Genomic DNA, 72,089 nt, shown 5'->3' on the forward strand with positions numbered 1-72,089 from the left:
AAGAACACAAAGAGCAACAAGAAGTAAGAATATCTAGCGAAGAAATGACTATTTTTTAGGTTAATAATAAGATCAATAGAAGAAAGAAACAGGGAAAATAAAATGCGACGGATGGAGCTGTTCCTCCCTTAATCAGGGGTCTTGGGTTCGAGCCTGAGTATAAAAAAGTCCTTGGTAAGGAGCGCTTCCCCCGATTGAGCTCTATGCGACGCGAATCTAGATTAGGCGATCTCCAATGCGGGTACCGAATACCAGATAGAAAATAGGTAAATAAGGCAGAATATTCGATAGCTTTTAAAAAGTAAACCATAAGAACAAAAAATAAATTTGACTTTAAAAAATAAAATCAAGACCTAAAAGTAATTAATTGAAAAGTTTAACATTTTTTGAGAAAGTTTTGTGAGGGCTTTTAGTCCCTTGTATATAATAGTAATATATATTAGCCAAGCCTTTCTTCAACATTAAAAAATTAACAGACCTCTCTATATTTTCCGGTCGCAGAAAAGAAATATGCATATGAAACTTAAGATGGACTCAGATGTAAAACGAAAATTGTACAAGAACTTTCCAGATCATGCAGCTATTTTTAGGAGGTAAATACTTTATTATATTCGAGCGTTTATAAGGCACATATTGATTTACAATTGTGCAAGAGCTTTTCAGATCAAATTTATGAGGTTCTGATTTTAAATTACATGTTGTTGCTTTATTGTATTTTTTGAATTCTATTCTACAGCTCAAAGACCGTATTAAAATATGTGTGTCCATTTAAAATTTATCATATTGCAATATATATTTTTTACCGAATATTTTGGGTTCCCAAGAACTAGTACATAAGCGTGTGTGTACACATAGCTTGATAGTAGGTACTTGTTTTTTTTATTTTTTTTATTTTCCATCCGGGGTCCGGTACCTACATTGAGACCCGATTAAATCCGGATTCGTATCGGGTAGTTTCACATTGGGGGCAAAGCACTCCCTTACAATGGTGACTCCAAACTTAAGGAGGCTCGAATGCGAGACCTCTTGATTAAGGATGGAGTAGTACCAGCCACTATACCACAACCCTCGTTGGTGTAGGTACTTGTTTTGCCATAAAGTTTGATGGTATTCTGATGTTTCTTTATATGTGAAACTTTCAATCTTACCATTCGGGGTCGCTATGAGATTGATATTATTCCTCAACCTTAACTAAGGGTCTAGCCTTGAAATGGCTTTATTTTTAGAGCTTGAAGCATCTGGTTCTCTTCTTCCTTCACAAATTAACTGTCTGTACAAGCTATTCTTCTATATAAAGTCCTTTTTATTTTCTGAAAAGGGTTAAAAAAGGCCCTTAAACTATGCGAAATGAACAAAAATGCCCTCCGTTCATAGTTTGGTCCAGAATGCCCTTAAACTATACGAAATTGAACAAAAAATGCCCTTTTCCTAATAAACATATTGTTTCGTTTCTTTTTAAACACATTATTTTTATAAAAACATTAGTTTTGAAGAAACCTTTTCTTGTTTCTCTTTCTTTTAAAATCTCTTTACCTAATAAAAAAGTGGAAAATATTTTTTTTTCTTTTTAATCTCATTTTATCAATTAAAATAAAATTACCCCATGTACCTTTTTAACGGATAATATATAAGATCATAGTAACCACATCACTAATGAAATGCTATTATTTCGAATGACAATTATAGAGAATGACAGCTATATATATATATATATATATATATATATATATATATATATATATATATATAGCTGTTATTGAATGCATTATTTAGCAAAGTAATATAGATTTCCCAAAAGGTCACTCAACTAAGTTAAGTGACCCTTTGAGAAATTAAATTAATATAAGAAATTAGTAGCTTCTTCTCTATTACTAAGTTGTATTTAGACGGAAATTTCAACACCTTTGATAACCAGTCCCATCTTCAGTTTTATACCTTTCCTTTCATGCACATAGAATTCCAAATTTGTGATACTTTCCATCTCTTCTGGAATCATGAAAGTCCCTAGTTGAATTTGTATCCATTCTCTTTTTGGTTTTACCATAAGATCTTCACTACTTCGATTTTCTTTGGTACCATCAGGCTTAACAAGTATAGTTTGCACTGGAAATTCCCATCCTGAAAGAAATTTCTTCAATAACACCACAAGTGAAACCTTGTACTCTATTCCCCGTGAAAGCTTTGTCGCATCAAAACTTCCACCAACAGCTAGTGATAGAACTGTTGCCATTTCGTAAACTTGAATGGGCTGATCACTGCACTCATAATTAATTGATAATAAAACATACTCTAATTATGAGAAGATGACTTATATGTCACTTGAAGGGGAGCCTTGGCGTAACTGGTAAAGTTGCTGCCATGTGACCAGGAGGTCACGGGTTCGAGCCGTGGAAACAGCCTCTTGCAGAAATGCAAGGTAAGGCTGCGTACAATAGACCGTTGTGGTCCGGCCCTTCCCGGGCGAAAATCTTGTTTCCTTAATTAGATAATTCGACTCTTATTCAATCAACATTTGGACATGCCATCTTTTAATACCTAAGAATATTCCCAATGAGACGTAACACATTTCATCATACATTATCCTACACCATCTACGATTACCTAGGGAGGAGCTAGCTCCAAGAGATGAGGATACAAAGGTGATCAGTTAAACATCCTCCGTTCGAAAATTATACTTATATTTATGAATTTTAATATACATATTTAAATCTTGAGCACCCTCAGCGATATTCCTGAATCATTCTAGCATTCATATTAACCAACATCTCATGCCATGGAAAATGGTATGCATCAGAAACATGAGCGGCGAGTTACTAATAGCTATGTTATTGTGTAACGATTCTATGTATGGCTGGACCAAATTTACCAGTTAATCAAATATGAGAAAATGTTAAGGAAATGATCAAATCCGAAATGAAATGCAAAGATTAAATTACCTTGGAAACTCCTTATACTGGGGCCGACTCCACCTACTGCTTTCTTCTGACCACAGAATATGCAGATTTTTGGCATACAAGAAGAAGCATTTTGCCTTTGTCCTTTCATCAACCCAATACTGCATATATAAAACTTTAATTAAGAAAGAAAACGAAATATATGATCATAGATTTCGATATAAATATAACAATTAATAAAGACAACACAAGTATGCAATTATACAGTATAAAACATCGATCGTCTTGTAACTGGGGATATATACCCTGATTTGTCCATCCAAAAGTACTCCCACATTAGGATCAATGTTGCTGGTGTTCTCTGGTTTTGCTCTATTTGGAAGTATTGGACAATTCATGTAGCAATCAATTGCCTTCATAAGCTTAGAATGATGAATTCTTTGCAAAGGAATAAAATTTTCGAAGTCCGAGTAATCTATCTTAAAAAACCAGATATATGCTGATGCTCTGAGTAGTAACCAAGTTAGAATTTTTAAAAGAAAGCATATGTTCTTGCTCTATTTTTGGCTTTCACCCCATCTGTAGTGTGGACAACCACACGGACCCTACTGTGAACGCGAATAATCTAAACATTGATATGTCTATATATAATTATTGATGGATGGTCCAAGTTGTATAAATTATAAGCAAGAGTGTCTTATTAACTTACCGTCTCCATAGTGATGGAGCCTCCGGTATGAAAAGAATTTCCCATCTCAGATGCTCAGCCTTCCTTGCCTATGCGCTTCTCAATTTGAAGTTGATTAGAGACTCATTCTAATAACGTGTTATAAATCATATAAAACCTCTACTTGAAGTTAACTAGAGACGCCGTACTAGTAACCTGTTATAAAATACCATAGGCAAAAACAAGAGAAAACAAAGATGCATAGATGTAAGAAAATAAGTGTGCAGATTGTTACTATTAGATCACTTAAATCAATTGTTTTTCTCGTAGGGTAGAGAATACAGTAAAAACTTAACCACACCGAGTGCTTATATTAACTCAATGAATACATAACTAGTGGCGGAGCCAGAAATTTTGGTAAGGTTGTTCAAATGTTGATGAGTATATAATTTTTTTCCGATGAATGAATGCAACGAATTTTTTTTAACATCATCACTGCACACCCGCCTAAAAATTTATGGTCCATTTGATTTCGCAAGTTATTCTTGATAAATTTCATTGCAAGTAAACTCTATTGGTGATTACAGTATCAAATTACAGCAGCAATATACCCAGTGTATGTAATCCCACAAGTGGAGAACAACAAGGGGCATTCCGAGAATGTTACAAAGCGAGAGATAACGGCTAATTAATTTTCTTTGAAAAAAAAAGAGAGAGAGAAAGAAAGAGAAAAAAGTTGGATAATTAAAATGTTCACAGAAGCAATTAAAAAGAAAAGAGAACAAAATAAGTGGTAGCTAACTTTATTAGATCTCATTGTCTTCTTTTTAACAATACACCTTCTTCTTTTCTAGGGAATAGGAAGGAAAGAAGAAAGACTAAAGAAGCTTCAACAAATGAGTCCAACCTCCAAACCAACATAGGAATAAATCAAATCCAAATCATAACTCAAATACAAATAAGTTTAGTCGGAACATGGAAGAAAATAAGTGCAAATACAAATCAACCAAGTAGCTTCAGACATTGTTTGTATGTTTTCTTTTAAAGAAAGAAGATGACTAGCGTTTGACGCAAACTTTAAACTGTGACTATTAGGTAAAATTGAACACCCTTTACCTCTAAGCTATCTATCTCAATTATTTTAAGGGTGTTCAAAATTTAATTTATATCCAGTTAACTATAATATCTAATCCATGTATTAGTACCATTTTCCAGCTAAGGGTGTGCAGGTGACCACCCTTGGCCAGGAGTGGCTCCGCCACTGTACATAACACATGTCTTCACATGGTTCTTATCACTAAACCGTAAACCATAGTTAATTAAGACATATTCTCACCTTAATTTATGATTTGAATATAGTAAATTAGTATGTTTTGGTGTAAACACCAGACAACTTTTAAAGTAGGGATATATACGTTATTTATAGGACATAACCCCAGAAGTCACAAGAATAAGTACATCATCCATGCATAATTACATGGTACGTGGTATGTAATATTACTCAGTGAGCATCCATTAGTTCGATCTATTCACAAAAACAACAAAGTTTCAACACTCCAAAAGATACCATACCAAAGACCAACTGGTATGATGCTCTCCTTCACATGATACATTACGTTCCTAAACTTTAGTATATCGATTCGAGCCTAGCCATATAACTAGTTTGGTTTTCCTCATTAGAATCTTCAAAAAATGCAAACTGAGCCATGGATCCACAGTTAGCACCCAACAACCAAATTAAGGATAGAATTTCGCCACCCCTCACGATATATTGTGCATGAGCACGCGGTGCAGAGCTTTTGACAGCATCAAATAATATCGCAATCCAAGTTTTATGAATAGTCTTCCAGCATTTAACTTGGTCTTGGCACCAAGGAGATTCCTTTCTCAAGCATTTGACAACCTTAAAAGCTTCATACAGGAACGATTTGTGAGGAATTCGGTCCTCGGCAGCTTTTGTCATGATCTCTTGACAGGCCTCTCGTTGGCCTAAATTTTTCTTTCCATGAAGCAATTTCTTAATTTGGTAGTTGGTATCTTCTATCTTTTTCTTGTTAGGAACAGGCATGAAGAAAGGGCGAAAAATAAGAATGTAAAACATGTAGTCTGACAGAGACTTTGAACATTGTCGAAACTTGTTCAACTCTCTCGAATCTTAACCAATATTATTTGCCTCAGGTCCATCAACAATATTAAAGAAAATTTCTGTCACAATGTGCCTAACTATGAGGAACTCGCCCTTGTCAAGTTCCTTCGACACAGGGAACTTGCTGGTGCATTTAGCGAAAGTGGAAGCATACGAGTTACAATCCCAATCATGCCTATGCAAACTCATTTCTACTTGCCTTAGAATTTCAGCTTCCAATATAGGAGAGAGACGCTTGTTTTCCACATATTTCATCTCATCCAAATAATTGGTAACGTGTAGGGAATCAATTATGCGCTGCCATACTTTTGGAGGTTGATTTAAACCATAGCTTATGAGGTTGAATTGTTGGAGAGATGGTTTCCAGCACCATAGAGCACGTGCCCGCGGCCAATTTAGCGATTTGAGGATTTTGACCAACTAAGTGATAGGCCTCGACGTTGCCCTTGACATGGTGGCAATTGTGAAAGTTGAGGAATAAAGCAAGACAACAAAAGCAATGGCATCTAAACACATACCTCCAATGAGTAAGCTGTAGGTGAGTCCCACATCAAACGGATCAAATTGTTTGTTGTTGTTCCTCACCAATAAAGAGAAGGAGGCCAAAGCTGCAGCAAGCAGAGCCCAATAGACAAATCGGGCTGTGTTCCCGAATTTTTCATGGAACATTTGGGCCTTTGTGTATAAAACATCATGCAGAATCTCAAGTTCAGCCTGAGCGATTCTAAAGGCGAACAGATCAGTTCTGTTTTGCAAGAGTTGTCGAATTCTACCATACTCTTCAAAAGTGAACTCGTGCTCAACCAAAACACCTTTATAGGCCCTAAATACTGCATATGCAAGTTTAATGACCTCCACGTCATCCGGCGCCTTTGCTCGAAAATTATGTGGTTCTTGTGAGGACATCTTCTTCACAACTTTTTCATAGTCAGGATGACTCAATTTTATGGGCTTATCCATACTCCCTATGAACCTAGCACGTGCTCTTTCGTAACATTTGATGACTCCAGCCAGGAATACGAAGACGTTGGGGATCCAAAGATAATTCACTTGGGAGAACGATAAATAGAACACGTAGGCAGAGGACACAAGCAGGAAAACAAAAGTGAAGGCGTACCTAAACCATAGGTCATTGTCCTCGAGGGTAAATGCTATCGCGTGATCAGAGCCTCCTAAGTGCAACAACATGCAAGAAGACCAAAATGACATAAGTTCTGCCTTGTCATGTCTTGTTTTGCTGTAGTTTATGATGAGATTAAGAATGAAAGCAGGGGCCCAATCAGCAGCCATGTATGCTGACCAAACAAGCACCATTAGAATTCTACTGCCTGTTTTCTTCCTAAATGGTGCCAAAATAAGCAATATAGCTTGGATTAAGAGGCTTAGGATGCAAAAGGACTGCACATTATAGGCAATCCATGCAGCCTTGATATCATTTATAGACATCCTGTCTTACAATGTTTTCTGTAACAGTCAAGTGTTTGATCAATAAAGAATTGAAGTGATGGCATGGGCTGATATATAAGTAGTAAAAAGAAAAGCAAACTTTTTCTACACATCAACTGGAGGGAGCCTTCAAACACAAATCGTGTCACTAATGAATACTCCCTGCGTCCATTTTTACTTGTCCATGTTTGACTTGTCCCACCCCAAAGAAGTAACTAATAAAATAGTAAGTTTACTATGTTACCATTTGAATATAACAAATTCAAAATTTTGGAAAATGGTTATAGTTAATAATAAGGGGAACTAAGTTATAAATAGGGTCTTGGTTTGCTAAACTGGACATATATTATTAGTATTGTGGACAAGTAAAGATGTACGGAGGGAGTAACATAATTTCTCAAGCTAGCGGAGTTAAGCTTTTAAATTTTTTGCATTTTATTTACAGAACTAGTCTTATTTTAGTTACATTGCTCGACTTTCGCATGTAGAAATTATCAAGTAATCGGAGATGAAAAAGAAAGACTTGAAATTTTGTGAAAAATGTGTAAGGCTGTACCTTGCTCTTTTGTCAAGTGTCCCTTCTTGAATCTTATCCTTTTCTTGTACTTCTTGTGCTTCTTCTACCTATTGTGATCCTTTACTCCAACTTGCTTACTTTCTTTTAAACCTTTTGATGAGCTTCGCTACAGGAATCTGCAAAAGAATAACAGAAATTCTTTCAACAATTTGATGTTCTGAAGAGATGATACTGTTGAGGATGTGAAAAATCATTGATCAGATTTTAAGTTGAAAAATTAATTAGGGATTCGGGTGTGCTAACAGTTTACAAAATGAAATAAAAAAAGAAGAAACAAAAGATTAGTACAGAAAGAAATAAACCAGCACTCCCTCCGTCCCATAATAAGTGTCATCTTAGTCAAAAAAAATTATCCCATAACAAGTATTATCTTAGGAAACCAAGACATAAATTAGTTAGTTTTTTCCAACTCTACCCTAAAACAAAATATGACAAGTTAAAGTAACATCTAAATGATCATTGGACAAGTCACATAGTAACTTGGTATTATTGGATTCCTAATGTCAAAAAAATTACTAGTTGTGCATGTCCTAATCAAGAGAATAAAGTAATTTATTTTTATTATATAGGAGTAATTTAGTAAACTTCAGATTGCATTATTAATTTCTTAACATATGTATTTTTTACTAAGATGACATTTATTATGGGACGGATGGAGTACATAACCTTTGTTCTACTGTCGATGATCGAATGTTTGTCGAAGCGATGATTGAGAATCATCCAAATTAATGATGAACTGACAAATTTTGTAATATTGTCATCACTAAATGATTTTTAGTGACAGCTAATGAGTCGGTAATTATAATATTAATTGTCGTCGATGTCAATTTTGCCTCCATAACAGTTGCTATCAGAGTTGAAAAGGTGCAATTGTGTCACAATCACAGTTCACTAACAGTGAACAATTTGCGGCGACTCAAAACAGTTCTGATATCAAGTGATATGAGTATACCATCATAACTAAAAAGCTTTTTTATGAATAAAAGATAATTGTCCCATAATAATCTTTTCTACATCACATATAATGTAAATGTGTTACTTTATGGGGAATCATACTGTTTTTTCTTTTACTATAACTATCACGACCCAACCGCAGGGCCATGACGGGTATCCGGAGCTAGCCTACCGAGCACCACCTAACATGCTTCTTCCAATCTATCTCGGTGGACCATATATCGAACTCTCAATTGACACAACCGGAATGAATATAATTCTCAAGGCAAAACTCATTATAAGATAACGTTCAACTCCACCTCATATACATATATATATACGAGCCCACAAGGCTTCAAAAATGATACACAAAATATGCACTAGTGAGGTCATGAAACCGGAGGGCCATGACAGGTACCCAGAGCTAGCCTACCGAGCACCACCTAGCATGCTTCTTCCAATCTATCTCGGTGGACCATATATCGAACTCTTAATTGACACAACCGAAATGAATATAATTCTCAAGGTAAAACTCATTATAAGACAACGTTCGACTCCACCTCATATACATATATATGTACGAGCTCACAAGGCTACAAAAATGATACACAAAATATGCACTAGTGAGGTCATGAAACATCTACTACCCACACATGTCTACGAGCCTCTATCTGGAGTACTGAAAATCACAAGGGACGGGACAGGACCCCGCCATGCCCAATATATACACAAAAGAAGTATACCAATAGACTGCGACTCCGAAGTAGTGGAGTGCTCCTGAATCTCCGCTGACAAAGCTCCTAGGGATTAGATCCGTCTACCTACCTACCTGCGGGCATGAACGCAACATCCATAAAAGAAAGGACGTCAGTACGAAGAATGTACTGAGTATGTAAGGCCTGAACAATAATGTAATAAAGCAATAAGGAAACATGAGAGAAAGAGATAACCTGTATATCAAACTGCCTCTTAAGGCGAATACCATGCATGCTTAGCCTTTTAAGAAAACATTTTTCATACATACATAACATAAAATCATCATTAGCCCGCGTCCGGGGTAATCATCTCACGCCGCCCACGAGTGGTGACTGTCCAGCCAACTAGGCCCGATGTAACTATCATCATCCATAAGCCGCCCACCGAAGTGGTGTCTGCCCGGCCAACTAGACCCGGTGTAATCATACATAAAAATAAGCATGCATGAGAGCCCAATTAAAAGCTACAACTCTATCGGAGTGACGTAAGGTCAGTAACCTCCGATTATATTATGGAACATTAATCGTCGCTACATCTCACCTTGAAGGAACAATGATCCTAAGGTGAGATCATCAATAATGAATAAAATCCATAAACATGTGACAAACTCATTAGTATCATGACGAGAACTTTAAGCTTTAGCCTTTCTAGGATGAAAATCATCATCATAAGCATCATGTGAGGACCTTGCGTCCTTGGCCATCCACAGGTGTAACCCATGCATGCTGTGGGGGCCCATGCTTGCACATGACATACTCAGGTATTGTAGCAAGGATACATGTGTCCGCACGATAAACCATCTTCACGCTGCAGCGCTACGAGTATCGAACACGCGACCTCCATGCCCTTTACATTCCCCTGAGGGAATCGACTCTTACCAATTGAGCTGAGCTCAATTGGTAAGAGTCGATTCCCTCAGGGGAATGTAAAGGGCATGGAGGTCGCGTGTTCGATACCCGTAGCGCTTGATAACGTCCAAATACACTCCTCAAAGAGAAAGTGTACACGGTCGTATGCAATATATTTACCCAACTATGAGTCGGGGTCGATCCCACAGGGAACAATATGCTAGGCGATTAAGAAAGTAAGGAACTTTCACCAACTACGCTAAAGCCAAACGATAGATAATATTTTGGGTTTTTGAGAAAGATTATAACTAATGCGGAAATGTAAACTAACCTAGAAAGCGAGTAAAATAATCAATGGCCACAAGTTTGGATAATAGGAGATTACACTCAAGTAACGATCCAATGTATTTCACGATTTTACAACTAAGAGCGGGTTTATGTTAATAGATAATGATTTCTAAAATCTCATTGAAAGTCTTCCAACCAAATCAATGAATTTCACTCTAAGCTTTTCCAAGCCTTAGAGTGTGATATTAGGTACAATCAATTTAACCTCAAGTAACTATCCTCTTCCGAGCTCAAGTTATTAGATGAGTTTAATGACTCAAATTCTTGTTAATTAATCTTTCCCAACCTAGATTTCCTCTTCCAAGCTCAATCTAAGTAAATGGGTGAGTCCTAGGGTTAGCTAATCCCTTTGGAAACATTCAAGAACGAGATTAATTAAATCAACAAAGACCCACTTCAATAGCAATAAGAATCATTCAATACATAAGCATAACAAGAGTTTCAAACCAAACTTTAATCAAGAATACTTTCATAAACGAGATTCAAGTTATGGAATAGAAAGCTACACACTTAGATATACAATACAAAGCAAGGAATTGAAGAAATAAATTAAAGGTTTAAGAAATACTCAACCAAATCTTCAAATCTTTAACCCCAAAGTGTGGTGTAAAAACTAGTCTCCAAACTTGATGAAAAACTGCCAAAGATAAATATTACAAACCCTAAAAGAGTATTTATATCATTCCAAAAAACGGGAACAAAATCTGGACCAAAATACCCTCTTGCACAACATGCTGCACCACATGCTATTCGCATGTTCAACATGCTAATCGCATGTGGTGCCAAAACCGTAGCATGTGGTGACAATTTTCTCTGTCACCACATGCTGCACCACATGCTGCGCCATATGCTATACTCTGCGTGTAGCATATGGTGCCAGAAAGTATGAATTTGTTCTATTTTTGCTTTATTTTGGTCCGTTTTGCTCCGTTTTGCTCTCCGGGCATCTTTTCCTACAAAACAACATAAAAACACAAAAAGTAACAACAAAAGTGCTTAAGGAGTCACAAAAGCTTAAGGAATTAGCGTCGAATATCGCGTAATTTCACGACTCATCAGCGCTGCAGCGTGAAGATGGTTTATCGTGCGGACACATGTATCCTTGCTACAATACCTGAATATGTCATGTGCAAGAATGGGCACCCACAGCATGCATGGGTTACACCTGTGGATGACCAAGGACGCAAGGTCCTCACAAAAAAGGCGACTTATGTTTGAGGATCCGCAGGTGTTACCCATGCATGATGCGGGTTGCCCTCCATGAACATGCGTACATGACATGTAACACTCGGCCATTGTATGTGAAAGGGTGCTTAGCCAGTTCGCACACTCTGCAGAGCTTCGAACCCGCGACCTTGCTGTTATATCCCGTGTTTTCACACGTTTGGAAAGACTTGAATTATAATGGATTCTTGAGATATAAGGTCAAATTTAATATCTTGTTGACCATAAGAGTTATGCATGAAAGATTAGAGTCATGAAAGTGTGGGACAAGGCTAAGGGCAATTTCGGATTTTTGGAAATTAGTTTCGGGAATTTCAAAATACGATCCACAAGTTATTGGGCTTGTAAAATAAGAAGCAATTGAGGCCCAAAAAGATTAGGGTGGCCGGCCATGGTGTGGCCCAAGCCCAAAATTTGTATTAAATTTCCATGTGAATTAATTAACATAAGACCTTGATCCAAGCCCATTTTATTAGTTGGTCATGTGCTTGGTCATGTGACCAAGTCTTCTTAATATATGATTAGAAGGTTCAAGACTTTAGAAGCTAGATCAAAAAAATCAAGAACAAGAGAAAGAGCAAGGAGGCTCTCGGGTTTGGCCTAGAAAATTAGGTACCAAAAATATTGCTCCAAAAATTTATTTCTTGTTGATTCCCTACTAAGTCAAGGTTCCTTTGTAACTTGGTGTAGTTGGATTGGAGTGGGGAGCATTAGAATCACCAAAGTAATCATACCTCCAAGTGAAGAAGACTTGAAGAAAAGGTAAGAATTTCTACCTTTTTATTGTGTTGTTGAGTTTTGTTTGTGTTGTAGTATGTAGAAATGTGTTGATTGTATGAAGAAATGGAAGTTTGCAAAGTGGGTGTGTGTTGTAGGTGTGTAGCCGTGAGTGTGTCTATGTTGTATAGCCAAAATGTATTGAATTCATGTTATATTCTAGTTGTGATTGTGATGAAATGAATATTGGGATTGAAAGTTGAATGATTTAGTTGAAGTTGTTAAAAGAGGCTTATGGCCGTGTGGTATATTGGATTTGGAATGGAATGGATCAAGTTTGTTTAATGTGTTAGTTGTGTTATTGTGATGCTTGATATGTAAATGAAGTTAGAATGATATAAGTTTGTATTGAATTGGAATGTAGAAACTTATGTCGTTTTAGTATGATTTTCCGACATTAAGGAAATGAAGTTGTTTGGTTGTGAATTATGGTGATCATTGATGAATTTGGAAGTTGGAAACTTGTTATGAAGTTGGATGCCAAAGATTTGATGTTTTGCATAAGTTATGATTTTGGCGGAAAGTTGTATATTATGTATATCGAGTGTATATCTTAAGGCAAACGATATGAAATGTATCTAGGACTATATGGTGATGATCTTGATTGTTGTTGAATGTGAAATTATTGATATGAGTGAAAGTTTGGGTTAGAATGAAGGTTATGTCAACTTGTGAGAAAAATGACTAGTTGAAGGATATTTGTGTTTTTAATGATTCATTGTTGATATTGATGTTGTCGTTTGGGTTGTTGTTGATGATTTATAGCCGAGTTGAATTCTCGGGGTGCTATATGTATAGGGGAAGTGCTGCCGAAATTTCGGTAGCCAAATATGCATTAAGTTAAGACTTTGATTTTCATAGCTTACAATTGGTAAACTTGACCAATTGCAGTTTTTTGACGAAACGGGAAGTGAGTTTGGAAAGGCTTAAGGAGCGTGAAAGGTATGTAAAGCAACCCCAATTCTTCCCTTGGCATGCCCTTAGTGTGTTAGGGTCGGATCCGGGCCTCGAAGGACCTCTTGGCCCTCGGAATCCGCAAGAGAAAATCTCAGTTTTTTCTTCAGTGGAATTGAACCACTTTAGTATGCTTTTCCGGAAAATTATGCAACTTTGCTCCAAATTACTTGGAAAGTCATAGAATGTTTGTAGAACCTTTTTAAGTGATACTATAAGCTTAGAGGGCACAGTTTGAGCCCGCCGCCTTATTTGTCCCGAGGCGGGCCCACTATTTCCGGTTTTGCCCTTAATGTGCTAAAGCTTCCTTTTTAAGCGATTTTTGAAAGAAATGTTTTGATTACCCTACTAATCGCTTAACAAATATTGTTTTAAATGTTCTATTAAATATTATAAATTATTTTGACACTCGGAATGACTTCAGGAAGGTTATATTTCTGTAATTTATTATGATATCCAAAATGCATCTATTATGATCCCGTCCGACTTCATTGGATTTGTTTATCTTTGATATGCCTCATCGAGTCTTTGAAACCATTTATGATATTTTTAAATTGCATTAGTCTCTCACTACTCCATTCGTGGATGTCCCAATGTTTCCCACACTGAGCCCGGGCCAGGATATGTTGTCAAGCGTAATTCTCTGCATTGTTCGCCGCGCCCCGATGTGAGGGGGCAGGTATACGCGTACATGGGTCTGTGGAGTATGATGTGCCATGTCCGCCTATTCTGATCTGATCTGTTATGGCCATTCTGATATGACATTTTATGATACGGGGCCACGCCCCTTTTTCTGATTCCTCTGTATTGTGGCACCAGTGTCGGGAGGGTGACCACGTTCTGTCTGCCGAGTCCCGTGGCAGGGGCCGGATATGATATGACATATGTTTCTGTACACATTCTGTCTGTTTTGGAAATATGCATTTGACACTCCGGATTTTGTACTCATTTTCTGTAACCATTATGATTTGATTTCTGTGATTCCGCTTTACATATTCAGTACATATTTCGTACTGACCCCCTTTCTTCGGGGGCTGCATTTTTATGCCGCGCAGGTACAGACGACAGGTTCGCTGATCCACACGTTTAGGATCCCGTTTCTGCTATTTTGGGGCGCTCTCTTCTACAGAGCCCATCTTTTGGTACAGTCTGTCACTGCTATCTGGATATGTACTTTGCTCAGGGTATGACGGGGCCCTGTCCCGTCTTATGATTATGATATGTTCTGTAGAGGTCTGTGGATACATCTGTGTGGGTTCTGTACATATGTTTGGGATACTTTGTTATATGATGGCCTTATCGGCCTATGTGTGCCAAGTCTGCTTTTTCTGCTAAATTCTATAGCATCCGCTAATATTATTATTATATTATTCTGTTAATATGCTAATTTGGGTATCGGGTACGTATAGGTGCCCAGCTCGGGCACTGGTCGCGGCCCACGGGGTTGGGTCGTGACACTTGTAGTCACTTTTGTCCTCCCTAAGGAGACGCCTCTTACCAGTTGAGCTGGAATTGATATCGGCTGAGTATCGGGAAGTAGATCAATTCTAAATTCAATCTCCCTGTTAGGAGGGACTCCTGGGAGATATTCTGGGAAGACTTCCGGAAATTCATTTACAACTGGAACAGATTGGAGAGTGGGAGTCTGAGCATCTGAATCTTTGACTCGAACTAGGTGGTAGATATAGCCTTTGGAAATCATTTTTCTGGCTTTTAGGTAAGAAATGAATCTACCCCTGGGTACTACTGAATTACCCTTCCATTCTATGACTGGCTCATTAGGAAACTCGAATCTTACCACCTTAGTTCTACAACATACTGTGGCATAACATGAAGCTAACCAATCCATACCCATGATCACATCGAAGTCTACCATTTCTAATTCTGCTAAATCAGCTATGGTTCTGCGGTGATAGACTAGAACTGGGCAACCCCTATACATATGTGTATAGATTACCGTCAGCTGAACAAGGTCACCATTAAGAACAGGTACCCTCTTCCTAGAATAGATGACTTATTTGATCAGCTGCAAGGCGCCCAATGTTATTCCAAGATTGATCTCAGAACAGGCTATCATCAGTTGAAGGTTAAGGAAGTTGATATTCCGAAGACAGCTTTTAGGACCCGTTATGGCCATTTTGAATTTCTTGTTATGTCATTTGGGTTGACAAATGCACCAGCTGCTTTCATGGATCTTATGAACAGGGTCTTCAAGCCTTATCTCGATTTATTCGTTATTGTCTTTATTGACGATATTTTGGTGTATTCCCGTAATGAGGCCGAACATGCAGAACATCTCAGAATAGTGTTGCAGACTCTTAAAGATCGCGAACTTTTTGCAAAATTCTCAAAGTGTGAGTTTTGGCTTAAATCAGTGGCATTCTTAGGCCATGTGATCTCGGGTGAAGGTGTTAGAGTTGATTCTCAAAAGATTGACGCCGTAAAGAGTTGGCCTAGACCCACCTCAGTTTCCGATATAAGAAGTTTCTTGGGTCTAGCAGGCTATTATAGACGCTTCGTAGAAGGGTTTTCCTCTATCTCTGCCTCATTGAATAAGCTGACTCGAAAGAAAGTTAAGTTCCAATGGTCAGATGCTTGTGAGCGAAGCTTTGAAGAGTTGAAGAAGAGATTGACTTCTGCTCCAGTTTTAACTCTGCCAGAGGGAACTGAAGGATTCGTGGTTTACTGTGATGCTTCGGGAATTGGTCTCGGATGTGTCTTAATGCAGCATGGTAAGGTTGTAGCTTATGCATCCCGTCAGCTCAAGGTTCACAAAAGGAATTACCCGACTCATGACTTAGAGTTGGCAGCTGTAGTTTTTGCACTTAAGATATGGCGACATTATTTGTATGGAGTGCACGTTGATATCTTCACGGATCATAAAAGCCTGCAGTATATCTTCAAGCAAAGGGAGCTAAATCTTAGACAGAGGAGATGGCTCGAATTGCTTAAGGATTATGATGTGGATATTCTTTATCATCCGGGAAAAGCGAATGTTGTAGCTGATGCTCTCAGTCGGCATTCCATGGGGAGTTTAGCCCACGTGGATGTGGATAAGAGGATTATGACGAAGGAAGTTCACCGCTTGGCCAATCTTGGAGTTCGACTTTTGGAATCCGGGGATGGTGGTGTGGTTGTTCAGAATAGTGCTCTTTCCTCTTTAGTCGTTGAAGTCAAGGAGAAACAATTTAGTGATCCCTATTTATTGCAGCTGAAGGAAGGGATTCACCAGCATAAGACGACGGCTTTTGAACAAGGGGGAGATGATGGTGCCTTGAGGTACCAAGGCAGATTATGTGTCCCAGATGTAGATGGACTCAGAGAGCGAATCATGTCAGAAGCTCACAATTCCAGGTATTCCATTCACCCAGGTTCCACTAAGATGTATCATGATCTCAAGGAGATTTACTGGTGGAACGACATGAAGAAGAATGTGGCAGATTTTGTAGCTAAGTGCCTGAACTGTCAACAGGTGAAAGCCGAACACCAGAGGCCGGGTGGCTTGGCTCAGAATATTGATATTCCTGTCTGGAAATGGGAAATGATCAATATGGATTTTGTATCAGGTTTACCTCGTTCAGCTAAGAGACATGACTCTATTTGGGTGATCGTTGACCGGCTTACTAAGTCAGCACACTTTTTGCCAGTCAATACCACATATTCAGCAGAAGATTATGCCAAACTGTATGTTAGTGAGATTGTTAGATTGCATGGGACACCAGTGTCCATTATTTCAGATCGTGGTGCTCAGTTTACAGCGAATTTCTGGAAATCCTTTCAGAAAGGATTGGGTACAAAGGTGAACCTCAGCACAGCTTTTCATCCACAAACAGATGGCCAGGCAGAGCGTACTATTCAGACTCTGGAGGATATGTCGCGAGCATGTGTCTTGGATTTCAAGGGTAATTGGGATGATCACTTACCACTCATTGAGTTTTCATATAATAACAGTTATCATGCTAGTATTGGGATGGCCCCATTTGAAGCTCTGTATGGGCGAAGATGCAGATCACCAATTGGTTGGTTTGAAATAGGTGAAGCAGGATTGTTAGGACCAGATTTGGTTTATCAAGCTATGGAGAAAGTCAAGTTAATACAGGAGCGTTTGAAAACAGCTCAGAGTCGCCAGAAGTCTTATACAGATGTGAGACGAAGGGATTTAGAATTTTCAGTTGATGACTGGGTGTTCCTTAAAGTCTCACCCATGAAGGGTGTTATGAGATTTGGCAAGAAAGGGAAGCTAAGTCCCAGATATATTGGACCTTACAGAATTCTACGAAAGGTCGGTCTAGTGGCTTATGAACTTGAGTTGCCACAAGACTTGGCTGCTGTACATCCCGTGTTTCATGTGTCCATGTTGAGAAAGTGTGTAGGAGACCCATCGTTGGTTGTTCTTACTGATACTATCACAGTTAAGGATGGGTTGACTTATGAGGAGATCCCTGTAGCCATTCTTGATCGTCAAGTTCGCAAGTTGAGAACTAAGGAAGTAACCTCAGTAAAGGTCTTGTGGAGGAGCCAGAAGGTTGAAGAGGCTACGTGGGAAGCCGAAGAAGACATGAAATCCAGATATCCTCACTTGTTTGAAGAGCAAGCAGATAGACTTCAAGGTAAATACCTTTAGTATTCATGTCATGTCCCTTATGTATTCATGCCTCACATTTCACGTTCAAGTTCATGTATTCGCTATTCATGTCTCATGTTTAGGCACTGATGTTTTCATGAAAATATGTAATGTTAGTTTCCATACCCCATGTCATATTATGTCTCATGTTCCACGCTCATGTCAGCTATCCAGATAACCATGTCATGTTTCCTTCACGTTCATGTAGTCAAGCCATGTCCAACCATATTCTTAACCATGACCCATCATTCGAGGACGAATGATCCCAAGGGGGAGATATTGTAACACCCCGCATCTTGAAACTGAGTCAAAGCTCATATCATTAGAGTTCTAGTGGAAACATTGAAGGTTTGAAAGTTTTGCAAAAATGGTTGATAGGCCTATTTCGGGCAGCGATAACTCCTTGATCGGTTTGGAATTCGGGAAGGTACTATCAATGAAGATGTAGTATGTAGAAATACCTTTCTAACGATATAAGTACCAAGCTAATCAGAGATCGGAGCAAGGAGATATGATCGTTTCAATATGGCTAATAGTAAGGCACTTGAAATCCTATAGAATCGGCTAAGTTTTCGATACATCTGCCTTCCAGTAGAATTTAGTGAAAATATGTTGGTAATTTGAGAAAACTTCCTTGATGAAAGTTGTAGCCCTTTGAAATAGATTTCCAACGGTATCTTACGGGGGTCAAACGGACATCTGTGCAAAGAGTTATGCCCATTTTACTGAAGCCTGCTCGCTAGAAAATTTTGTCAGCGTAACGGTGACGTTACGGGCCGTACTTCGTGTTACGGGCCGTAACAGTGGACCGTAACGCATTGAAAATTTCCAGAACCTCACTGGAAATTTTCACCAAGTTACGGTCCGTCCTTTGTGTTACGGGACCGTAACAGTGACCGTATCTTGGTCCGTATATACGTTTCGGGTCACCTGACTTCGGGAGGCCATAAACCTATCATAATAACTTGGGAATTTGGGAAAACTCAAAGAACGAAAGTTGTATATAATTGAAATACCTTTCCAACCATAGGTCGTGGGTTCACAGGCGACATCAGGATAGGGAGATATGAACGTTTTAATACAGAAAGGTCCCAACCCGTTTTCAAGTTGGGTCAACCCATTTTCCCATTGGTATATAAAGAAAATAAAAACCCTAGCAGCCTCCATATTCACAAATTTCAGATTTTTAGAGAGATAAAGTGAGAGAGAGGAGAGATAGAGAGAGAAAGTAGAGAATCAACCAAGTTTAAGGCCCCGAATCCCGAAGCTCATGAAGGATAAAGTGTAGTACAAGTTGTTGTCGTCATTTTAAGCTAAAGATCGGACTTGGGGGTGTTGATTTCGTGGTGACTACCCAAAAGGTAATATTTCTACTCCCTAATAACTTATAATTGTGAATTGATGAATTCTTGGGAGAATAATAATTGGGTTTGTTGAAGATGATTATATGAACTATGCTAGAATTGTTGGATTGTTGACTTGGGATTGTTGTATTCATATGGGTGATGAAGAATGATGTTAATTGCATCTAATTGGGATTGTAGAAATGACTAGAAGTAAAAGAATGGGGATTTGGTGAAGAAAACACCATTAATGAGGGTTATAGAGCTTCATGCCCACTAAGTGTTTGATAAAATGCTTAGATGAACAAAACATGGATATTGTTGCTAATATAGAATCCCTATGACTTGTATTGCTATAGATTGAAGTTGAAGGGGGTTGAAGAACATTGTGATAAGCTCAAAAGCGGGAAGTTAAGGTATGTAGAACTTCCATCCATATGTGGGAATCTCTACGTTCTTCCCCATGATCCGTTTCGTAAAATTCATGAAGTTCAAATCCTAGGGCATTAAACCCAACATATTGGTAGCCCGTAATTATGTATTTATGTACATGAATTTTGTATCTATATTCGTTATTGTATTCCTAATCTTCCATTACGGTTATTAGGAATCCTAGCTAAATCCATGAATCATGAATTCTTCCTCATGCGTTCTCATTATGTTTATATGAAACTTTATGATTTCATCCGGCATGTTACAAGTATGTTTTCAAGACAAGTATATATATATGATTTCGAATTATTGTTATTTGCTCATGAACCAAAAACATGTTTTGTAAGACTATGACAAGTTATCTTATGAAACTATACAAGCAAGTTAAGATTCATGAAAACCATGTACAAGCAAGTTATGATTCATGAACACTATGTACAAGCAAGTTATGATTCATGATATACCATGGGCAGCAAGTGCCACTATTTTACATGTTCATGTTTTGGGAGTTGCATTAATTACCGAGGAGGGCTTCAGATAGCCTGAAACTACGTAGCCACCGTAGGATGAGGATCGCTCCACCCATGTCCCGGACGATCTCTCATAATGACTGAGTGTTCTGCTGGCGGGACGCAAGCACCAGACCATGGATTGGTTATAAGTTATTGCTCTCCCTACTTATCATGTTTTTACCAATGTTATATATATACATATGTACTCATGCTCATGTTCATGTCCAGGTTTTCAGTTCCAGTTCTTATCATGTTATTCCCTGTCCCATGTTATTTATTTCGGTTGCTTTACATACCAGTACATTCAATGTGCTGACGTCTCCTTTTATTGCCCGGGGGCCTGCATTTCACGATGCAGGTACAAACTTACAGGACGACGCCTCTGCTCATTAGGATCTGCACGTACCAGCTTATTGGTGAGCCCCATCTCATTCGGGGTTTACTTAATTGTTGTTTATGATTAGTTATGCATCTGAGGTATGCTGGGGGCCTTGTCCCAGTAAGTATGTATTCCAATCAGACTCATGATAGAGGTTTCATAGACTAGACAAGCCAGTTATGTTATGTCAGACAATTGGAGTCATATAGCCATTTTGGCTCACTCATGTTTAAACAAGTACTTTATTAAGTATTATGACTTACCATGTTTTATAAAGGCTCATTATGCATTCATGTTATATTTCTCTTATGTTATGTATCATGATGATTCAGCAAGCCATGTGGTTCGCTCGGTCATATACAGTCAGGCACCGAGTGCCGTGTTACGTCCAGGCAATGGTTCGGGGCGTGACACATCATCACTCGCTTTGAGGGAATAACAACATAAGATGAGACCAACTATCATAAATGTCGTCAAGAATTTCACGGTAAGCTCAATCATATCATAAAACTCTTGAGAGTTAGGGTTCACTAGAACTTCTAGGGGTAAAGGTAACATAGGTAGCATATAGGGGATCATAACATAGGATTCATGCTTTTTGAAAGAAAGGGGTAGTCTTACATACCTTTACGACTTCTATTTACTTAACGTTCTCCTCCAACGTCCACAAAATATATATTCAAGAGGATTTACACTAAGGTTAAGTCTTGAAAACCTTCTTAAGTTCAAACTAGCATAATTACAAACTAACGAAATTTGGGCAACACTTCCCCTATTTTATCAACTTCCACCATATTGCAAAACAGCCCCCAAACAACAATAACAACATCCATAATATCATAAGCAAGAAGTTACATTTGAATTAGTTTCAAATTTAACCAAAGCCCCTTTTCGAGTTCACCTCATAGTCACCTTCTTCGCTACAACATTTATAGCTTCTCCACTTTAATTCTTTTCCTTCTAAGGGGTATTAAACATTTACATCAACTCAACCATACAAATAGGGTGAAGAACATACCTTGTATTTGAAGAACTTCAACTCACACAACTTGTTTCAAGGCCAAGTTCACCACAACACTAAGTGAAAGCAAGAACATCCAACTTCCATAAATTAACTAGGTTTTCAAGGTTGATATTCTCTTGATTTGATTTGGAATGATTTGGTGTGTTTATGGGTGTTAAGGGGGAGCTTAGAGAGAAATTAGGGATTGATTTTGGGTGCCCAAGTTGTGAAAATGGGTATTTAAAAGCTTGGGGAAAAAATTCCACTGACTCAAATTTCTGGAAATTTTGGGCAAAGTACGGGGTTACTGTTCATCACGTACTTCGAAGTACGTGATACTGTTCATCCGTACTTTGGAGGCCAAAATTTTAACTTTTTGGCAATTTTGGCAAAATATGCCCAAAAAGTGTGGGACGTACTTTATTGTACGGGTCGTACTTCACAGAAATGCGATCTGTCAGTTGCATTGGAAAGAAGACTCGCTGAACTTCAATTTACATAGGTTATGAATTCCGTAACACCTTATATTCTAGGAGATATGCCTCTTTAAAGTTGGACCAAAATTCTGTCAAAAAATTATGCCAAGTTTTTCTAAATTTTCAGCGAACCTAATTTCTTCGATTCGCTTGATCCCGAAACTCTTAAATACTTATCTAACACTTATTAAAAGTCTTTCTTAACCTTTTAGGGGTATCATAGCCTCTCTGGACTCACATTAGTTTGCTTACGACAACGCGAAAATTCATGAGGTGTAACAATAACTTTCTTAATTTTTTTAAAATATTTTAAACCATTAGCTGTATTATATTGATGACTTGTAGCACTTTTTGTGTAGCTTTTAAATAGTTAAATTTTATTTTAAATATTTTAAAAATTTATACTCAAATTTATATTAAAATTAAATATTTTAACTTTCGTACTTCAAACCCCTACATATAGAATGTGCTATAGGAGGGAATATATATAGCCAGTGATCATGAAGCTATGGTCTCTATGTTTTAGCTGGTATAGAGCAGAAGAGTGTGCAGTCCTGGCGGAGAGAACATGGGAGAAAAATGAAAGACAAAAAAAAAAAAAAAAAAAAAAAAGTGAAAATGCGTTAAAAGAGTGATGGAAAACGTGGGAAAAAGGAACGAGAGAAAACAACGTGGTAATAACAAAGAGAGAAACAACGTGGTAATAAAATGTAAAGCACTTCGACTCAAAAAACTGGTTTAATATATACTCCATGATGGTTTTAGTTACATTTGATATATTTTATGGTATCAAGACAAGTTCAAAGGGTAGAATTTATGTGTTTTTTTACCCCTTCCCAGGAGTTATTCTTTTATTTTCTCGATAACTCGAACCCACAATTTTATGATTAGAAATGGAGGATGCTTATCTATCTGAGCGATCCTCTCTTGTCAATTTATGTGTTTCCAGCTCTTACAATGAAACTAGTTAAATTGGATATATGTAATATATAGTTTAAAAGAAAACGGACAAATTTTAAAAAGTAAAAGAACAAACATAGCAATTTTTTTTTTTTTAAGAAATCACTAAGTAAACTCAGTGGAGGGATAATTTATTAAATAAATAATAGCAAAAACAAAGTAAAAGGTTCCAACCAACGCCGACACAAGGCAGGCCAAACGAAAACGAAAAAACGGCAAAATAATATAGTAGGAAAGTACGAGGCCTAAGGTTTTCTTCTAGAACCAACCACTGAGAAAACTCAGTGGAGGAATATTTTTATTAAATAAATAATAGCAAAAAAACAAAGTAAAAGGTTCCAAACAAAGCCGACACAAGGCCGACCAAATGAAAACGCCAGTAACAAAGGTAACATTATATTCAACTTTTAGTTTTTTAAAAACAAAATTATCGTCGTATGAGATGATATTTCTATCAATAAATCAGAAATTATAAAGTTGAGGGAGCATAAGCGCAACCCGCTGTTCTAGTTTGCAGCTAATAACTGAGATCAAAACAATAAACGTCATTAGTAAAACAATGTTCAAACAACGCAACAATATTTTAATAAAATCAAGAAAAAAATGACAAAATAATATTCAAAATCATAAAATTCAACGTGTGTCCTTAAGAAATTTAATTCCCTTAAATTCCGAGGATATGGATTACCTCCTCCGTAGATAAAACGGATAAGCTTGTCAAAGGAGTAGCGGTACCTCAAACGCCTATGACTTCACGCGAACTCAAAGAAGGTAAACAAATCACACAAGTCACTGACTCGATTTTTATTTTGTAAAACTGTGCAGATTGCAGATGGTATGCAGAATTTTTGTTGCGCAGAAAATGAGGCCTTGCCTCTATATTTATAGCCAGCGAAATATCTGTTCAGAACATGTATGGTGTTTGTTCGGAAAGGCCATGCCTTTTCAGAAAATAGAAATGTCTGTTCGGAAAATATTCCATGAATTTCTAAATTAATTTTAGCGGAAAATTATTACAAATGGAAAAATGAATAAATAAATTTGCTCTAAAATGATTATCAATCAATTGACTGAAGCCGAGCCGAGTGACGTCGACGGCGCGAGAACAATCCCTTTTCTCAACTCTTTAAGAGCTAAAAGAAGTGTTTCTCTATTTAAGCACACTTATTTTCCTTTCCACCACCTATACATGTGGGACAAAGCTGCTTTCCAAAAAGAATTTTTCTTTAAATCTCATTTTCCCTCCATTTCCTTTCTTCTTCCATTTCTCATTCACACTCACTTAACTAACTTCATTCATTAGCTAACTTTAACAATAACTGCTCGCAAACAATAAAGCACAGGCAAAAACTATACAATGTTTTGCACAAACAGGGGCAGATCTACGTGGGTGGCAGGGTGTTCACCGGAACACCCTTGACAAAAAATTATAGTGTATATATAGGGTAGATTTTCTGTGCTTATGTACATATATTAACTTTTGAATACCCTAAACAAATGCAAAAGATTAGCTCTAGTAATCTAGGGTGTTCAAAATTGTCTCTAGTTTCCTAGGTTCGATCCCCGTTGACAACATTATTTTTAATATTTAAGTTTACTTCTTGCTATTTCTATGCTGATGATATATTCAATGTTAGAGGCATTGTTTTGTTGTAAGCTTAATGCTTCTACTTTAAGTTATCATTAAGTTCAATATATGAATGTAAGAGATCATATGATTGTGAATCATAGTTTCATTCGTGATGCAAGCAATACAAACACAACTACAAATCTATATATATATATATATATATATATATATATATATAAAGCAAGACAAAGGCCCGTTGACGTGGCATGCTTTAGAATTCAGTATTTGTATTTTCTTCTATTTTTGCCAATTTTCCTTCAAATCTACTTTAAAAATCAGAAAAAAAGGAAAAAATAAATGGAGTCTTTGTTTTACTATAAGACTCCAAGAGTCGCTTCGCTTAGTTCCTTGTAACTTCTGGAAAACGAAGCGTTCCTACCGAAAACCTACTGCTTTTTTTCCTCTTCCATTTGAGAGGTCCATCTAAAATTGTAAGTTTCACATATATCTAATCCTGACGTATATCTAACCTTGAATTTATCATTTTTTTTTTATGTGCAGACAAAGTATGTAGTGAAGGAGAAAGGGAAGAAGATTTTTCTATAACAGAGTTAAACCATATGGCCAAAACTATGTGTGTTAGAGGGACTAGGATTTCCTATGAAACTTGTGAAGTCGAAGGTATATACATATATCCAACTTCTTTTTCCCTTCTTATTTTTGTAGCATTCTAAACATACAATTATGTGAATATGGGCTTAACTGTTGAAGTATAATTTTTACTAAAATCATGAACCATGTCTCTGTTCTGATCATACTTATTTAAAAGTTTAGACCTGTATTTCAGAATTTACGCCGATCTAGAATCTTCACCACTCCAATTAAGTAGCAATAAAGTTTATATCTTTTGGTTGTTTTTCAATTATGTAGCACTAAAGTTTATATCTTTTGGTTATTTTGTCGTCCATTCTATGAGATAGTTTGTATCTTTTGGTTATTTTCCAATTATGTCTCAATAAAGTTTGCATCTTTTGGTTATTTGTCGTCCATTTTGTGAGATTTGATTAATCTTGAATATGTTCACTTAATGAGTTTTTTGTCTAACGTTTGTGCATAGATAATGCCACTAAATATTTATTTATTGTTTTCCTTATATATTTGCTCGAGCAGTACTTTGCTCCGTAACTTCACGTATTGTTTGGGTTTTGTTAAAAGTGTTTGTAGGGAAAAGTTGAACATTTCAAGTTTCATTGGCTAACTAATTAAACAATATCCGAGAGGAAGTTTACCATCTTTGAGAAATATCTGAAGGTACAAGTTCTTCATTTTTTTAAGTTGGTGTTTTCTTTCATGTATTCTTGTATCAAATCTTTTTTTCCCCCGTTTTTTATATCGGATTTTGGGAGAGTATGAGTCCAAGTATGAGAATTTTGGTGAAACTTTTATCACTTTGTCTTCTTTTTAATATGCAAATAGCTGGGAATTTTGGGGGCTACGATATTATCATAATAGTCTAAAGTTGTAAGAAAAGCAGTCAATTTTTTAAAAAGTATAAAAGCCAAAATTTTCTAACGTTTATTGAACAAGTGTTTCCAGAAGACCAAAAATCTCTAAGGTTTGATGAAACTATTGTTTCCGATAGTATTACGATATATTTTACGCACAATACCTACTAGCTTTTCCCTTTCTTTACTTCTACTATGTTATTCTTTCTCCCTCACTTAGATTGATTTTTTCTGTTCCTTATACCTTTACCTCTTACTGATTTTGTAGGCTCTTGACGATTTCGACAACAAGAAAGGAAGGAAAATTGTCAGTCAATTCTTCGTTTCTCTATATTTTCACAGTTTTAATGATGTGAATATTTAGGCTAAATTCTTGTGGACTATAATGTTGATGCATAGAGGCTGAAATAGCTTTGAGATATATGGATTAGTTTAATGCTGTAATGTTGCTGTAAATTTACATCTTGAATACATGTTTCATTTAAGTATGAGAATAGTTTATATCCAAATATGTAATTTCGATAAAGTATTTAACGTTTTCATCAGAAGTGTTGAAGCGATTACTCTTGAAATACAATTTGATTTCCATACGCCTGTACAATATCCAAAGCTTTTCCTTCTTATTTGGTGTGTTTCATTTTTTTTTTAAAGAAAAAAAACTCATACAAATAGGGAGATATGGCTTTTTGGAAAAATCATGAACAAGTGATAGATTTTATTGCCTGTACTTTGTGACAAGGCAAGTGTGAGTAAAATCTTAAAGTGGTAATGTTTGATTCATTAACATGTACATCATCATAAGTCTGTACTCTACTTAATTCGTTTATGCTATTCATATTCCTATAGGTAGCTTCAATTTTTAAATATTGACTGCTGAAGTTTCGCGTTTAACCATTTGAAATAGTGAGTGAAATGTTAGGTGCTGGCTTGAATTGAAGCACCGTACTTGAGACTGGAATAAAGGTTCCATGTTCGATAATCTTCCAATCAATTCTCCGGTCTACTGTTGGTTTTCCTGAAACCAGTTTTTCACTACTTCTATAGGGTGTTCTTTGAGAAGCAAAGGTACTGTTCAAACTTTTCCTTCCACTTCAGTTAGTTACATATCATTAGATAAAATTATCGTACACTCTTCCGCTATATTTTTTTGCCTCCATTAAAAGATTAAATTCTTGAGGTCAATGTGATCAGATTTCAAATCAAGTTGGCGTTATATTTCAAGATCACACGTAGCCTTGTCTTTTGCCACCACTTTCTCATAAAGCATTTAAGTTGTATTATTCTTGAATGAAAAACTTATAAGCATGACCAGCACTTAATTTTCAACCTAATAGTTGAGAGAAGACTATGTCATGTAAGTCATTATAAAGAGATTTATATAACAAGATATTTACCTCATCAGAAAGAAATACACACACACACATAATGGAGACCACTCTATCTGTTTTGGTGCTTATCCTTAAAAATATTTTTGATCCTAAATTAAGGGGTTGCTTACAAATATGTTATTGGTTTCTATTTTTTTTTCCTTGACAATCTTTCACTGTTATGGTAGGCTGAACATTCTTCCTTTTTCTAAACTTTGTTACTAATTTTGCTACAAAAAAATAAAACGAGAGTTTTTTTATCACAAGAATGTATTTTAAATTTAGATTGTCTTTGCACCAACAAAATAAAAAAGGGAGGTTTAACCAAGTGTGATACCTATGAAAGACCCTGAGAGTTGTGGAATTCAACACATATACTGATTAGATAGCCTATTTCACATTTAATCTAGAAATGTTTCTTACAATTCTTTTTATATAAGATGTTAAAAGAACTATAAAAAGTGGTAGAATCATCAAAAAGATGTTTATTTTTGAAGATTTATTTTCTTTATGGGTAGTATGACTTAAAATTAAAGTATATTTTGATTTTTCATGACCGCGCCAAACGCGGACAAGTACAGTAGTTAAATATATGTAAGAAACCACACTCTAACAAAATACATGGAACAAAAATATGACTTTTAACTTGAGTTTCCTCTCTTATTTCACTCCATCAGCTAAATTAGCTTCTCTCTGTCAAGTTTACACAATGAATTTTGAGACCTCCTTTCCACTTTTTGTTCCAAACTTCATACAACCCAAAACAAAGCTTATCATCAGCATTCCCCTTCCCTTTTGTTATTGTAATAGTTTTTTGTATCATCTTTTTGTCCTTCTCACTTGTCAAATTCACCTTTCTCCATTGAGTGTTATCTCCCCCATTTAGCCATAATATAAACCGGTGACTCATTCCAACCGAACGCATCAGTCATCAATGACATTGTAAAGCCAATGTCGTATGATTTCTTTTCTACAACATTGTCAATGCAACCAGTTACCTCCAGCCAGTTTACTTGTATAAGTTCTGCACCATCATTTCTGTAATTCAAATATATTTAATTACAATGTTAGCTCAAACTACAAATTAAATACGTAGTAGTAACACGTTCAATATGAAAAACTTAATTAGATTTGGTATGCCCAATCTTACTCGTATTTGGGTAACCTCCAAAAGCGCTTATCGTTTCCCCAAATAATATTATGAGCTTTGGGATATACTATATAACCCTGCAAGCAACGCAAAAAATTATTATTTGTCAAAGAACGTTAATCTTCAAAAAGCAAAAAAAAAAAAAAAACATGAACCAAGTATAATGCAAGAAGCAAAATAATGGATCCAGCTCCCCTCCAGTAGGGGATCCGTCCAGTTGCTCCGGTGCTACCCGAAATAAGCTACACGTGTCCTTTCAATTATTCAAAGGACCAGATTCATTTCGCTAACCCAGATATTAACTATGGTTACATATATCTCTCACTTAGCTATGCAATCTCTTCGAAAAGTAGAACGACAAGACGATGCAGAATGCTCACACAATTCACTCCTTTTCTTAATCACTATTTTCACAAAAAAGAAAATACAGTTCATGCGATATCTCTCTATAAGAAGAGGAGAACAAATCTAAAAGATGCACAGGGTTTAAAACATTTTAAAAATCTTAGCAAGGAGCAATGGCGGAGCCAGAATTTTCATCCAGGGGTTCAAAAATTCTAAATGGTAAATATACGAAGAAGTCAGGGGTTCAACATCTATTATATATACATAATAAAATAATTTTAACTTTGAAAATACACTTTAATTTTTCACAACCCCTGGACATACGCTGGCTAGCAAGGAGAGTGTATTCAACTACTCTAAAGCTTAGTTTTGGCAGAAATGGAGATCCAACAGAGCTTTGTTGACTTCGGTACAAAAAATTCAACTTGGAGTTTCTTAGAACTATAAAAGCCAAATAGAGGACCCAGAGAAGCCATGAAAATTGAAAAGAGAAATGGTTGATGCACTTGGATGCAGAATTTGGGGTTTCTCATGAAATACCGAGTAATTTTTTTCTTGGGTTTTCTTTTTCTCCTATTGTATTCATAATTATATTCTTCAATTGAGACTACTCACTCCGATTCAACATTTTTCCTTTGTTTGTTCCAATTATTTGATTTACACAAGTAAATATTACATCTACCTGCTCTGTTTTCTAGATAAATTTGGGATGTGTTTCTTGGTAGCAGCTAAAGGTAAACGAAGAGAGGAGAGAGAATTATTGGTAACTATAGTTAATACTCTGTATTAGTTATTGAGTTAGCAAAATGAATATGGTCCATTAAAAAATTATAAGGACACGTGTAACTTATTTAGGGTAGCACTGCAGCAACTGGACGGATCCCTTACTGGAGGGGAGCCGGATCCCAAAATAATGGGAGAAACAAGAATTGCAATATTGGAAGAAATGCATGAAATTTCGTGCACCTTTTCTGTTTTACAGAATGCGTGATTGCCTTGATAGTGAAACTTTGAAGCCATTTGGTGATAGGTCTTTTGAGCATTTTAATATTATTTTATTGATATTAAAGTGTCCCATTCTTTTGTTTGACCATTCATGTTTGTGGGGCTGAAAATAGCCTCTTCAATTCTTACGTTTTCTTGGTACCGTAATATGGCCATTTAAGCTTTCAGTTATAGGGGTAATAATAGGCAGTAATGGTCCCTTCCTATTGGTCTTTCATTTCCTCACACGTCTCAATTATGCCTTGTAACTTATCTTCCCATTATCACATTTAGTACTCCATATTCACACTAGGGGTGTACATGGACCGGGTTAGTTCGGATTTTTTAAACACCAGACCAAACCAATTGTGTCGGGTTTTTAAATTTATACACCAAACCAAACCAATAAAATTCGGGTTTTTCAACCTCGGGTTTTCTCGGGTTATTCGGTTTTCTCGGGTTTTTCGGGTTTTTTTTCCGGAATAGTCTTGACACAAAACATATAACTTTTACTTCAAATATTTCTTTAGTCCTAGTAAGATACAACTATATAATTAAGGTGTTTCTTAAGAAAATAAAACAAAACGTGAGAAGAGTGATGACATTGTATTAAAATATTCAACAAAAGCTAATATAATCGGTTAAAATAAATATTGCTAATTAACGAGACATAAAAGAAAATGACCATAATCTAATAATACTAAGTCATGCTAAAATAAGTATTAATTACATGACAAAGAAAAAAAAAAGTTATGTATTTTTACTCTCTAAATCAATTATGCAAAACTAAAGAATAGATATCCAACATTATTGTCATTCCTAGTGGTAAATTGAATTTCTTTTGTTAGCATTAGTGTTGAGTTGGTTTTGGTTTGGGCTTTATTTGAGTTACTAATATCCATAGGATATAAAACTTATTGACATTCAAAATTCTAAGTTCAAGCTTGAATAATATGATAATAGATAAAAAAAAAATACGAAAACATTTAAGAAATATTTATAAATTACATTACAAATAAATATTTTTATGTATAAAATATTTTAAAAATTGAATACATGTACTGTCGGGTTGGTTTGGTTCGGTTTGACTTTTTTTAGTTAAAACCAAACCAAACCAATTATGGTCGGGTTTTTTTTTTCAACACCAAACCAAGTCAAACCAAACTACTAGTCGGGTTTTTTTCTCGGTTTGACTCGGTTTATCGGTTTGGTGCGGTTTATCGGTTTACTTTGTACACCCCTAATTCACACCACTTTATTGTCCCTTTAATCCATTCTTTTAATCCAATTAACTCAAGGATGAATTTTTCAACTATAAATAGTTTGTCATCCTTACTTTGTGGACATAGAGAAAAATAGTGTATGAAAAGTGAGTTAAAAAAAAGAGAGTTTTTTCTAGTTGAAGGAAGGTGTTCTTTTTGGTGGAGCTTTGGACTCAACATCTTGTACAGAGTTTGTTGAGTTATATGACGTGATCGGGCTGTTGTATCCTGGAGGGGACAAGTCAGAAAGGTTACTGCTGGACCAGTAGATTTGCTACAGTGGGCTTGAATCTCCTTAAAGAGAGCGAGATATCCGCGCCTCAGCCGAAGATATTTTTCATTTTTATTTTTCAATTGTAATAGTAATTTCATTGTAATATCACCAACAATTTTAAGGAGATTCACATGGCTACAATTGAAAAATCCGCGGATGTCAAAGTAGGAGATCTTAACAAGCCATTTCGGTTCAACGGTACTCATTTTAAGAGATGGAAGGGTAAAGTACTTTACTACTTAAGTTTCTCAATGTTTCTTATGTGTTAACTGAGAAGAATCCAAATAAAGTAGACAACTCTTCAATGAATGATGAAGAACTTATTTCTCTTCAAGAAAAAATTGAAAAGTACGAGGAAGATTCATACAAGTGTCGGTATTATTTACTTAATTATCTATCAGATAATTTTTATGATTATTATGATATAACTTACTCTACTGCAAAGAAAATTTGGAAAGCATTGCAGAGTAAATATGATACCGAGGAGGCTGGAGCGAAAAAATATGCTGCTAGTAGATTTTTTCGTTTCCAAATGGTGGACAACAAATCAGTGGTAGATCAAGCTCAAGATTTTATAATGATCGTTGGAGAGCTTAGGTCCGAGGAGATAAAAATTGGAGATAACCTTATTGTTTGTGGCATAATAGAAAAACTTCCACCTTCATGGAAGGAATTTAAAAAAACTATGCGCCACAAATAAAAGGAATCCTCTCTTGAGACATTGATTATGCGAATCCGCATGGAAGAAGAGGCAAGGGGCCAAGATGCACTTTTGCAAACGGAAGAAAGCAAATTACAACCCGTCACAAACAAGGTAAATTTAATTACTTCAAATAATGTTGCTCCTAATGCTAACGAAAATACCTCTATGAAGCCTAAGAAGAAAATATTCAAGAAAAATAATGGTAGACCTCCCAAGAAAAATAATGGTGGTAACAACCAAGCACAAAATCAACAGACACAAAATGGAGGACCATGCTTTGTCTGTGGCAAGAGTGGGCATATTGCTCGATTTTGCAAATTTCGGAAACATGGTCCTACACCTCAGGCGAACGTTACCGAAGAGCCACTTGTGGTGGTGATAACAGACATAAATATGGTTGAAAATGTTGATGGATGGTGGGCTGATTCTGGTGCAAACCGTCATGTCTGCTATGATAAAGATTGGTTCAAAGTGTATACTCCATTTGAGGAGCCCAAAATCATCATGCTTGGTGATTCTCACACTACTCAAGTGCTTGGAAAGGGAGATGTCGAGTTGAGCTTTACCTCAGGAAGGGTGTTAACTTTAAAAAATGTACTTTTTACTCCTTCCATGAGAAAAAATTTGATGTCTAGTTTTCTTCTTAATAAAGCAGGCTTCAAACAAATTATTGAGTCTGATCAATATGTAATAGTGAAAAAGGGTATTTTTGTGGGAAATGGGTATGCTTGTGATGGGATGTTCAAGTTGAATGTTGAGATGAATAAAGTTACTAGTTTTGTTTACATGCTTTCTTCTACTAATTTTTGGCATGCTCGTTTGTGTCATATTAATAATCGTTATGTGGGAATCATGAGTAGTTTAGGATTAATCCCAATGATTAAAAAGGATTTTGAAAAATGTGAAGCTTGTAATAAAGCCAAAATCACAAAAATGCCTCATTTCCAAGTTGAAAGAAAAACTGAATTGTTAGAGTTAATTCATACTGATATTTGTGAACTTGGGGAAATTTTAACTCGTGGAGGAAATAGATATTTTATTACTTTTATTGATGATTTTTCTAAGTATACATATGTTTTCTTGATGAAAAATAAAAGTGATGCTTTTGAAAATTTTAAAATTTATCTCCCTGAAGTTGAAAATCAATTTGGTAGAAAAATAAAAAGGATTAGAAGTGATAGAGGCCGAGAATATGAGTCTAATGAGTTTAATTCTTTTGTTAGGTCATTGAGAATAATTCATGAAACTACTCCACCTTATTCTCCTGCGTCTAATGGTGTAGCAGAGAGAAAAAATAGAACTTTGGTTGAGTTGACTAATGCCATGCTTATTGAGTCTAGTGCACCTCTAAATTTTTGGGGTGAAGCTATTTTAACTGCTTGTTATGTGTTGAATCGTGTGCATCATAAAAAGACTAAATTAACACCATTTGAGTTGTGGAAAGGTCACAAGCCAAATTTGGGATATCTAAGAGTTTGGGGTTGTCTAGCTTATGTAAGGCTAATGGATCCCAAAATAAGTAAATTGGGTAAAAAAATTACTACTTGTGCTTTTCTTGGTTATGCTTCAAATAGTACAGCCTATAGATTTTTTATTCTTGAAGATAATATAATAATAGAATCAGGTGATGCTATTTTTCATGAAAATAAATTTCCATTTGATTCTAAAAATAGTGGGGGTCATAGGACTAACGAAATATTTTATCACTACCTAGTTCTTCTACTTCTGTTTTGAAAAATAAAGAAAGTGATGATTTTGAGTTAAGAAGAAGTAAAAGAGCTAGAGTAGAAAAATATTTTGGTCCTGATTTTTATGTTTTTAATGTTGGAAATGACCCTCTCAATTTACAAGAAGTTTTATCTTCACATGATGCTATTCTTTGGAAAGAGGCTATAAATGATGAAATGGAATCACTTATTTCCAATAAAACTTGAAAGTTAGTTGATTTACCACTAGGTTGTAAAACAATTGGGTGTAAATAGGTCCTTAGAAAAAAATTAAAACCGGATGGCTCTGTTGATAAATATAAGGCTAGACTAGTTGCTAAAGGTTTTAAACAACTAGAAGGCCTAGAATTTTTGATACTTTTTCTCCGGTAACTAGAATTACATCCATAAGGCTTTTAATTGCTATTGCTGCAATTTTTGATTTGCATATTCACCAAATGGATGTAAAAATTGCTTTTTTAAATGGGGACCTAAATGAGGAAATTTATATGGAACAACCCGAAGGTTTTGTTGAAGCAGGCCAAGAAAGCAAATATGAAAACTTACTAAATCCCTACATGGCTTGAAACAGGCACCAAAGCAATGGCATGAGAAATTTGATTCCTGCATGAGTGAAAATGGTTTTAAAACAAACGAGTGTAATAAGTGTATTTATCATAAGTCTTGGAATAATTCACATGCTATTGTTTGCCTCTATGTTGATGATTTATTGATCTTTGGCTCTAACATGAATGTTATTGGTGAAACTAAAAATATTCTTAGAAGCCATTTTGACATGAAAGATCTTGATAAGGCCAATTTAATTCTTGGAATAAAATTACTAAAACATGTGATGGAATTTTCCTTGAACAGTCACATTATGTTGAGAAAATTTTGAAAAAATATAACTTTCTTGATTGCAAGCATGTTGTAACTCCTTTTGATTCAAGTGTTCACTTGTTTCCTGTTCAAAGTGAAAATGATGTGATAAATCAAAAGGAATATGCTAGCTTAATTGGAAGTTTGAGATATGTGACTGATTGCACTAGGCCTGATATTGCGTATGCAGTTGGAGTACTTAGCAGGTTTACGAGCAAGCCAGGTAATGAACATTGGCATGCCATAACGAGAGTTATGAAATATTTAGTGGGTACAAAAACTTATGGCTTGTTTTATAAAAAAATATCCTGCTGTACTTGAAGGCTTTTCTGATACAGATTGGAACACTTTATCTGGTAATTCCTGTTCTACCACTGGTTATATTTTCACGTTGGCAGGTGGTGCTATTTGTTGGAAATCAAAAAAGCAAACTATTATTGCTAACTCTACCATGGAGGCTGAACTAATTGCTTTAGCTTCAGCTAGTGAAGAAGCGAATTGGTTAAGAGATTTATTATTTCAAATACCTTATTTTGAAAAACCAATTCCTCCTATTTTAATTCATTGTGATAGCACCGCTACGATTGGTAGAGTTCAAAACCGTTATTACAACGGTAAATCCAGACCTATAAGGAGAAAACACAGTATTGTAAGATCATATTTGACAAGTGGTACCATTAACATTGATTATGTTAAATCTTGTGATAATCTTGCAGATTCTCTAACCAAGGCCTTGGCAAGAGAAAAGGTCTGGAGCACATTGAGGGGGATGGGATTGAAGCCCATAAATTCATGAGTCGTATATGAGGAAACCCAACCTGGGGACTAGAGATCCTATAACCAGGTTCAATGGGGAAAACAAATCATATGATGACTTATTGAGAAAATGCACTTTTTTTTATTCCCTCCCTATGGTGTGAGTGCATTATTCTGTAACAGTTTGTGAAGGTTGAGTTTATAAACTCTTAATGAAATTTTGTAGCTCGTATGAGTGGGGTGTTAAGTTACAGAAGCACTCTTGACAGATTTCACCTATGTGAGTGTGGAAGTAGGCCGCTTCCTATGAGAATTGGGCTTGTTCTCAAAATCACTCATGAAACCAGGATAACACAAGGCCGTAATGTCCTGGCTGTGAAAGCTCATGTTAACACCTTGATTATTATGTGTAAGCAATAATTTTTTATTTCCCTAAAGCAGTCATAGTTCAAGTCTGAGACCACTACGGCTCTGGATTAAAGATTATTGTTTTACTAAATGGAGGTTTAATGCAGAGCACACCTTCATTATGCATAATAGTCTTCCTTCAGCTGATAAACTCTCTTGTATAATATTAAATTGAGTGGGGGATTGATAGGTCTTTTAAGCATTTTAATATTATTTTATTGATATTAAAGTGTCCCAATCTTTTGTTTGACTTTGACCATTCATGTTTGTGGCCATTAAGGCTGAAAATAGCCTCTTCAATTCTTATGTTTTTTTGGTACCATAATATGGCCATTTAAGCTTTCAGTTATAGGGGTAATAGTAGGCAGTAATGGTCCCTTCCTATTGGTCTTTCATTTCCTCACACGTCTGACTATGCAATTATGCCTTGTAACTTATCTTCCCATTATCACAGTTAGTACTCCATATTCACACCACTTTATTGTCCCTTTAATCCATTCTTTTCATCCAATTAATTTAAGGATGAATTTTTCAACTATAAATAGTTTGTCATCCTTACTTTGTGGACATAGAGAAAAATATAGTGTATGAAAAGTGAGTTAAAAAAAGAGAGTTTTTTCTAGTTGAAGGAAGGTGTTCTTTTTGGTGGAGCTTTGGACTCAACATCTTGTCCAGAGTTTGTTGAGTTATACGACGTGATCGGGCTGTTGTATCCTGGAGGGGACAAGTCAGAAAGATTACTGCTGGACCGGTAGATTTGCTGCAGTGGGCTTGAATCTCCTTAAAGAGAGCGAGATATTCACGCCTCAGCCGAAGATATTTTGCATTTTTATTTTTCAATTGTAATAGTAATTTCATTGTAATATCACCAACATTTGCTATATAAGTTGAATTCACAAAATTACAAAGAATGTGGAGATTTGAGTGCCTTATAGTAATTTGGCCTACAACAATAAGATATATATATATAGACATGAAATTTCATGCACCTTCCAGCTACATGCATGCACTCGCCGAAAATAGGAAAGGGAATCAAGTCATACGCGGACGAGGCATTTAGCTAAGAATACCACCAACCAATGTAGAAATGTCCTAAACTTCAGTAATATGAAACTTTAAGAAGACATATTTGATGTTTTGTCAATAAATTGAGTGCATATTAAATAATTTTAAAATATTGGATACATGTTAAATAGTGGTGTCCAAATAAGGTACTTCCTGATATTTTTAAGAAGGAAATGCTTTAATTATCCATTACGTGGGGTTACCCAGTGCAAATCCGAACTAATCAGACTAGGGGCGGAGCTAGTAGGCACGATACGTGTTCAGTCGAACTCAGTAGCTACTGCTCAAATAATGTATCTGTGTAAAGAATTCATTAAATATGTATAAATATTTAATTTAGGATTCAGTTATTACTACTTAAAGTTGTCATTCTAAAATGGAACCCATAAAATTGAAATCTTGATTAAACTTCTTAGCAAGACCAATTAGTTTCGAGCGCTAGAGACTATCGGACCGAGAAAATAAGTTTAAAATAAGTGCTCTGTAGTTCGTACTACGGCATGAAGCTAGAACCGCTCTTTGTTTTTGTACTAGAGATTGAGTACAAATTGCTAAAGATTGAATAATATATATACCCACAAATAAATGGCTTTTGTATCATATTCTCACATGGTAAGTACTGGCCTGGAAACAGCTTTCCATTGCTTATAAGTTCACTTTCAGACCTTTTCTCATTGCCTTTTTTTATTCTAACTATCCCTTGATCCTAGTCAGCCCAAATGGTGGTCTTTAATTATTGCCCTTCCGAACAAAAGCAACATAGTACAAAGACATTACTATCCCTAATCGTTACATATAAAAAAATATCGTTATTCAAATCTACCCTTATTCAAATCCTTCCCTTCTTTCATATCGTTAACCCAAACTTCGTGCCCAATTTTTTCACATTATTCAAATCGTTGTTTCAAGCCAGATTTCTCAATTGATTTTGCTGCTACAACATCAGTAAAAGGTACAAATCTTAATTCAACTCAATTTAACGATTTTATTGAGTTTAGATTGTTAATATTTGAAAAAAAAAATCATCTTCTACGACCTGATTATTAAGAAAAAGCTGACATACAACTCAGATTGAACATTGCGCATGATAAAATTAATCAGCAAAATAGAATTGATTGGATTTATTACTTTGTTTTGATTTTAATTACTTTATACCTTACTTAAATTAGTATACAATGCTTATTTACTTGAAATTGTAATTACAGTAAATTCAATTTAAATCAGGCAATGCTTATCGATTTAAACTTGAATTAAGGCAAACTGTGTACAAATTTTGAACAAGTATGCCGAATGAGGCAAAAGTTCAATTTATTTAGGAGTACATTTTGCCGTTAGAGGCAAAGTCCATTATCATAAACAATACAAAAAGTACTTATGCCGGAGGAGGCAAAAGTTCAATTTACAAAAGAGTAGAGTATGCCGTTATCGGAAAAATTTCTGAACAAACTTCATAACACGTATGCCATAGAGGGAAAAACTTCTGATTTATATAGAAGTATAAATCAGTCCATTTTAAATTGGAATAACTGTTGCATGGATTTGATTTATATTGCATGAAGATAGAGGAGGTTTTTCAGTTTTTTTTTTTTGAACCAAAAACAGTTACTGCATTATGATAAGCAAAACAAAAAGTACTTATGCCGGAGGAGGCAAAAGTTCAATTTACAAAAGAGTAGAGTATGCCGTTACCGGCAAAGTTCTGAACCAATTTTATAACAAGTATGCCGAAGAAGGCAAAAGGTCTGGTTTATATAGAAGTATATATTAGTCTAGTTGCGTCAATCCTCTAATTGGAATAATTGTTGCAGACATTTGATTTAAATTGGATGAAGGTAGAGGAGGTTTTAATTTTTTTTTTAACCAAAAACAGTTACTGCATTATCATCAGCAAAACAAAAAGTGCTTATGCCGAAGGAGGCAAAAGTTCAATTTACAAAAGAGTATAGTATGCCGTTACCGGCAAAGTTCTGAACCAATTTCATAACAAGTATGCCGGAGAAGGCAAAAGTTCTGGTTTATATAGAAGTATAAATTAGTCCAGTTGCGTCAATCCTCTAATTGGAATAACTGTTGCAGGCATTTGATTTAAATTGGATGAAGGTAGAGGAGGTTTTCATTTTTTTTTTAACCAAAAACAGTTACTGCATTATGATAAGCAAAACAAAAAGTACTTATGCCGGAGGAGGCAAAAGTACAATTTATAAAGGAGTAGAGTATGCCGTTACAGGCAAAGTTCTAAACAAACTTCTGAACAAGTATGCCGGAGAAGACAATACTTCTATTTAGAAGCCATTAAAGTAAAATTCTACAAAGCTAAAGAAACTTAGACTTCATTAACATACATTTAAATATATATGTCCACAAAACATAAAATCCTAACTTCATAAGTACCAAACTACCATCATCAGTTCTAATTTCATGTGTACCCATTCCAAATTGCCCCATCGTCAATTTGACCAGTGTGCTGGAATAACCTCTGTCTTACAAATCGTAATTCTCTTCGTAGATCATTATTTTCTCTACTTAGAGCACCGTAAAGAACCCTTAGAAAATCTATGTCTCTTTTGATATCAGCAATTTCTTGAGTAATTTGCAAATTTGCAATATTAGGATGGATTTGGTTATGAAGATGGGCATGTTCATGTGCTTGCCCGTGGCCACCATTAACATGTACAATATGTTGATTTTGGTTCATTTTGTATGTGATTATATCTGTTTTCAGAAGTAAAGTGTTTTTTTTTTCTTCTTCCAAAAGTTGTGTTGGTTTATATAGAAGTATAAATTAGTCCATTTTAAATTGGAATAACTGTTGCATGAATTTGATTTAAATTGGATAAAGACAGAGGAGATTTTTCAGTTTCATGAAAATAACTGTTGCAATTTCATTGGAATAACTGTTGCAGAAATAGTTACTCTGTTTTTGAAGAATGCTGGTAGGGGCAGAACTTCTGTTTACAAAATGGTAGAGTATGCCGTTTCAGGCATCCTTCATGACTTTACATACAAAGTCTGCTGGGAAGGACAAAACTTAAATTTTCAAAAATAACAACTTAAATACATTTCACTTTGGTTTTTTCTCAAGTGAATCTCTCTTTATGCAGGAAGTTTAACAAAAAAATGACACCAAGATGCATCTACATAGCCTTCAACGGTAAATGGGACACCGCCTACAATTATGTTAATCATGAAACCAAGCTAATACTTGTCAACGATGGTGTAAATTTTCAACAATTCACTCAACAGATATTTGCGGGGCATACACAAGATACTCAGCAAAAAGAGGCCAACATATGGTTTGACACCAGTGAGAAAACATCCACACTTGCTTGTACCTGCTCAACAACAGTGACAACTTCAGAAATTCCCGTTTCATATTATAGTTCAATTCAACTGATGCGGAGAATAACCCATTACAAGAACATCATAATGACTCTATCCTAATGACAGAAGGACAAACCATAGAGGAAATTGACAGACAACTCCGCATTGCTTATGAAGAAGACATGTCTGAAGTTGGATTAGATGACGAACAACACAACCCTATTAGACATAACCTTGGGATTCCACATGAGCAGAGCGAGATAGTAACTCCTAACCAGACACCTGAGCAGCTACAATGGCAACCGCCAAACATTGAACAAGTTGTAAACAATGACCTTTCTCAGCATCCAACTTCAATGAATGTTGTATCACTTACTCCGAGCATGACAGTTGAAGAGACACAAACACAGCCATGCAACAAAAGAAAGACACTAAAGAGGAAGAGGATACAAAATGATACACAAATTTTGACACCTAGTGCATCGATTGATCAAATAGAAGTTGGCATTTTATTCAAAGACAAAGATACCATGAAAAAGTGCATGAATAAGATTGCAATTACTCGTCATCAACAGTACAAGGTAGAAAAGTCATGCACGCAACGGTATTACATCAGATGTGTTGACCCAACCTACATTTGGCGTTTCCACAGTTCAAGGTTCAGAGGATCAGAACTTTTCAAAGTAGTTAACTTTGGAAAGAGACATAGTTGTTCAATAAATTTCATCACCTCTGACATGAGGAATGCAACTTCAAAAGTCATAGCGGAATACATTATAGACCTAGTACGCCATACACTACAAGAGATAACACCCAAATTTGTCATTGAAGAAATGAGAAATGGTTACCACAAAGCATGGAGTTCCCTCCAACACGCTTATAATGTCATAAGAGGAAGCCCAGAAAATAACTACACACTTGTACCGCAATATCTTCACAGGATGAAATTAAGAAATCCTGGAACAGTTGCTAACATCAAATAGACCGCTGACAATAAGTTTAAGTATGTTTTTTTCGCTTATGGCGCATCAATTGAGGGTTGGAAACACTGCAGACCAGTAATGATGGTGGATGCAACCTTCTTGAAATCAAAATACCGCGGTGTGCTCATGATAGCAGTAGCAAAGGATGGAAACAACAACATATTTCCTCTCGCATTTGGTATTGCAGACTCTGAGAATAATGAATCCTACAGGTGGTTCTTCAGACACGTGAAAAAGATGTTTGGCACGCGCAAAGACCTATCAATTCTTTCCGATCGCCACGCATCAATTGCAACTGCAATCAAAGAACTGTATCCAGATACCCAGCATGGAATATGCATCTACCACATGGAGAAGAACTTGCAGAAATATTTCCCATCCAAAGCGATCCTATCACTATTCTACAATGCAGCAACTACCTACAAACAGGCAGAGTTTCGTACCTATATGTCACAGATACAACAAATCGACCCAAAAACTGTAGAATACATAGAAGAAGAACCACCGGAAAGATGGGCACGTTCATTCCACACCAACAGGCGTTACAACATGCTCACAACAAACAATGTCGAGACAATGAATTCTGTATTGAGGAAAGCAAGGGAGTTGCCAATAATGGCATGTATTGATTACATCCAGAACAAGCTGCAAAATTGGTTTTACCAGAGAAAATTGGATGCAACAGGACCGTCCCATGACCTGACATGTTGGGCTGAAAAGATTCGGCTTGAAAAGATAAGTAGAGGCTTCACAATGAAAGTAAGTACATTTTACCAACACACACTTCAATATTAGTTTGGTGAGCAATGCATAGTTTAATTTTAACCAAACACAGAAGTTATGCTGGATAAAGGAAGAACTATGACCCTATTTTTATACTTCGTTCTGCCGGAAGGGAACTAGCATGGAATTATGCCGGTAAGGGCATAACTATGACACTGTTTTTATGCTCACAATGAAAGTAAGTAGATTTTACCAACACACACTTCAATCTTAGTTTTATGAGCAATGTATAGTTTAAATTTAACCAAACACAAAAGTTATGCTGGACAAAGGAACAACTATGACCCTATTTAATACTTAGTTCTGCCGGAAGGGGCAGACTCTTATTTTCACTGTACAAAAAGTATGCCGGAAAGGGCATAACTCTCACATAATCTGAAAATTGCCACAAAAATATCACTCATTTATATTGTCAATTTCCACAGGTAGAAAACATAACTCCCATCAAATTTGTTGTGAAAGATGAAGGATATCAATACAATGTAGACCTGAAGAATATGACTTGTGAGTGCTTGGAATTCCAAAATGACGAGTTACCGTGCACACATGCCATGGCAGTTATAGACAAAAGAAGTTTGCCAAAATCTACATACTGTGCGGACTGGTTCAAGAAACAATCCTAGCAAGAGACATACAAAGGTGAAATACTATCAGTTGGAAATCAAGACTCATGGATTATTCCACAAAACATTATGTATATTTAAATAACGTCGCCTGATGTTAAAATAAGACCTGGAAGAAAACAAACAAAAAGATATCGCCCAAGAAGAGAATCGACAAAGTACACATACAGATATGGTAGATGCAAGTTCTTTGGATACACTAGGGCAACTTGTAACCACAGTCCAGCTCTCAATCCATATTCAAGAAGATACAGGAAGAGGAAATTGTCATCCTAACATCACACTCTTGTACATGGTTTATATGAATTTATCTTATGATTCTTGACGCATAATGCACACTCTGCCTGAAAGAAATGGCAAAACTTTGGTATTACTAAGACTGAAACTTCAAGCATCTTATCACGCATTTATTCTTCTATCCATTCTTTCTTTTATTATTTTCTTTTACTAAGTTGTTATCTTCTTGTTGCTGATAACAAAAGACTATATAATAGCAAGAGATAAATGTCCCTACATGAAATCTACAATTCTCTACCATAAAAGATTGAGGAAAAAGAAAAAAAATCATCAACTTTAATTATCTAGTTTTATAATTTATGCCTCCTGTGGCAGGTATAACAGTTTTTGCCGGGAAAACAAAATTGGTATCTCAAAGACTACATCCTGGTAAGTTTAATAGATGTATTCCTTGGGACATAACAATACTTTTTCTCTCTGTTGTTTTCAAGTTTTACATTTATGCCGGAACCGGTAGGTCTTCCGCTTACAAAATAAATAAGTATGTCGTTAGGGGCATACTTATGTGCTTTGTTGTTTATAAAATATTTTAAAATGCTGGAAAATTGGATAAAAAATTCAGCACAATACAATTAACACTAAGTAAAATATTTCATTAATTCATAGAAAAATTTCATTCATACAAATATTGGAGAGGAAAAAAAAAACAACAACAACATAGACTAAAAATAAAAATTCATTCATACTAAAACAACAATTATGGCGTCTCAACTAATCCCAATAAAATGCGTTATGACTGGTCAAAAAAGTTAAAAGGTTTTGTCTTTGTTGCTGGTTGTGGCAAGTTCTCTGAAGTTAATTTCTGCCAGAAAGGGTGGAACTTCTGTTCATAAAATGACAAACTATGCCGACCCCGACAAACCCTATTACATAACCACCATAAAGTTGTGATGCAAAGGGTATAACTTTGGTTTTCAACAAAATAACATCTTTCCTTCACAAATAATCCCCAATAAATGCATTTTGGCTGGTCAATAACTTCAAAGGATTTGTCTTTGTTGCTGGTTGTGACAAGTTTTCTGAACTTAAATTCTGCCGGAATGGGCAGAACTTCTATTTACATAATGAGAAACTACGCTGACCCCGCTAAACTTCTATTACATAACAACCATGAAGTTGTGATGGAAATGGCATAACTTGGATTTTCAACAAAATAACAGCTTTTATGAATAGAGAAGTTGAGATTAAAAATGAACACCATCAAATTACAAAGGGGCTTAAATTTGAAATTTATAACACAAACAAACTATACAATCTTATAACATTTACAAAAAACACAAGGGCGCACGAAAAAAAATTACATAGTGCAAAAATAACTAAAACAAACTATTTTTTTCCTTTCTTCACAGATCTTGCTCAACTAAAGCAAACTATTTTTTTGCTTTCTTCATAGATCTTGCTCTCTTTTTCATCTCATACTCACACTCCATATCGTTATGCTCATGATAATCACTTCCAGCTGTATCTGGTGGCGTGTCATAACCCTTTTTCAGCTTCTCTTTCCCATGACAAACCAAATTGATTGACCACTCTTTCATGTAGTTCATCAAACCAGAACCATCCCAATCAACAGGATTTTGATCACTAATCAACATATCAGCAAACTTGATCAAAAAACGACCACAATTATAATCTCTGAAAGTTATAAAAGAGAGATGTTTTAGAACAACAGAAAAACAAAAACAATAAAAAAAATAAAAATCAACAAAAAACAACGGAAAAAGCTAAAAAATATAAGAATGAAACGTACGATCCTTGCTTTGGACAGGCAGCCCAGGTATATGTCATATTACTGAAGTTATTGTATGATGGACTGAATAATTGAAAATCATTGATCATCAACAACTTAGGGATCATACCACAGTAGGCCTCAACAATGCGAACCAAATGATCATTATTATGATTGAGTGAGTTATAAACTACCAATTTACGCTCATCAATGTCGAAAACAGTAAGTACATAGTGAGAAATTGCTTTAGGATCATCATCTCCTGGGCGAATAGGAATTAATACCTGTCGACATTCTCCCATGATATACCACATTTTCCTCTTCTCCCATACACAGTATTACTAAGCCAAAATGCATCATCACTGCCGCCACCAAACCAGTGGTAATTAACCGGGTCTTTGTAGTATCTATTGATGTCAAATTGCACAAGCTGATCAAACATCATATCTACGGTTGTGTACTTAACAGCATTGGCAGCTGGAGGATGATACATCATTTTCTTCCTCAAATAATATAGCATCACATCAATATGCTGTGTTAAGGGGAAAAAATAGCGATTCAGCGATAAAGAAAAAAAGAAGAAGCAAGAAGCAATAACTAATAGAAAAATAAGAAAAGAAAAAGTAAAAGACAATCATGAACCTCATCATTAAGCGCATATACATCATGGTATAGCTCCAAAAAAAAACATCCTATATTTTGACTCAACATCACCCAACTTATAAACTTCACTGAGTTGGTTCAACTTTCTAAGATACATTACCTCGTCTTCTGCCCTGATTAAAGAAAAGGGAATAAAAATTACAAAAATACAGGCAGAAGTTTGGTTCACAGAAAGAGAAATTCATGAACAAGTTTTGAACAATATGCCGGAAGGGGCAAACCTTATGCTTGAAAAGGGGAAAAGTATGCCGGAAGGGGCAAGATTTAAGTTTCAAAAAGTAAAAGTATGCCGGAGTGGGCAGAAAATAACTTTCCAAAAGAGATGAGTATGCCGGAGGAGGCAAAACATGAGTTTGCAATAAAATGTGAAAGTATGCCGAAAGGGGCAAGAGCTAAGTTTCAAAAAGTAAAAGTATACCGGTTTAAGCAGAAATATAACTTTGCGAAAAAAGGTAGTATGCCGGAGTAGGCAGAACATGAGTTTGCAATAAAAGGGGGGATTATGCCAGGAGGGGCAAAAATACAGAGATTGTACTTAAAAGACTGAAAAAGAAAAAAACATAAACCCAAAATAAGGAAGAAAAATGCAAAAAAGCACACAATAACTAAAAAACTTACCTAGTAGGTCGAAAGCTACTTGGTGGAAGATTTCGAGGATTGATAATTTTTTTTCCAAAAGGTGATAGAAAATTTGCTTTTAAAGTAATGGAATGGGCACATCCTTCTGCACTGTTCAATTCAGTCACTTTCGTCCTTCCGTGACCCAAAAGGAAAATCATTTCGTCCAGAATATAGCATCCATCCGGTTGCCGGGGTATCACCCACTGCTTTCCTTTTCCTCTGGCGTCTTGTCTTCAAGGAAGATAGCACTTTCGCCACTTCAACAACAGGTTCTTCTTCAACAATAGAAGGGGTTTGAATAACAGTACTCTCATTGATAGCGGAAGAAGCGACATTTACAATATCTTCAAAGGACACATATCGAAAATTGTCCTCCATTCCTTGAGAGTTCTCACCCTTTCCATCAACAACAGCAGACTCCCTTGGAGTACTGACTTGAACCGGGTCTGCATTGGCTGGTTCGCTCCTCAATGACTCAACCGCTTTAATAGGCTCGGGCATAACACCAATATGAGGAACAACAACGCGTTCATCACTCTCGTTAGAAACTTGAGCTTCAGGTGTTTCACGTCTTATATGCTCAAGATTTTCAAGTGTTATTTGCTCAAGATTTTCAGGTATATGTCCTTTCGGTGGAGATAAGTTGGATTCTTCGCGATTGGCGTCACAAAACTGTTCACCGCCCAATTGTTCCTCCACAACAACCTACATAAAGTAACAAATTAAGAAACACAACATCCATCATTGAAGCAAAAATATTAAAATAAAAAAATAACAAATTCTGTAAGTGGTAAAGATTGAAAATTATGTCAAAACAAGCAGAAGTTAGGTTCACAAAAAGGAAAATTTATGAACAAGTTTTGAACAATATACCGGAAGGGGCAAACCTTATGCTTGAAAAAGGGAAAAGTATGTCGAAAGGGGTAAGATTTAAGTTTCAAAAAGTAAAAGTATGCCGGAGTGGGCAGAAAATAACTTTCCAAAAGAGATGAGTATACCAGAGGAGGCAGAACATGAGTTTGCATATAAAATGTGAAAGTATACTGGAAGGGGCAAGAGCTAAGTTTCAAAAAGTAAAAGTATGCCAGTATAGGCAGAAATATAAATTTGCGAAAAACATAGTATGACGGAGTAGGCAGAACATGAGTTTGCAATAAAAGGGGGGATTATACTAGGAGGGGCAAAACTATCATTTGCATAAGCAAAACAAAAAAAAGCACACAAAGTGTCAACTACCAGAAAAGTGTGTCAGGCAACTTAGGTTTAGAAAACATCAAAGTATAAATGTAAATTTACCGAAGGCAGTTCGGCCTCAACATTTTCGGTTGCATTTCCTTCAGCTTGAGATACACTGGATTCATCATCATGAGGCGACACCAATGTATCACCTTCTTCTGTCCTATCATCTCTGGCAAGAAATAAATCTCGTTCGAGATGATTAGCAACCACCGCAACATCATCTTGAGTTTGCTCTAGATTTTCAGGCATATGTCCTTTCGGTGCAGATACGTTGGATTCTATGCGATTGGCATCACGAAACTCTTCACTGCCCAATTGTTCCTCCACAACAACCTACATAAAGTAAAAAATTAAGAAACACAACATCCATCGATCGAAGCAAAAATATTAACATAAAAAATTAACAAATTCTGCAAGTGGTAAAAAATTGAAATTGTGTCAAAATAGGCAGAAGTTAGGTTCCCAAAAAGGAAAATTTATGATCAAGTTTTGAACAATATGCCGGAAGGGACAAACCTTATGCTTGAAATAGGGAAAAATATGCCGGAAGGGGCAAGATTTAAATTTCAAAAAAGTAAAAGTATGCCGGAGTGGGTAGAAAATTGTTACACCCCGTATCTTAGAACTAAGTTTAGACTCATGTCAATAGATCTTTAGTGGAAAAACTGAAGGTTTGAACGTTTTGCGAAAATGGTTGATAGGCCTACTTCGGGTAGCCATAAATTCTTGATTAGTTGGGAATTTGGGAAAGTACCCTTAATGAAAGTTGTAGTATGTAGAAATACCTTTTCTAAAGATATAAGGACCAAGCCAATCAGAGATCAGAGCAAGGAGATATGATCGTCTCAATATGGCTAATAGTAAGGCACTTAAAATTTTCGATACGTCTGCCTTCCAGTCAAATTTCGTGAAAATACATTGGGAATTTGAGGAAACTTAAAACATTAAAGTTGTAGCCCTTTGAAATATATTTCCAACGGTATATTGTGGATCCCAAACAGAGCTCTGTACAAGAAGTTATGACCATTTTACTGAACACTGCGTAGAACCGACACACGCCGCTTTTCTGGGCGCGTGGGGGCGCGTGCTATGGCCCCGCATCTCGGGCCGATCGCGAAAATCTGAGTATCAACCTACAGAATGTCGCGCAATGCATGTGCATCGCGGACCCATCGCATAACAGGTCGGGTTTCTGGTCAAAAGTCGAGATTTCGTGTTTTAGGTTATATTTAAGCTTGGGGTTTATTTCCCTAACACCCCTAGTCACGAAAAATCACCCTAAAGTCAGAGGGAACAAGTCCCAAGCCTCAAGAACCCTCCAAGGTAAGTTTTATCATGATTCTAGGTGGAATTCAAGTCCCTAATCTCTTTCTAACTTGAGTAAACCCTTCTAATCAATAGAGTTGTGAGTGGAAAATTATTGTTGGGCGTGGAAACCCTAGACCTCGTATTCAAGAGCATTGGTCGTCAAAAAGGTAATGTTTCTACACTCTAATCATTCATAATAGTGAATTGATGAGTTCTTAGGAGAATAGTAAATGGGTTTAGTAAAGAGAATTACACGAACTATAGTAGGGTTTTGGATTGTTGACTTGAGATTGTTATAATGATATGGGTGATGGAGAATGATGTTAATTACACCTAATTGAGATCGTAGAATCACCTAGAAGTAATAGAATGGGAATTGGGTGAAGAAACACCATTAATGGAGATTGTGGAGCTTTATGCCCATTAAGTGTTTGATAAAATGCTTAAATGACCAAAGCATGAATATTATTGCTAATATAGAATCCCTTTGACTTGTATTGATATAGATCAAAGTTGAAAGGGTTGACGAACATTGTATTACGCTCAAAGGCTGGAATTAAAGTATGTGAGGCTAACTATCTACGTTAGGGAATGTTCATGATTCTCCCTACGCCTCATTCTTTATTACTTGTCAGTAATTTGACTCAGAATACAGTTTAGCCCTAATTTCATGATATGTTGTAGAACTGTTATCTTCTAGGGTTGCAGTTACAGAATTCGTTCATGGTTGTCACTTTGAATATCATGAACTCAGCACGTAATCTTTATAGACTTATGTATTGTTACCACATGAGTCTCAGTCTAGAAATTCAGAAAGCTTAGAAAAAATCAATGTTTTCAATTCAGTCCAGCATGTCTATTTCAGTTCAGCATTGTTCATTGTTGTTATGGTCTCAGTCCTTATTAATTAATCATAATTATACATATGTGATTTTGCCCGAGGGCACAGCATAGTCTTGTGTATACGTATACATGGCCGAGGCCATTGACTGACGCACTACTAGGCCGAGGCCATAGCATGCATTTATTATTGGGCTGAGGCCCCACATATACAAACACAGATAATACAGATGATTCAGATACAGATCAGGGAGTATTCATATCTCTACTTCCTTGCTATTACAGTTACAGTTATCAGTTTCAGTTCCAGTATTTGATTGCTTCAGTTGCTTTACATACCAGTACAATTCAAATGTACTGATGTCCCTTTTTATTGCTTGGGGGCCTGCATTTCGCGATGCAGGCAACGATATACAGGTTGATGACTCAGCTATTTAGGAGTGCACGTATTAGCTACTGGTGAGCCCCAAATTCCTTCGGGGCGTTGTCAGCTATCCAGTTATTTCAGTTTATAGACATCTCTATTATTCAGTACTCTTAGAGGCTTCATAGACACAGTTCAGACGATCAGATATTTGTTATGTTAGTCTTGTAGACAGTTATACTCAGTCGTTTAGTTGTTTTGGTTTAGCCATGTTGGCTACTTTCAGACATGTTCAAATTGTCTAAGTATTTTCACATTATGATATTTCAGTCAGACTTTTAGTTAATCAACATGTGTTAGTTTTATTTTATAAATTAGTTATGTTTTGGTATCACATGTTGATTCAGCCAGCCAGTTAGTTCTCTCGGTCACATGCAGTCAGGCACTGGGTGCCGTGTTACGTCCAGGCCCAGGTTCGGGACGGGACAAAAATAACTTTCCAAAAGAGATGAGTATGCCGGAGGAGGCAGAACATGAGTTTGCAATAAAATATGAAAGTATGCTGGAAGGGGCAAGAGCTAAGTTTCAAAAAGTAAAAGTATGCCGGTGTAGGCAGAAATATAACTTTGCCAAAAAAAGGTAGTATACCAGAGTAGGCAGAATATGAGTTTGCAATAAAAGGGGGGATTATGCCAGGAAGGGAAAAACTATCATTTGCATAAACAAAAAAGAGCACACAAAGTGTTAACTACCAGAAAAGTGTGCCAGGCAACTTAGGTTTAGAAAACAACAAAGTATAAATGTAAATTTACCGAAGGCAATTCAGCCTCAACATTTTCAGTTGCATTTAGAGATTCAACTTGTTCAACATCTGTCTCCATAGGACATGTCACATTTGCTTGGCCTTCTCCAAAAACATCTTCAAATGCCTTGTCCCTATCAGCTGCCACATTTGTAGATTGAGGACCATCCGGAAGCCATGGATTAGGAGAAGCATCTGCATTTTGTAATGTTTTGCGTAATTTTCTTCTCTTGTAAAACCGAATTTTGCCTCCCACCTCTATTCCATCAACGGTTCTTTCACTAGAAACGGCTTGCACATCTTCCATCAGAATTTCTTGATTACTTTCAGCCTCAACATTAGACAAATCAACACCAAACGAGTTTCCCCCTCGTCTCCGGTGGCAGTTTCAGCATCCCAAAATGCCTGTTCAATATCAGCAATATCTTCACCAACATGAGACTGCACCGATCTTCTTTGTTGCCCAATGGAAGATTGCTCAACATTTTTACGAGACCTGGCTTGTTTAGTTTTCATTTTAGCAGCAACACTTTGACGAACAGATCTTGTGCTCTTGCGCCTACCCTTTTCAACATGACGAGGAGAATCAACATGTCGACGAACTTTTTTAGCATCGGAAGCAATTTGGGATTCAAAATTTAACCCTTCTTTTGCAGAGCAGAAATCAGTTGATCCATCCGGGCCTTCTCCTGTTGTTGATTATTCAAAATCCTATCCAATATAACATCACAAACATTTTTCAGGAACTGTGAAAATAAACAAATACAGCAAAGTGTTAAACTCAAGAAAAAAAAAGAACAAAACTTTTAGAGCAAAAACAGAGAGGACCCATGAGAAATACCTCAATGCGATGCTCTATAGAAGAGCTTTCAGTGGTTTTGCCAGCAATATTGGCATCTTCAGATTTGCTTCCATCATCACTTGAATTGTCCGAAGATTCATCAACCACCCCTTTATAAAATCCATAATGACATCAAAACAGAAAAAGAAAAACCACATTAAAAGTTTACACAAAAAGTAAAGGGAAATAAACACCATTACCTTTCTCGTGTACTCTTCGGATACAAGCAATTTCTTGATATCATTGAATTGTAGAGATTTATTACTGACATACGACAACATAAGAGGTTCACGACAATCGCCAACAATTTCAACATATTGTCTGCGATAGTCATTGAACCTAGACCAAACCCAAACGATAAAGCCATAAACAAAACCAACAACACCATAATCAATGGTATGTCTGTTTATCTCTTGCTTATATATTGATTTGAAAAACCTCAGGAGTTCAGCAAAACACAAAGATCCCCAATTAAACTGCTCAAATAATTCACTGTCCTCTATGTATACAATATGCTGCCACAATACCTTCTTATCAATCCTACCTCCCAATAAGACACGACCAAGAATATATACCTCTGCTAGCATCACCGCATCAAGGTCATCTTCAAAATCTACATTTTCAGCACTCATCACATTCTTCAAAACTCTCATTTCCAAATTTCTTTTACCATCTTCAACACCAAAATATCTTCTCAAAAGACGACTGCCATTGGTTTTGTTATATTTAGCATAGAAAGATCTAGGAGGTTCAGTAATCGATAACCTAGTGCTCTCTTAAATGATTTGTCTGTAAATGTCACAAGTTTATCTTGTTTATTAAAATGCATTTCATTGGTTTCAGAACAATGAACTTCCGACAACAACATAAAATTCACCAAGATACCCGACATTTTTATATTATGCAATTCCATAAATTTCCCAAAAGGACGATTCTTCAAAATTACCAACTGTTCTTTTGTAAGAAATTTCTCAACAAATTTAACAAATTTTTCGTCCCCTCGCCATACAGCACTGATGCGTGTGTCTGTCCACTCTTCCGGAGGAATATAATAGTCAGCAACTTGTCCAAATTGACGTCTTATGATTTAGCACACTGACATGAACAAAACATAAAATACAATCAGGAAAAAAAGGAAAAAAAACACATAGAAAACATTACCAAAAAATACATTAACACAATGCATTACGAAAAAAGGTAAAAGAATAAAAAGAAAAAAAACAGAAAACCCTATTCAAATAAAATACAGACACAAACAATTGAAGGAAATAACTTATCCACAAGTAATAACATAGTAACTAATAACTTACAGATAAAATTGAAACCCCACTAAGAGAAATCAATCAAAAAATTGATAAAGATGATATAGGAAACGTGACAAAGCAACTGCCTTCTTCAGCTTTATAATGAACAAATGAAAAGAAAAAGTAAAATACAGGAAGAGCGGGCAAAATATATATTGAACAAGAAAATTTTAAAATTGCACACGTGCTAACCACGTGACAAAACTTATGCCGAACGAGGCATAATGTAAGTGTGCTAAGAATAAAAGTTTGCCGTTGTGGGCATAACTGTGTGGCTTTATATAGAAGTTCAAATTAGTCGATTTTAAATTGGAATAACTGTTGAAACGATTGGATTTCAATTGAATGAGGATACAGGGAGTTTTTCAGTTTTTTCTAAAAAAAAAAACCAAAACAGTTAGTGAAATTTGAATTGAAGTAACTGTTGCAATTATTGAAAAAAATACAAAGAGTTTTTCAGTTTTTTTTTTTAAACAAAAGAATAAATACATTTTCAATTGGAAGTAACTGTAGCACTACCTATTATAGATATTCGGAATAAGAGTCACTTTTTCATTATATTTTTTATTTCTTAAAAAAAAATTGTTACTACCAATTTAGAAGTATGCCGGAAGGGGCATAACTTCTGTTCACAACGGGCAAAAGTATGCCGGAGGCTTGACTTTTGCATATTAAGCTCTTTGGATTTCAATTGGATCAGGAGACAACAAATTTTGCAGTTTTTTTTTAAAACCAAAAACAGTTAGTGAAATTTGAATTGGAGTAATTGTTGGAACTATTGACAAAAATACAAAGAAGTTTTCAGCTTTTCTTCATATATATATTTTAAAAAAAAATTAACACATTAATTGGAAGTAACTGTATCACTTATTCGAGATGTTTTGGAACAAGAGTCACTTTTTAATTATCTTTTTTATTTTTAGGAAAAAAGTTACTCCCATGTTAGAAGTATGCCGGAAGGGGCAGAACTTCTGTTTACAAATGGCAAAAGTATGCGGGTTAAGGCAGACTACAATAAAGTATAGTTTGAAAAAGTGAAGCTTCATTATATGTACAGAAATGAAAAACCAATTTACATATACATCATTCGAAAAAAGGGGAAAACATAATAACATAACACTTGCCTTAAATAACAACAAAAAAAATCAATTCACTTTCCTAACTCTTCTGTAGTATAATATATATCAGTCCCAGAACTCAACCGTTTCTCAACTGGAGTACTGCTGGGTGTAAGCAAACACCAATTAGGATAACCATCACCTTCTTTGTTTCCATCTTCGCATCTCGGACGTTTTCTACAATCTTCAACAATAGCTGCTACTTAATTTACATTTTGTGATGCTTCATTAGGAGAAAACACATAATCTCCGCATTGAAAAGCATGATTAATTGCAGCAACTTCTTTAAGTGCTTCTTTTTTTGCGCGGTCTTCATTTTCTTTCACAAATTCCTTTTCAAACTGAGAAAGAGTTTGAGTTTTATCAGACAGTTGACTTGATGAAGAAATAGCAGCATCACAAAGCATATCGAGCATGGGAGAGGTCACATTTTTTGTAGACCTTGCTTTACAAAGCATATTCTCCATACGTTCCTGCAAATCTTTTCTAAGATGTGCATCTAACGTCACCTCATCATTCACTGAATAACCCAAATCAGGTTGTCTTTTACCAGATACACAAGCTTTACAAGATTTGTTTTTGCTATGCAGTCGAACTAAACTTTCAACACAATGCATCACATAATCAAATTTACTTTCCAAACTGTCAAGTCTACTTTCTAAATAAGTTCTTTTAGCACTTTCAGAAGCTGCTACACATGACTTTGTTTCATCATGTACACGAACTAAGCTATCCACAACATTAATCGCACCAACAAATTTTTTATCCAATTCTTTGAAGCGGCTATCAAAAGACTACAAAACAAGGAAAAAAAATTTAAACAAAGAAGAAAATAAAATGAGAATAAACAAAAACAATGAATGCGACATGCAAAGTATACATATCATATTAACAAACTCAAAAATAAAAAAATAAAAAGCCATACTTTTACTTGATTGACAATTGTAGATCGTTCATCATCAAGTTGCTTCTTCATACTAGACAAAACACCTTGTATAACAGATCAATAAAACAACACATTACTTTGATGCCATTAAATTAATGTTGAACAAGTTTGCCGGACCCAGCAGAAGTGAAGTCTAAAAATGAAAACAGTATGCCGATAGGGGCGGAATTAAAATATGAAAGGAGAAATGCATGCCGGAAGGGGCACATTTTAAGTTTGCAAAACCAAAAAGTATGCCTCAAGGGGCATAAACTTTCATTTCCAAAACCAAAACAGAGAAGACTGCTAAAATGTGTTACCTACTAAAATAAGTCTGAAAATGAAAATAGTATGCCGGTAGGGGTAGAATTGAAATATGAAAGGAGAAATGTATGCCGGAAGGGGCAGATTTTAAGTTTGCAAAACCAAAAAGTATGCCTCAAGGGGCATAAACTTTAATTTCCATAACCAAAACAGAGAAGACTGCAAAATGTGTTACCTACTAAAATAAGTCTCAAAATGAGAACAGTATGCCGGTAGGGGCAGATTCTAAGTTTGCAAAACCAAAAAGTATGCCTCAAGGGGCATAAACTTTCATTTCCATAACAAAAACAGAGAAGACTACAAAAATGTCTCCTACTAAAATACTCTACCAGAAGGCCTCTAACTCAGAATTCAGTTAAACAACCAAAAACACAAAAGGCAAACTACAACGTACATCAACTATCTGAGAAGTTAGTTGAGATGGCAAAACCGCACTGGAAGAACAAGAGCCTGAATCATCAGGAAATTTAAGTGTAACTGGATAATCCAGCATCTCTTGTTCCGTAGCAACAACAACAACATGGACAATAAATTTCTTGAATCTCTATAACACAATATAAACACATCAATTAGACAAAAACACAAAAAATAACAAGAGGGAAAAAGAACCAAGAAAAAGAAGCATCAACAAAAAGGAAACACATACTTTTTCAGCATGGAAGAAATTATCAGTAATAACTTTATAATCAACTTGCTTTGAAGGACCCTAAGACAACATACGAGGAGACTTCAGACCGTGAAAACTTGAAAACCCTCGAAAGATAGGGAAAACCTCTAACAGCCACACATTTAACCAATTAAAACTAAGAGAACTCCAAGGATAAGACACTCGAAGACGGTCATCATCAATTATCTTCATTAGATGACCATTAACAACACATTTCTCATTACGACCCAACAAAACCCTCTCCATTATATAGACCTCAGCAAGTCTAATAGGATCACTAGATCTTTCCCAAAATCCACCACTACGATTACTTGACTTAATCTGTAAGAAACTCTTGAGATCACACAACCTTATTCTATCCTGATTTGAAAAATAAAGTCTCAACAATCTATTTGGCCTGCTAGACACAACACTAAAATCACCAACACAAGAATCCAAACCAGTAATAAGACGGAAAGACTCGGAATCAAATACACACACGCGATCAAATATCTTAAACTTTAACACACTATCATTACTAGATGAAAGTTGGGATAAGATCAAGCAATGGAAAATACTATCACTCAGGTGGACATTAACCAAATCCATAAACTGTCCAAAAACACCTTTTTTCAACAAGTCCAATTGAGAGACACTCAAAAAGGACAAAATAAAACTCCGAAAATGAAAATCACCACTCCACATGCCACCTCCTTCAACCCAGTATTCAAACTTAACCAAGGGATGTTCCTCCTATAAAAGAAAAATTAATGTCAATAGAAACCAAGAATTTACATAAGAATAAACCAAAAATGAGAATGAAAATAATTAACATATACCATAGTACAAAATTAGCCCCTAGACTGGTACACAAATACTTGCATAATAGAAGAAAGAACCAAAACACATAAGATTGCGTAAAAAGCCAACATTATTAACAAAACAACACCAAAAACACATAAGATTGCATAAAAACCAAAATTATTAACAAGACAATACCAAAAAACCAAGACACACATAAATTAACTTAATTCATGAAGTTATGCCGGAATAGGCATAACTTTATGCCGGAACAGGCATAACTTCAGTTTCAAAAACCAAGAACTCTGCCGGACCCGGCATATGTTGCCTCAGACAAACACAGTCTTCATGAAAACACAGGTTACTAAACAAAGACAACACCAAAAATCTTAAACTAATGTTCACAGGCAAAAATAAACATATTGAACACATTGAAAACCAAAAAACATACAAAATAACTTCATTCATACAAAATATTACCACCAAACTTCAAAAAATGTCAATTTTTTTTTCCTATAATCAGGAAAACATATAAACTTTCATAAAAACCAACATTATTAACAAAAAAAAAACACCAAAAAATCAAAACACATACAAACTAACTTAAATCACGAAATTATGCCGGAATAGGCATAAATTTAGTTTCAAAAAACAAAATTTATGTCGGAACAGGCATATGCCGCCTCACACAAACACATTCTTCACAAAAATCAGATTATTAAACAAAAAAAACACCAACAACATAAAACAGTTGTTCACAGGCAAAACTTCAAAGATTCAACAAAGAGAAAACCAAAACGCATATCAAAATCAACTAAAACATATTACGACATTCATAATACGACATTCAAAAAACCAAGATATAACATGGGGAATGAAACTAAAGTTCAAAAAATCATACAGACACTTTAACAAAACACGTTAGAAAATAATTTTAAATCAACAAGGATCAATTAAATATAAAAAACGACGAAGACAAAGATATCAATTCAACAAACAATAATTTAACATAAAAACAAATATTGAAACGAGCAAAAGATCCAAATTCGTACCTAAATTTTAGAACAGATAAGACAGACACAAACAGAGGAGGAACGAAGAAGCAAAAAAAAGAAAAGAAAAGGGCAAATAACGAAATAGAAAGAGTTTTAATGGAGTAAGGGTAATTTCGTCAAAAAACTTTCATTAAACAGGCGGCAGGGGCAAAAATTTAAAAAGGCATAAATGACGGACAAAATATAAAGACCAGCCCAAAATAAGGGCACTCCGCGCAAAAAAAAGCTAGCGAAGTCACAACTTTCTAAGTTCTAGAAAAAAGTTGCAAGTTTGTATTCTAATTTACTTTTCTTAATCTTATATTCCCTCCGGCCTCCGCCCCACAATATTCGTCATGTTTCACTTTCCTCAGGTTTTAAGTGACCTTTCTTTTATAAGTAGTACTTTTCGTACAATTTTTTAATATCTAAATTATAATTTTAAAATATTGAATTAATTTAATTCAATTTAATTCAGAATTAGATTAATTAAATTAACTCTCGAAAATGAAATATGACAACTAATATGAGATGAAGGGATTAATGATTTTTTAAATTCACTCTTTTGCTCTATTTAAATTTACTATGCAACCTTCCACGTGGAATATTTGACCGCTTGATTCTGTTTTTTTTTTTTTTTTTTTTTTTTTTTAATAAGCACTTAATATTTGGTGATAAGGAGGCAAATAATCAATTTATGCCTAAGCCGAAAGCATAATAAGCGAAGGGCCAAAGTGGGACCAAATTAAAAGGTCAAAATTCCTCTTATTAAGTGTTGCATTCAAAGCAATGCATTTAATAAAGAAAGAGAGAGTGTGGTGTTCCTTTTAATACTAGTGGAAGAATCCCCAACAGGTGTTCATGAATTTAAGCTAGTATTTGGCCATAAAGTTTGAATTAGATTTTAATAATTTATCTTTAAATATTTGTTTGGTCATAAATTTTGGATCAAATTTTGAAAATCTGTCTTCAAAAGAATTTCAAGTTTTAAGACCAGTTTTTGGACTTCCACTAAAAAAAATTCAATTTTTTTTCAAGTAAAATACATGTTCAAATACAATTTTAAGTTTCAAAAACACAATTCCAAAAACTCAAATTTTCAAATTTCAACTTCAAAATCTATGATCAAACGGGAGCGAAATTTTTTAAGCGGTGTTGATTAAATGATTTTTAAATTAATGGTCTAAAATAAATCACATATTTCTGTGCTAATAAATCATCTCATTAAGAATAAAACGAATATCTGATAAATATTATTAACATTGGTAAAAATATTATCCAGAACAACAACAATATTTACAACCAATGCAAATTTACGCCGTGCATAAATAGAAATCCATGCATTAGCTAATGTGTTTGTCTGCAAATCAACCGATAAACATTTTATTTTTAAAAAAGTAATTTGATTTTGTTTTTATTTTTCTTATGAATAATTTAATTTCTAAGCTCTTTATCAGTTGTCTACCTTGAATGCTATGTATTCAAGCAAAGTGTAAAAGAGTTTGTTTCTTTAGGGCCCATTTGACTAACTTAAAAAAAAACAGTTTATAAGCTGAAAACAACCTATAAACAAAAAAAAAAAAAAAATTATTTTAAGCACAAAATAACTGATAAGCTGGCCAACTAAACACTAAAAAAACAGCAACTTTTAAACTAAGCCAAATGGGCTCTTAATCTATTTTTCCTACGAGTCTTTATTAAATTTGGAAATATAATAGTTCACTACTTTGATTTGAGAAGTAGAAAAGAAGAGATATGCACTGTCCTTACAGTGACATGACTGACATGCGTATTTAAATGCTCCCTTTTTTGCGGTCAATTCTTTGTTTTTACTTACTATTGCTTTCATGAACGTTGTATTAATTATTAGTGCTCTCCAGATCTTTAATCTACTCTATTTTTCTTGTATTCATTGAACAACCACACTTGCTTTGGAATATATATATGCCGGAAATTCTCTGATATAAGAAGTGGGAGTGGCAGCAGCACACGCCACTTACTTCGTTGACATGCCCTCTTATCCAGACTGACATGACTGACATCAGCAACTAAGGGGAGTGAAACGAACAAGAACAAATTGTGGGCCTAGTGTGACGTCGATAAATTGTACTAAATGACGAAAATGCCCTCTGGATAAGAGGGCATGTCAACGAAGTAAGTGGCGTGTGCTGCTGCCACTCCCACTTCTTATATCAGAGAATTTCCGGCATATATATATTCCAAAGCAAGTGTGGTTGTTCAATGAATACAAGAAAAATAGAGTAGATTAAAGATCTGGAGAGCACTAATAATTAATACAACGTTCATGAAAGCAAAAGTAAGTAAAAACAAAGAATTGACCGCAAAAAAGGGAGCATTTAAATGCGCTAGAAGGAGGGCTTGAACCTCCGACCTTGTGGTTAACAGCCACACGCTCTAACCAACTGAGCTATTCCAGCTTGTTTGTTTAAAGACTGCTTTCTGAGTAAACTGTTGCATTTCGATTTGAAATGATCAAACTTCTCTCTTACTGATTAGGAAGTTTATCAATGCCTAATTTGTTTTTACTAAGATTAAGACGGTTAAATCTGAATGCACATCTAAATATTAAGACACGCATTAAGATTTAGATGTTTGAATATCTGAATATTAAGATGTGTACTAAGGTTTAGATGTCTGAATTTGAATACATATCTGAATATTAAAGTGTTGTATTACGATATGAATACTAAATAAATAAGACTCTTTGTTGTCTCAACAATATCTGAATATATAAAACTTTTCTTTATCTGGAAATTAATAAATAAAATACTAAATTAATCTAACATAATTTATATCATTTTAAAAAAATTATATGGCAGTTGGTGGTGGTTGTGGATGTCGATTGGGGATTGTGTTGGGGGATGGTGGTGGTTATAAGTAGTAACTGATGGTGATAGTGGCTATCAGAATGATTAATAGTGGTTGTTGATCGTGGCAGTTGGTGGTGGAAGCTAATAATTGTGGTGGACGATAGTGATAGTTAATGGTAGTTGTGAATGATGATGGCGATTGGCAGTACGTAGTGATTGATGATTTTAATGGTGATTGGTGGTGGTGATTATAAATGATGGTGGCTGATGGTGGTGACTAGAGGCGGATCCAGAATTTAAACTTTAGGGATTCAACCTTTAAACATTTTTAGCTCATAAACCATTTATTTAAAAGTTATGGGGTTCATGTCTACCATTATTGCAATTTTGATAGATTTTTACACATAAATTTATACTCCGTGTCGAAAGTTTGGGGTTCAATTGAACCCCCACCCAATGTGTTACATACGCCCCTAGTGGTGACATCCAGGTGTGGTGATTGTGGCTGAGGACAGGTGCGGATCTAGGGCCCAGAGAGGGTGTTCACCCGAACACCTCGGCAAAAAATTACACCGTATATATAATGTTTTTTTTTAAAAAAAATTATGTATATATATAGATTTTGAATGCCTTGAACACAAGAAAAGAAGTTGGTATGGTGATTTAGGAGGTTCAAAATTCAACTTGAGGATTCAAGTTCAAATCCCAAAAAATTAAAAACAAACGGACTTAATGATAATATTGAAACCTTCATTAAGAGCAAACAAAGGAATCCTAGAAGCGTGTTTGGAAAGCCACAATAAAATTGGATTTGAGCTATAATTACACTCTTCAATTCTCAAGGAGGTGATGAAAGTTGATGGTAATGTATATGGTGTAATAACAAGTTAATTTTTCATAGTCTCTTTTAGTTTTCTTTTCAAATTTTATATATTATGTTCATACTCTTTTTTCTTACATTTCAAACGTACGAGTAACATTTGTTAAAAACTATTTCATATTTACAAGTTTCGCTTTCTATTCATTAGTACAAATATTAATTATAAAATAAAATAAATCTAAACTCATATTTATCTTTTTGTTATGCAGAAGATATATCAAATTATGAACTCCATATTATATTCACAATTTCACATGAGTTGTAAGCTACCAATAATTCTTTTTGGTATCAGTTGCTAATTTATAATTACTTAATATATGTTTTAAAGAAAATATGTATCTGAAAATATGTATCTCAAATATCTAGTAATAAATATTATTGATTATCTTTTATATGTACGGTAGGGGGTGTTTGGCATGGAGGAAGACATTTTCTGAAGAATATGTTTAACGGTCCGAATGAATGAAGGAATTGTCATCAATTTGAACTCTTCGCTAAAAATAGTAAACTTTACAATCAACATGTGATAGAGCTCATACTAAGTTATCAGTCTTCACTCATCAGTCTACATGTGACTCTTGTAGTAAATGCATTACTCCCAAGGATGTCACATAGAATGGGTATAAATCTATGACTATACCTCGAGAATGTGCACAATCTTACAGAAACGAAGGAAAATTTTTGAGATCTAATTTTAGAAATATGTGTTAATATGTTCTCGCGTGTACATATTAGACGCATGATAAATGGTGTCCTGATTGTACAGATATATAATGAAGAATGCACTCCATACACTGGCAAAGAGCATAAACGAACTCGAAATGTACTGCTTCTTGTGTAGGTTATCTCAGAATATTGATCAATTCATAGCTCTAGTTCTTGATCGATTGATGCAGCTTCCAGGTCTTCAACACAGTCTGGTTGGTGCTGCTGCATTGATGAAAAGCAACTTTAACGAAGACTTATCAAAGACTACATCACTAAGTACCTAAAGCAGCGAAAATAAGCAACAATGATAAAGAGACCATACAAATGCATCCAGACCATTTCAATTGCAGCTCCTATATGGATTTCGTCTATATACTCATTTTCCAACATTAGCGTTCATAAGCATTTATCAGAGGAAAGACGGTCACTAACGAAATTAGCCAAACATTTGGTCGCAGATTTGAGATTATTGGACAAATGCATCCAGACCATTTCAATTGCAGCTCCTATATGGATTTCGTCTATATACTCATTTTCCAACATTAGCGTTCATAAGCATTTATCAGAGGAAAGACGACTAAAGAAATTAGCCAAACATTTGGTCGCAGATTTGAGATTATTGGACTTATGTGATATTCCTCCCCACAAAACCAAGTAAGATAGTCTCCAATTCATTTCTACCTACGAAAAATAGTCAAACTTTGAAGTAGTATAATATACTCAATTTTTTAACCAAATAAGTAGCTGACTCAGTGAAGCATGTTTCGTCATCAAAGCTACAGTCCAAATAACATTTTAGGTGGCCAAGATGTCATGTCAAAGCAGGTATCATAGTCAGTAGAAACTGCTGTTGAGACGGGAGCAACTTTGATATGAACACTTGCTTAGCAATACAAGAAAAACTATATTTGGCAACAAATTTTTTTTTTGTTGCCATAAATTGATTATTGTTGCAAAAAGTACTTTTGGCAACAAAAAAAAATATTTTGTTGCATGAACTTTTCCCAACGGCTGTTATTGCAACAACGTGCAACAATTTTTTTTTTTGTTGCCAAAAGTACTTTTTGCAACAATAATCAATACTACGGCAACAAAATTAAATTCTTTGGCAACAAAAAAAAATCATTTGCCAACAATAAAACTAAGTTATTGCAAAATATAAATTTTTTTGTTGCGATTTCTATACTTTCTTGTAGTATAGCAACTTTATAGATAATCAAACAGATAAAGCAGGAAAGGTAATCTCCTGGTAACTAGTATTAAGAAGAAACATACTGCTGTAGCAACAGAAAATAGGTCTAAGGCACGCAAATGAAGCATCATTTTCTGAGGGAAGAGCATCATGGTTCCACAATGTTATGTTTTGGAACTTTGCCTTCATCTCCCAGCAACTTGAATCTTCCCCGGACCTTTTTCTTTTCTCATCAGGCATTTTCATTCCCAAGACAAACCCTGAAGAAGAAAGTCGAGAGGTTTCAAATAACACAAAGTTAAGAAGATTAGGGTCCTAGTATAAATTCAAACTATAATAATCGTAAGACTTTGGATGGTGGATGAGTGATATAGGTAGGTTTACCACGAAGTTCAAGAAAGAAAAAAGGAAAAAGATGATATCATTGAAAACAACAACACATGCGGTGATACATATTTTAGAAGTGCATGTCACAGAATTGAAGTATCGAAATTGGAGTGGGGAGAGTACATCCTTTAAATGGTCCTAAATTATTACTTCCTGTCCACCAATACTAGAGCTGTAAGATAACGGACTAAAGGGCAGCCCAGTGCACTAAGCTCCCGCTATGCACAGGTCTGGGGAAGGGCTGGACCAGAAGGGTCTATTGTAACTTTACCAATTACTCCAAGGCACCCCTTCCTGTAATACAATCATTCAACAAACATAGGAATATATCTTAAGTTCATCTGGACATTTTCCTTCCAGAAAACTGTTCTAAGATTGACCAAAGTGTCTAATGAAACCAGAAGCTTAACCATAAGTTCTGTTAAATCATCAGAAGTTGGAAACAAAACTACAACCCATGTAAACTAGCTAGGATCAACTCTCGAAAGATGAAACGTGCAAATAGCTCACCATTCTAGTTATTCCTCTCCCCCTCGCCCCTTCCTCAACCCCCACTACCCCAAAAAAGGAAAAGAAAATCAAGCAATTATGATTCTAGTTGCAGGTGTGAGAATTCAATAGCATGCCATTTATACAGGATTTCACTGTGATTACATGGCATTAGGCTCTGCCACCTCAACAGCTAGCTTGTGGCATGTGATTCTCATAAAGTTCATATCAATTGGTTTAGAGCCATCCAGTAACTATGCCTCGTAAACAATTATGCTGGATGGGCAATAATATCAACATATCAGTGTTTCCCCAGTACCATAGCGTATAAAGCAAATTTGTATTGGCACCAAGTCAACAAAGTAGTAATGGATGGTTATTATCCAAGAAGTAAGTATCCCTTCCTTATTTTCTAATGGCACCTTAACTTGGCCTCAACTGGTAACTAAGCACTCCAGCTATGAGAATGCACATCTAGACACCTAAACTCGTCCCCACTGTATCTCGTGGACACCTGACGCTGATGTGACACATACATTTTGGAGGTGTCTAGATGATCATTTTGTAAAGTTGGAGTGTTCAATTAACACATTGGAGACGAGTTGAGGTGTCTAGATGATCATTTTGTAAAGTTGGAGTATTCAATTGACACATTGGAAATGAGTTGAGGTGTCTAGATGATCATTTTGTAAGTTAGAGTGTTCAGACCAAGTATAAATGTCTATCTAAGTATTATGCCTTTTCTAACCATACTCTTTGCTCAATTTTTAATTTTAAAAGGCAAGCCAGTCCTAACAGCATTGTTAGTTTTTGAAGAATAAAAAAAAGAGAAATTACCAGATTATCCATGAGGAATAGCAACAGTAGTTCCCTGAAGCTTCCTTCCTCTAAAATGAGCTTCCTCCACACTTAACCCATCAACAATCACACCTTCATTTCATTCACAATTCAAACACCAATTAACCAAAAAAATGAAAAAGGAATATTCTTTGAATAACTTAATTTTAAGGAAACTTACAGAAACGTACCCTTCGGCCGTCTAATTTACCAACTCTAGCCGAAGCATACACTTTTAGTATGCACAAGGCCGACCAAATGAAAACGAAGGTAACAAAGGTAACATTATTCAACTTTTAGTTTTAAAAAAATAAATTATCGTTCACCTTTATACCAATAAATCAGAAATTACAAAGCTGAGGGAGCATAAGCTCAACCCACTGTTCTAGTTTGCAAGTAATAACTATAAGATCAAGCATTAGAGGGGTAAGATCTAGAAAGGCCATTCACAGACTCAAGAGAATGGTCAACAAATACAAGCTCGCCATGGTTGCTATTTCAGAGCCTCTGGTAAATAGTAACAAAATAGAGGGATACAAAAGATTTTTGGGATTCAGGCATTGCATTTCCAACATCAATGGAAAAATTTGGTGCTTCTGGAGAGATGACTGTGTAGTCAGCACAGTCAATAACCATGAACAACAAATTACCCTCAAAATCCAAAAAAAAAAAAAAAATTGTCAGGAAATGTATGTTACTGCCATTTATGCTAAATGCACGCCTGGTGAAAGAATGGAGCTTTGGAGTAGCCCGAATATTCTTAACAGGGATATTAAGCTCCCATGGTGTATTGGAGGGGTAGAGGAGAAAATCGGAGGATTGCCCCATAAGAATGCTGAAAGCTATGATTTCTCTGAATGTATGGACTCTTGTGGTATGGTGGATATGGGTTACTCAGGATCCAATTATACCTGGTGCAATAATTGGAGGCCAAGCTTAAGGATTTGGAAAAGGCTTGACAGAGTTTTCATAAATGATCATTGGGCACAAAAATATTGTTCTAACACTGTGAAACACTTATCGAGAGTTGGCTCTGACCATAGACCTCTATTTCTTAGATGCAAGAATGATCAGGTAGGGGGGATCAAGTACTTCAAGTTTCTAGAATTTTGGACCTGTCAAGAAGATTTCTTGGTTGTTGTTCAAAGTGACTGGAATCTGCCCATAGATGGCAACCCAATGTGGAGATTTCAACAAAAGCTAAAAAGATTGGGGAGAAGACTTGCTACTTGGTCAAGAAATAAGATTGTTGATGTTCATGAAAATGCCGAAGTCTGGGAAAATAAAATGCAAATCCTGGAGGATTTAGACATGGAGGCCAGGACTGAAAATAGTAGAGAAGAGGTTAATAGAGGTCATGTTGAGTATATATCCTGGTTAAACAAACAAGATGGTATTCTTAAAAAAAAAATCCTAGGTTAGATGGTTTGAAGAAAGGGATAGCAATACCAAATATTTTCATGCGGTTATCAGGGACAGGAGAAGGAAACTCAAGCTGGAAAGAATCAAGAAAAATAGAGGAAGATGGGTATCTGGAGATGAAAAAATGGCAAAAGTGGCCATTAAGAATTTTGACGATTTGTTCAACCTCCATCCCAAAAGTGCTCCTCTGATTTCTCTGAGTTCAGGCCTATCAGCCTCAGCAAAAATAGTTACCAAAATCATTTCTAGAAGGCTCAATCCTTTGCTTCCCACAATGATCTCTGATAATCAAAGTGGATTTCTCAAAGGAAGGCTTATTAACGAGAATATTCAGCTAGCCCAAGAGATTGTACAGGATATTAAATGTACTGACAAGGGAGGCAATGTGGTGATCAAGCTGGATATGGCTAAAGCTTACGACAGGATGTCATGGCCCTTTTTGATTACCGTGCTACAAAATTTTGGGTTCTCTGAAGATGTTACCAATATGCTGATGAGAGTAATATCAAATATATGGTATTTCATTATTATCAACGGCACCAGGAATGGCTTCTTCTCTTCAAGTCAAGGCCTTAAACTGGGAGACCCTCTATCACCTTCTCTTTTCATTATAGGAGCAGAAGTTTTAGCTAGATTGCTTAATGAGTTAAATTCCAATGATCATTTTATTCCTTTCTCTATATGAAAGACAGGTCCTTTAATTAACCATCTTTCTTATGCAGATGACTTAGTGATTTTTTTCCAGTGGCAACACCAAGTCTTTAAAGATGGTTATGAAGCAAATTCATTGGTATGAAAGGAATTCGGGGCAGAAAATGAACAACAACAAATGCTTCTTCTTAACTGCTCCAGGAACTGGCCCATCTAGGATCAACAAAATCAGAGAGGCCACGGGATTCTTAGATAAGCAGTTCCCCTTCGACTATCTGGGGTGTCCGATCTATCTGGGGAGGAAAAAAGGAGAATACTTTGAAAAGCTACTCTCCAAGATCATTAAAAGACTCAATGGGTGGAAAAGTAACTTGTTATCCTTTGGGGGGGAAATTGTTCTCATCAAGAATGTTCTCCAATCCTTGCCAGTCTACACCCTTACTGCTCTAACTCCCCCGAAAGGTATTATAAATCAAATGGAAAAGTTGTTTGTGAGATTTTTCTGGGGATCTTCCAATGGGAAAAACAACTATCATTGGAGTTCTTGGGACAATCTTTGCCTGCCAAAAGAGGAAAGGGGGGATAGGAGTTAGGAAAATGAGAGACATTTTCGAGAGTCTAAATGTGAAGAAATGGTGGAGATTTAGGACTCAAGAGTCTCTTTGGGATAAGTTCACCAAAGCCCAATATTGTATTAAAGCTCATCTTGTCAGCAAATGTTGGGCATCTGGAAACTCTCACTCTTGGAAAACTCTGACTAAGATTAGAGTCAAAGCTGAGCCTAACATGATATGGAAAATTCAAGGTGGGAATAGTAGCTTTTGGTGGGATAACTGGACAGAGCTTGGGAATCTGGCACAGCATTGCCCTGAATATGTCCACTCTGCAAACTTGAAAGTCAAGGATTTTATGGTTGATTGAAACTGGATATGGATAGACTAAGTGTTATTCTCCCTAATTGGATTTGCCAAGTTGTTCAGAAAATCATCATTGGAGACATTAATGCTAGTGACTATCTTATATGGAAAAAGGCCTCAGATGGAGTTTTCTCAAACAAGGAAGCTTGGAAAGAGATTAGGTAGCATCATCAAACTGATCCTTGGATCAGCAATGTTTGGCATAAAAACATTCCTTTTAAAATTTCATTTCTTTCCTGGAGATTGTTTATGAATAGATTGCCCTTTGATAATAATTATGTTTGCAGGTTTGTGGAAGATATGCCTATAGATTGTCTATGCTGTGCTAATCCAGTGTTGGAAACAAGCCAACATTTCTTTTTTGAAGGAGAAACTACTCAGAGGCTATGGAAGTTTTTTGGACAACCATTGGGCATCATATACCAACGGAAACATGGAAAAATATGGCTACAAGAGTCGGCACATACTCAGACAAAAAACGTCATGCATAGAATGGTTATTCAAGTGCTTCCAATCTTGATCTGTTGGGAAATGTGAAAGGAAAGGTGTAGATGCAGATATGGGGAACAAACCAAAATGTACACTAGAAGGATGGAACATCAAATCATTTGGAACTTGAAAGTTGCATTGGATAATGCCTTCCCTTGCCATAAGATAGGTATGCAATGATCACAAATTTGTTCTGTGTAAGAAAAGCTCAGGCCGAGGACCATCAGCAAAATCGTTAAATGGACACTGCCTCAACATGGGAGGATTAAAGTAAACACAGATGGGAGTTATATGGAGAAATCTGGAAGACCTGGCATTCGAGGGGTGGCAAGGGACGAGAATGGCAATATGATTTACACATTCGCTGCCCAAGTACAATACAACAGCCATAATATTGCGGAAGCCATGGCTGCTAAGCACGCTGCACAATGGATCAAGGAGAATGGAAGCAGACATTGCATATTGGAACTGGATTCAATGCTGGTGACAGATCTGCTTCGAAATGAAGCAGCCAATAACTTGAAGCTGAAACAGATTATTGATGATACCTTGGCTTTGATTATCAACAAAGAGGTGACTTTCAATCATTGCTATAGGGAAGCCAATAGAGTTATTGATTATCTCGCTGAGCTGGCTACGGGTCTAGAAGATCCGCTTATCATCCATGACGTGAGGCATCTACCTAGCGGGGCTGTTGGTCCATACATTCTTGATAAAAGTCAAGTCCCTAGTATTAGACTTAGATATGACAAAGCCAATTTTTTTGTTAACTAGATGCATAGGTTTTGTGAATGCTGAGAATGCAGCCCCCTGTAAGTTGCACTCGCAATCAGAGTTGTATATTAGGGGTAAGGTCTAGTCCCCCCCGGTTTCAATAACAATATACAACTTTTTTTTAAAAAAATAACTATGATCAAAACAATAAACGTCATTAGTAAATCAATGTTCAAACAACGCAACAGTATTTTAATAAAACCAAGAAAATAAAATGACAGAATAATATCCGAGACCACAGATTCACTGTGTGTCCTTAAGGAATTTAATCCCCTTAAGTCATGAGAATATGGATTACTTCCTCCAAAGATAAAACGGATAAACCTGTCAAAGGAGTAGCAGTACCTCAAATATCTATGACTTCACGCGAACTCAAAGATGGCAATGAATCACACAAGTCACTGACTCGATTTTTATTTTGTAAAAGTATGCAGAATGCAAATGGTATGCAAAAATTTTGTTGTGCAGAAAATGAGGCATTGCCTTTGTATTTATAGCCAGCGAAATACCTGTTCTGAACAGGTATGGTGTCTGTTCGGAAAGCCCATGCCTTTTCAGAAAATAGAAATGTCTATTGGGAAAATATTCCACGAATTTCTAAATTAATTTTAGCGGAAAAATACTAGAAATGAAAAAATGAATAAAATAAATTTGGTCTAAAAATGTTGTTAATTAATTGACCGAAGCCAAGCCGAGTCGAGCAACGATGACAACGCAAGGGCAATCCCTCTTCTCAACTCTTTAAGAGCTAAAGAAGTGTTTCTCTATTTAAGCACACTTATTTTCCTTTCCACCACCTATGTGGGAGAAAGCTCCTTTCCAAAAAAGACTTTGCTTTAAATCTCATTTTTCCTCCATTTCCCTTTTTCCTCCATTTCTCATTCACAACCCTTAGCTAACTTCATTCGTTAGCTAGCTTCAACAATAACTGCTCGCAAAAAATAAAGCACAGGCAAAAGCTATACAATGTTTTGCACAAACATACAAGTCCTTTGCTCTCTCTAAGTTACCGTGTGCAGATGTCTCTAGGTCTCGTTGTCTTTTAGATTCTTCGTCAACTTCTTTTCCTTTTCTCTGAACTGCATGTGGCTCTTGCTATTTCTATTCTGAAGATATATTCAATGTTAGAGGCATTGTTTTGTTGTAAGCTTAATGCTTCTACTTTTAGTTATCATGAAGTTCAATATATGAGTGTAAGAGATCATATGATTGTGAATCATAGTTTCATTCATGATGCAAGTAATACAAACACAACTAACAAATTAAATATATGTAAGAAAACACACTCTAACAAAATACATGGAACAAAAATGTGACTTTTAACTTGAGCTTCCTCTCTTATTTCACTCCATCAGCTAAATTTGCTTCTCTCTGTCAAGTCAAGTTTACACAATGAATTTTGAGACCTCCTTTCCACTTTTTGTTCCAAACTTCATACAACCCAAAACAAAGCTTATCATTGGCATTCCCCTTCCCTTTTGTTATTGTAATAGTTTTTTGTATCATCTTTTGGTCCTTCTCAGTTGTCAAATTTACCTTTCTCCATTGAGTGTTATCTCCCCATTTAGACATAATATAAACTGGTGAATCATTCCAACCGAACGCATCAGTCATCAATGACACTGTAAATCCAATGTCGTATGTTTTCTTTTGAACAATATTGTCAATGCAACCAGTTACCTCCAGCCAATTTACTTGTACAAGTTCTGCCCCATCACTTCTGTAATTCAAATATATTTAATAACAATGTTAGCTCAAACTACAAATTAAATACGTAGTAGTAACACGTTCAATATGAAAAACTTAATTAGATTTGGTATGCCCGTTCTTACTCGTATTTGGGTAACCTCCAAAAGCGCTTATCGTTTCCCCAAACAATATTAAGAGCTTTGGGATATACTATATAACCCTGCAAGCAACAAAAAAAATAATTATTATTTGTCAAAGATCTTCATAATAAAACATAAACTAAGCATAATTCAAGAAGCAAAGTAATGGGAGAAACAAGAATTGCAATATTGGAAGAAATGCATGAAATTTCCTGCACCTTTTCTGTGTTACAGAATGTGTGATTGCCTTGATAGTGACATTTTGAAGCCATTTGCTATATAACTTGAACTCACAAAATTACAAAGAATGTGGAGATTTGAGTGCCTTATAATAATTTGGCCTACAATAATCAGATATATATATATATATATATATATAGACATGAAATTTTATGCACCTTCCAGCTGCATGCATGCACTTGCTGCAAGGAGGTAAAGCGAATCAAGTCATTAGCTAAGAATACCACCAACCAACGTAGAAACAGCTTTCTCACACGATATTGTATTCTCACACGGTAAGTGCTGGCCTGGAAACAGCTTTCCATTACTTATAAGTTAACTTTTAGACCTTTTCTCATTGCCTTTTTTAATTCAAAACTATCACTTGATCCTAGTCAGCCCAAATTATCTCAAGCGAAGTCATAACTTTCTAAAGTTCTAGAAAAAAGTTGCAAGTTGTATTCTAATTGACTTTTCTTAATCTTATATTTCCTAGCTCCGGCCTCCGTCCCACAATATTCTTCATGTTTCACTTTCCTCAAGTTGTAGTCTAAGTGACCTTTCTTAATATTATAAATATTACTTTTTGTATAGTTTCAAGTTGTATTCTAATTGACTTTTCTTA

At 35.6% G+C, this 72,089-nt stretch overlaps 3 protein-coding genes, 1 long non-coding RNA gene, 1 other non-coding gene and 1 pseudogene across 9 annotated transcripts; 1 reads left to right on the forward strand and 5 right to left on the reverse strand.

Annotated features, from left to right (window-relative positions):
* Positions 1-1,707: 1,707 nt before the first annotated feature.
* On the reverse strand, positions 1,708-7,967 carry LOC132622123 (lectin-like). 5 transcript variants are annotated; one of them, XM_060336665.1, is made up of 4 exons: positions 7,710-7,967; positions 3,604-3,671; positions 2,937-3,055; positions 1,709-2,255 (listed from the first exon to the last, which is right to left on the reverse strand). In XM_060336665.1, exons 2-4 carry the CDS (start codon positions 3,646-3,648, stop codon positions 1,883-1,885), a joined length of 537 nt encoding a protein of 178 aa, XP_060192648.1. In that variant the 5' UTR covers positions 3,649-3,671; positions 7,710-7,967; the 3' UTR covers positions 1,709-1,882. The 5 variants fall into 5 exon arrangements, with proteins under 5 accessions (XP_060192649.1, XP_060192646.1, XP_060192648.1 ...); XM_060336664.1 differs by having other exon boundaries at positions 3,604-3,678; XM_060336666.1 differs by lacking the exons at positions 3,604-3,671; positions 7,710-7,967 and adding an exon at positions 6,226-6,812 and having other exon boundaries at positions 1,708-2,255.
* On the reverse strand, positions 6,289-7,153 carry LOC132624448 (uncharacterized). Its single transcript, XM_060339229.1, has 2 exons — positions 6,398-7,153; positions 6,289-6,315 (listed from the first exon to the last, which is right to left on the reverse strand). The coding sequence occupies exons 1-2, from the start codon at positions 7,151-7,153 to the stop codon at positions 6,289-6,291; spliced, it is 783 nt and encodes a 260-aa protein (XP_060195212.1).
* An 11,414-nt stretch (positions 7,968-19,381) lies between the features above and the next one.
* LOC132621293 (uncharacterized) lies at positions 19,382-21,019 on the forward strand. The gene is made up of 3 exons (XR_009575484.1): positions 19,382-19,555; positions 19,897-19,953; positions 20,840-21,019. It is a non-coding gene; the product is annotated as an uncharacterized LOC132621293 (long non-coding RNA).
* Positions 21,020-26,851: 5,832 nt separating this feature from the next.
* Positions 26,852-39,718, reverse strand: LOC132624449 (protein PHLOEM PROTEIN 2-LIKE A9-like; annotated as a pseudogene).
* A 20,485-nt stretch (positions 39,719-60,203) lies between these two features.
* Positions 60,204-60,277, reverse strand: TRNAN-GUU (transfer RNA asparagine (anticodon GUU)). Its single transcript has one exon. It is a non-coding gene; the product is annotated as a tRNA-Asn (tRNA).
* A 10,345-nt stretch (positions 60,278-70,622) lies between these two features.
* Positions 70,623-71,580, reverse strand: LOC132624830 (protein PHLOEM PROTEIN 2-LIKE A9-like). The gene is made up of 3 exons (XM_060339555.1): positions 71,464-71,580; positions 71,249-71,325; positions 70,623-71,136 (listed from the first exon to the last, which is right to left on the reverse strand). The coding sequence occupies exons 1-3, from the start codon at positions 71,515-71,517 to the stop codon at positions 70,791-70,793; spliced, it is 477 nt and encodes a 158-aa protein (XP_060195538.1). The 5' UTR covers positions 71,518-71,580; the 3' UTR covers positions 70,623-70,790.
* Between the last annotated feature and the right edge of the window lie 509 nt (positions 71,581-72,089).

The sequence above is a fragment of the Lycium barbarum genome, chromosome 12 (genome assembly GCF_019175385.1).
Source record: "Lycium barbarum isolate Lr01 chromosome 12, ASM1917538v2, whole genome shotgun sequence".
NCBI lineage: Eukaryota > Viridiplantae > Streptophyta > Magnoliopsida > Solanales > Solanaceae > Lycium > Lycium barbarum.

Excerpts from the sequence above, each read along its gene's own strand:
- LOC132622123 (XM_060336662.1), bottom strand. The coding sequence starts at position 3,313 with ATGAAGGCAATTGATTGCTACATGAATTGTCCAATACTTCCAAATAGA. Across the intron at positions 3,056-3,199 it reads TTTTGGATGGACAAATCAGG|TATTGGGTTGATGAAAGGAC; the intron begins GTATATATCCCC and ends TTATATATGCAG. Across the intron at positions 2,256-2,936 it reads CAGTATAAGGAGTTTCCAAG|TGATCAGCCCATTCAAGTTT; the intron begins GTAATTTAATCT and ends TTATGAGTGCAG.
- LOC132624448 (XM_060339229.1), bottom strand. The coding sequence starts at position 7,153 with ATGTCTATAAATGATATCAAGGCTGCATGGATTGCCTATAATGTGCAG. Across the intron at positions 6,316-6,397 it reads AACTTGAGATTCTGCATGAT|CTTTGGCCTCCTTCTCTTTA; the intron begins GTTTTATACACA and ends TGCTTGCTGCAG.
- LOC132624830 (XM_060339555.1), bottom strand. The coding sequence starts at position 71,517 with ATGGCTTCAAAATGTCACTATCAAGGCAATCACACATTCTGTAACACA. Across the intron at positions 71,326-71,463 it reads CATTCTGTAACACAGAAAAG|GGTTATATAGTATATCCCAA; the intron begins GTGCAGGAAATT and ends TGTTGCTTGCAG. Across the intron at positions 71,137-71,248 it reads TGGAGGTTACCCAAATACGA|AAGTGATGGGGCAGAACTTG; the intron begins GTAAGAACGGGC and ends TTTGAATTACAG.